Raw genomic sequence first — 70,880 nt, forward strand, 5'->3', positions numbered from 1 at the left:
TCTCAGAAGCAGGTGCAGCTGACAACAAAATTGATCATATGAAGCAAATTGTCGAAGATGCTGCGAAAAGAATGCATGAAGGAGAATCGCTCAATGATGAATCTCCAACCAACACTACTTCAGTCGAGGGGGAGCCAAGTTCTCATGTCGAGGGGGAGCCAAGCTCACAAGTCCAGGGGGAGCCAAGCTCTACTACTTCAACTGAAGGTCCTTCACCAACCGAAGGTGACTCTCCAACCGAAGATGTCCCTCCAAACGAAGGTGCTTCAACGCCTGAAAATCCAGCACCACAACAAAACCCTGAGCCTCATGTTTCTCAAGACTCATTATTTGAGGGGGAGCATGATGATATGACGCTTGATGACGATAGCCAATCTGAGCCCGAAGAGATGATCAACGCTGAACTAGATCCAACCTTCGATCCGAATTACCCTCCTCTTACCAAATGGACCAGAGATCATCCTATCTCTCAAGTAGTTGGTGATGTATCTGAGAAGGTTTTGACCCGATCTCAACTGAAGGCAAAACAGACATCCTTATTCTCAAAGGTAGAGTTTTGTATGTTTAACTCATTCGTATCAAAAGTTGAACCGAAGACAGTGAACACTGCCCTCGATCACTCTGATTGGGTTCAAGCAATGCAAGACGAACTGAACGAGTTTGAAAGGAACAAAGTCTGGCGCCTCATTCCAACTCCTCCAGATGCTTCGGTTGTTGGTCTTAAATGGGTTTTTAGAAACAAAATGGACAAGGAAGGTAATGTCATAAGGAACAAGGCTCGTCTGGTAGTCAAGGGATACTGTCAGGAGGAAGGAATAGATTACGAAGAAACGTTCGCTCCAGTAGCTAGACTAGAATCTGTTAGAATATTTCTGGCCTATGCTGCTCACAAAAACTTTGAGGTTTTCCAAATGGACGTCAAGTGTGCATTTCTCAATGGAGAACTCGAAGAAACTGTGTATGTGGAGCAACCTCCTGGGTTCGTGAACGAAAAGCATCCAAATCATTGCTATATTCTGGATAAAGCTGTGTACGGTCTCAAACAAGCTCCGAGAGCCTGGTATGAAACGCTTACTAAATATTTAAAGATGTCTAAATTTAAACAAGGTTCGGTTGACCCAACCTTCTTTCGCAAAAAGGAAGGTAACCACCTTATGATAGTTCAAATTTACGTTGATGACATCATCTTTGGCTCCACGAATCCCAGCTTAACGGCTGAATTCCGAAAGTTGATGGAAACTAAGTTTGAAATGAGCTCAATGGGTCCTATTAACTTTTTCCTTGGTTTAAACATAAGACAGGGACCCGAAGGCATCTTTATTAATCAGGAAGCTTACACAAAGACTCTCCTAGCGAAGTTTGGCATGATGGGAGACTCAAAAGTCAAAGTCCCAATGGCTTTCGGCACCAAGCTTACCCCTTCTCTAGACAAACCGGCTGTCGACATCACGCTCTATCGACAAATGATAGGCTCACTGATGTATCTAACTGCTAGCAGGCCTGATATCATGTTTTCTGTGTGTTATTGTGCCCGATTTCAGGCTAACCCACACGAACCTCACATGCTGGCAGTAAAGAACATCCTACGCTATCTCAAGCGAACCACCTCCTTAGGTCTGTGGTATCCATCCAATTCAGGCTTCTTCGTTCAAGCCTATTCTGATGCTGACCTTGGAGGATGTGGACTCGACCGTAAAAGCACAACCGGTGGCTGTCAATTTCTTGATGGAAAATTGGTCAGCTGGCAATCCAAGAAACAAACATGTGTGTCGCTGTCTACTGCCGAAGCGGAATACATTGCCGCTGCATCCTGCACATCACAAGTGATTTGGATCCAGAGTCAACTCCGAGACTATGGACTCAATATGAAAAAGATCCCACTATATTATGACTCTGAAAGTGCAATTAGGATCTGTCATAACCCAGTGCAGCACTCTAAAACCAAACACATAGCACTGAGGTATCACTTCATCAAAGATCATGTGGAAGATGGAAATGTCGAAGTTCACTTTGTAAGAACTACTGATCAACTGGCTGATGTCTTTACCAAAGCTCTTCCTGAAGCATCATTCAATAAAATATTGCAAGGGCTAGGTATGATGGAATCAGAGTCAGTACCTCCCACTACCTCTCAACCTCAAACGTAAGAAGTGAAACCAACCGAACGTTCGGGTTCGGTTCCATCATCTGGCTCGCTCATTTCTTCAAAGGTAGTTTTTCTAAGTTGTATATTTCTTGTAAAATTTTGTTTTTCCTTATGTTAAAAGAATTTATATCTTGTATATCTAAAATCCTTCGTTTCTCAAAATTTTCCAAAACCGAAACCTACCGAAGGTTCGGGTTCGGTTTTTCAAAATTTTGTGGAACCGAAACCAACCGAAGGTTCGGGTTCGGTTTTTCAAAATTTTTCGGAACTGAAACCAACCGAAGGTTCGGGTTCGGTTTTCCAAAATTTGTAGAACCGAAACTAACCGAACGTTCGGGTTCGGTTTTTCTATTTTTTTCTCAGAGTTTTTTTTAAGTCTTTATTTTATTTTAACTCTTAAATTTTTTTTTATTATTCACAATTTTCTCTATTTTATCTTTATAAAATTCAAATACTCCAAAAATATTTTATTTTTCTTTGTTCGTTCGCTCATTGGGGATATATTTGATAAATTACTTAAGTGTCCCTAGAAGCATGCTGCTGTATGTGTCCCAAGCCTCATAAGATTTTAAATAATAGCCTTCATGACCTGGTATACACAAACCTTGTCTTCCCAATAAGGCTAACTCATTTATTCTAATCGTGAGCTACCTCACACTCTTCTCACATGAGTTAAGAGTCTCCTGCTTGGTCCTTATTTTCGTAGCAGAGGTACTATGTTTTCTTACACCATTCCTATTACACTTCTCCATTACATTCGTTTCATCACTGTAACCCTTGAGACTCTCAGAAACTACCACTGAGGTTTATGGTTACACAACATCTGTGTTTATGATCTTAGTTTCGTGCTACTACAAGCTAAGTGAAACCCAAAATTCAACACCAACGAATTGACGGTGACAAATTAATTTGATCAAGTTTTCACCAATGAATTGACGAATGTACCTTCATGGAATCTCAATTTTTTTTTCTTTGCATGATTCCAATGAAATTGTTACACACCATAACATTTCTTCCCAAGGGATCTATTTTTAAATTTTTTTATCTGAGATTTCATATTAATCCAAGCCACTACAAAATCAACTCCAACCTACTTGTTCAACAGACTACACCGGTCTCACAAGTACTTTGTTCACATTCGTTCTTATATCAAGAATTGAATTGTTGAATCAAAGCGAAACCACCCTTAATTAGCCTAATTAAAAGAAGCCTTTCAACATTTCTTAATAAATGTTTGATCGTCATTCAACGGGATTCCACACTAACACTTTGAGGGCATTCCTGACCTTGAAGGAAGAGATTCGTGCCCGGGATCATCAGTTTCGTGTCCTTATGGACATCACAGATTATCCTAAAAAGAGTTGCTTTATTTCTTTTTCTTTTACACTCTTTGCACGAAAATCCTAGATTTTCAAAAATTTCGTTACTAATTATTTTACAGGCTGGATTATTACTGAAGGGTTACTAATGAAGTTGTGGCCAAAAATTAGCCACGTGGGTCATTAATTGAAAACAGCCGTTTAAAAGAGGAAAAGACAAAAAGTTGCTGACTCGGCGGGAGTTAAATGGATAGAAATTCAAACGACGGTAAAAAAGAGGGCGCGTGAATTTGAAACGGCCGCGCTTTTCCTGACACTTGAGGACGCGTGTGCAATATCAAAGCGTCATACCTCTGGAGTTACAGGCGCGTGTGGAAATGGAAACGGTTTCTTTCTCTGAACCGACGCTTATTGGGCGGCGTAATCCTAGGAATCTGACACTCTCTCTCCTACGTGATCATCGCACGTCCCAACTGTCATCAATCAGTCACTCAAAAACCCGTTCCATATTTCCATAAGAGATTTGAAACGATTTTTCTCTCTCCTCACCAACTATAAAAAGCCATCAACACCACCTTTTACCTCTTTACTGCCCCCATAATTCCCAAAGCAAAAATATTCTCAAATACTCTCCCGTTCTTCTTCTTCTCCAAACCTGCAACAATGGCTGAATCTTCATCTGTTCATGCAACTTCTCAGATTCTTCCCATCCGACCCCAGCAATGCCTAGTCATTGATCTGAACCCACTGGCGTATGATCCCTACATGTCGCCGGTCATCGAATGCCTCAAGTATTCCCAGCTGGCTCCTGCACTGTCGAGAATTGAAACGGTGCCGATGGTTGCCCTATCTCAGGTTTATGCAACGGCTTACTACGACAAGGCCGTCGACCGGGTATTCTTTGAAGTGGGAGAACACAAGACTTCAATTTCTCGCCCCCGTTTCTGCACGCTGTTAGGGTTTGCTGCTGACTCTTCACGAGTTCACCCGGATACGATTCCGGTGGGAATGTTCTACAGCATGTTTTACAACATGGGCTACACAGAGGTTCTCACCTCCGTCGCCAGGTTCAAGAAGTCCTGCCTACCGCCCCAGTGGAATGGGTTATTTACAGTTCTCTTCAAGGGACTGTCAGAGAGGAGCTCAGGATCTGACGGTGCAAGTCGTCTTTTCCTTTCTATAATGTACGGAGTGTACAATGGGATAAACCTGGATTATGGGTTTGTCCTCTGGCAACAGCTGCTTCAGAGCCTCTCTTCTTCTTCTCGACACTCTGAGGTGTCATTAGCCCGGTTCTGGATCTTGATCACAAGATGGGCCATGGACAAGTTCGACGTTCCAACAGACGATGGTGCATCGATGTCTTCTATTGGTACGTTTCATACCAAGCAGATCATCGTATCCGATGCATCAAAGTTCTCTTTCATTGGCTCTATCCCGGAGTCGATGTATGGGAATGTGCCATCTGACAGCCAACTGATCAGGACGATCAAGGAGTCTGGGCCATCTGGTCCGAGGGAACTGACACCGGACATGCTGCGATCGATTCATGATGCCGATAAACCAGTGGCCAGGGGTAAAAAGGCAGAAAAAGGGAAGAAACCATCCAAAGCCCCAAAAGGACCTTCTCCCAAGAAGCGCAAACAACCGAAGGCTGCTTCATCCCCTCAACCGAAAAGGAGGAAGACCCAACAGAAGCGAAAGCTCGTCATTCCTTCCTCATCAAGCGAATCCGAAGGTGGGAGTTCGGACTCTGAGGGATCCCAAGGAGACGAATCTCCTCAACGAGGCAACACACCTCCTCGGTCCCCAACCCCGGAAATGGAACTTCATCAATCCCCAGTTCCTTCCCCTCCACCCACAATACCTATTTCCATTCCCACCATAAACCCCACTATTCCCCCAACCTCTATCCCTATCCCTCCACCCATATTCACCACCTCAACCGAAACACCACCTGTTACCGAAACCCCTACAGTAACCGAACCTCCTCAAACCGAAACACAACCACCACCCGAAACCAACCCCCCACTAACTCAACCAGAACCAACCAAACTCATAACACCCCCAGCTTCTCCACCACCTTAATCTCCAGAAGACGCCTCCGATGGCGGTGATCAATACCTTGATGGTGATCACATGAACTTTGATTCGGTCTACTATAGTCCGTTTCAAGTTCAGAGTGATGAGGAGGATGATGCTCCTGTGACACGGAAGCATCTTCGTGAGCTTAACGAGAAGGTTGATCAACTTCTCGCCTCCTCTTCAAACCAGCAGTCATCTTTGTCTGAAGCTTCCCTTCAAAAGATCGTTGAGGCCTTCTCCCGGGCTCAACATGATTCGGTAGCCTCAACTAATGCTGCTATAGACGCCTCCACCCGAGCCTATGAGGCCGCGACCGAAAAAGTCGATAAACTATTCAATGACGCTTCTGTCCTGCTGCAGTCTTTGCAGGAAAGCGTCGAAGCCACTAAAACAACTCTGGAACCAGTTGTTCATCAATTGGCCCAGTTTGTAAAGACGGAGCTGTCTTCGTTCGCTACCCTCAGACAAAATCTTAGCGACGACAACTCGGCACTTCGTGCCTCCATCGATGCCCGCTTGGCAAAGCTACAAGAGGATCTTGCAGCAGAAAACTCACTGATGGACGTCTTGGCGAGTAAGACTACCGCCCTTAAGGTCAAGAGCACGCAGCTTTCCAACTCCCAGCAACAATTGGAAGCTCTTCGATCCGAGAGGGAGGTCATAAAGACGTGTGTTTCGGATGTCCACGCCGCTCTCTCAAACATCCTGGAAGCACACGACCCAATCCTTAACCACTCAGTGAGGCGTACCTTCGCTGAAAAACTCTCTCCGGCCATGGAACTGTTAAGTAAGATTGAAGGCCTACCGAGTTTCGTGTCCATTCTGAAACAAGGGGGAGATGAGAAGAAAGGATCGAAACCACCTCCGTCCTCCAAAGCGACTCACACAACCGAACCACCCCCAACTGGTCATGCCTCGGGTTCGGGTGTGAAGCACAAGGGCAAAAACATAGCAAAGGATGAAGATGAAGATGAAGACAAGGAGACAATTGCGGACATGTTAAAAAGAAAGAACAGTCGCAATGCTGATGATGATGCCAGTCGTGTGGCGCGTGAGGCTGAAGAAGCTGAACGAAAGCAAAAAGAAGCCCACGATCTCCTTGAGAGCCAAAAGTTGCTCTTCCCTGCCTGGACCAGGGATCGCATGATAAAAGAGGCCATAGAGACTCCAAGCATACTATGGCTCGAGCCGGTGATATCATTCGACTGCAACAACTCTGTAGATTCGCAGTTTGATATGCCGCTGACTCGAAAGGCGTTCATCTTCCACGCCTTCTCTAACATTTTCGAAGTCCCGCATCCGAACGATGAGCTTGACAGGGAGCTCATTGACTTCTACCTGGAGGCCGCTCGCCCTCAGTACCTTACATGGAGTGCCCAGAAGATCGTCAGTGTTCGGGTGCTGAAGCCTTATGCCGTGGGGAGATTCACAAACGTCAAGTTCAAGCTCATCCGAGGATCTGCAAGAACCTCCCACATGATCTCCCTGGCGGATCTGCCCAATCTGAACCCTCATGATTGGATAGTCTTGTACAATATCCTGCCGACAAATGAATCTGAATATGGTCCCATCATAGACCATGTCAAAAGGATGCTGGCATGCTATATCATGGAGGTGGCCCTAATGGATCAGGAGGTCGCCACAGCTTTTAAGAAGAAACCGAAAGTCAAGCCTGTGGGATCGGCCAGTGATCTAAATCAAATGCAAATGGGCAAGATAGATTCGAGGCGAAACTCTGTGATGTTCACTAGAGCCGAAGGACAGAAATGTCTCTTCGCTTTAGCTGACAAACATCTTTACACTACAACTTGCTTGGAGCACATTTTATTCATCATCAAGCAGTGTAAAGACAATCCGGCCGATGATATCAAGTACTTCAATGACATGATCAATTGGTACATCCGGTTTAGACAGACCATCCTCTCCATAACCAAGTGTCTGTTTAGCACCGTGAAGAAGAAGGTACCAGCTTCAGCCGCCGGCCCAAGTAGGAAGTGAAGGTCTCGCTCCAAATTGACGCAAAGGGGGAGATTGTTGGGCTAAAGATAGTTTTGATGTTGCGTCTTTTGGGCTCGTTGATTAGCCTTGTATTCTCCGGTTTGGGCCTGTCCAACCGAGAGCCTTTTATGTATTGTATATAAGTTAAATGCTTGCATGCATATTAGGTTAAGATTCTAGAGATTATCGAAATAGCGATTGATCAAGAGTATTATATTTTTCTGTAATCGTTCTTGTAATCTTCTAATCCTTTACAGTTGATGTTCTTAATCGAGCTCTTCTAAGGATTTTATTTAATCATTCGACTCGTTTGATTCAAACTGTTTGTTCTTATTATTGCGTTTTTACTGTTTTATATTCATACACTTGTTCAAGATCTAATCGATCTTCATTGATTAAAAAGTGTTTTAATCCCATCAACTTTTTAACAATCTGCATGCTGCTGCAGATATTAAAAAAATTTAAACTGACTTTATATAACAAAAATAGTTTTTTAATACCGAAAATTTAATAATATATGACATTTTAGCAAAAGTTTATGATATTTCAGCAAAAAAAAAATAATGATATTTCAGCAAGAAAATACCATTATTCAATATAAAAAACGAAAACAAATCATTTTGCAAGAATAAACAAAAAAAAAAACGAAAAAAGGTAAAACAAGAATTCAACAAGATTTCAATAATGTATAATCAAGATTCATTAAGATTTCAACAATAAAAAAATATTAGAAAAAGTTAGAAGATGCAATACAAATGTTGTGCTAAACAGAATACGCGTAGATGTTTTTTTTATTCTGAAAACTTCTAAAAAAATAAACAGCTACGAAATGCAAAATGTTGCGCGTGTGCTACGCCGCACATCAATAAGAGGCCTGAAAATGTTTTTTTTATAAAAAACAAACAACATCTTAGTGTTTGTTTTTAAGATGTCTATTTTGGCTATTTTATAGATATTATCAAATATTCTCTTCCACGTCATGATCTCCATTTGTCAGCCTACATCACGAAAAGAATAAATGTATAAATTTTTAACAAACTTTTTGTATAACTTTTTTTATAAAATTCAAACCTTATCAGAAGGATGTTTTATTGCCGCTTTCCGACATGATCTCTAGACTTCTGATGCATCAGCAATGGAGTCAAGTCCCTTGATGTTTTTTCATGGATGGTCCAGATAAAAGGTAAAGATTTAAAGGGTTAATGCAAAAGGTTGTATAATTAAATTTATTATGTTTATAACAAAATCTAGGTATCATAAAAAAATATAATAATACTAATGTAAAGTTTTCCAAACTTTTTGCCTCAAATTACATTAGAAATAAAAAAGTTCTAAGGATTCTGATAGAATTGACACTCCAATGAATAGAATCTCAATTCAAAATTCCATAGGAATCAACAAAACTAAATGCAACAAAGTAGGAACATATTTTCACTATTTGCTTTTCATGACATTTTACTTTCGAAAATAACTAAAAGTATTTTGCTATTTGTTGAATTTAACTCCGCAAACCTCATTTGAAAACTGAAAAAAATCATTTATAGTTCATACCAATGTTCAAGTTGCAAGTTCCAAGTCTTTGACTAGCATGGCGTGTGAGTTTATTTACCAAATCAAGAAAAAACAAGAGAAATATAAAAAACTTACCTGGTTATGTCTTTGTAACGAACATCAAGGAACAATTTAGCTTGATGGCTGAACCGCTCCGGCCATTAGAAGTTTATAACATTAGACGAAATATCGATGTAGAGAATGACAAATTCTGGTGTTATCGGAAGATTTTTAATTAGAAGAACTACATTCATTAAATAAATTAAAAAAAATATCATTGTATAAATAAAGCTAAAACTTCATATTATTCCAAAAGGGAGATGCAATTGAGATAAAATCCAAACATGTTAGAAACAACAGCATTTTTCTTATTTTTAACCTTACAAAAATGAAACATCTTCTATAAACTTTTCCATCTCAGTTTTTTATCCCTTGATATTTGGTACATCACTTAAGAACTTTTATTATGATCTATGAACCATATATTATTAATTTTTTATTTTTATTATAAATATTTTATTCAGTGATTTTTAAAATAATATTTTATATTCGGATAAAATCACAAGACTAGTCTATTCATATTTAATAATTAATGGATCTCTTTGTTTTAGTGCGTGGAACGCTCTTTGTAAATGCGTAGAACCGAGTAACGTCATTCAAACGGAAACTTTTAATGCCTAACAAATCTCTCTCAAGACTCTAGAGTCTTCGTCTCCGACGAAAAACCCTAACAATGGCCGAAGAAGTGCAGGCCGTCGCCGATCCGTTAGCCTCTCTACCAATTCCCCCTCTCAGCTCCTCCATATTCTCCGATGACCTCACATTACCCGACGATTTTCTACCCTACGACGATGGAGACTTCGACATCACCTTTGACGATTTACACCTCCCTTCAGACACCGAAGACTTTTTCAACTCCGCCTTCAATCCTACCAATCCGATTGATCTATCATCTTCTGATCCTGAATTCAATGACTTCGTGTCTGACCCCGAAACCGTCGTTGCGGAGTCCGGTAATTTGTCGGAACATCAAGGATCGGATGTTTCTGGATTTCTTAACATTCCGTCACCGGATAATTCCGGTAAAGATTTTCTTGGGGAAACTGTCATGGTTTTGGATAGTCTGTCTCCGGAATCGAGAACTGAGAATCCGGTTTCGTCTCAGGGTTCCGGAAATTGCGGCTCCGCCGGATCGGATGCCGCTATGAATTGTCCGTCACCTGATTCTGGCAATTCCGTTGTTGATCAGAAGGTGAAACGGGAATCAGGTAGTAATTTCATGTTAAAGAGAAAGAAAGAGACGCCTGAGGGGAACTCGGAATCCAGGACAATCAAGTACCAAAGGTCAAATGGAACTTCGACAACGACTGAGAATTCGAATGAAATTGACGGAAAAGACGAGAAGAAGAAGGCGAGGCTGATAAGGAACCGGGAGAGCGCACAACTTTCACGACAGAGGAAGAAACATTATGTCGAGGAGTTAGAGGATAAGGTCAGGGCAATGCATTCAACTATCCAAGATTTGAATGCTAGAATAACTTACTTTGCAGCAGAGAACGCAACTTTAAGGCAACAAATGGTTGCAGGCGGTGGCGGTGTTGTATGCCCGCCTCCTGTAATGTACCCACCACACCCTGCAATGCCGCCTATGGGATATCCTTGGATGCCATGTCCACCTTATGTAGTCAAATCACAGGGTTCTCAGGTACCATTAGTTCCAATTCCCAGATTGAAACCCCAACAACCTACATCATCACAGAAATCCAAGAAGGTTGAAGTGAAGAAAACTGAAGCTACAACCAAAACAAAAACCAAAACCAAAAAGGTTGCTAGCATTAGCTTCCTCGGGTTATTGCTATTTATCGTCCTCTTCGGTGGGTTAGTTCCAATTATGAATGTGAAATTCAGTGGAGTAACAGATGGTGGCTTTTCTGGTGTATCTAAAGATTATATGTTCTACGAACAGCAGCAGCAACCAGGGAGGGTGTTGATGGGTGATGATCATGTTAATGGGACTAACCATAGAACAGGTATAACTAATGGAAGAGCACATGAACATAACGCCAGTGAGCCTCTCGTTGCATCTCTTTATGTCCCAAGAAACGATAAGCTTGTGAAAATCGATGGGAATTTGATAATCCATTCTGTTCTAGCAAGCGAGAAAGCCATGGCTTCAATGGAAGAACAAGGAACGACTAAAAAGGAGGATACTGGTTTGGCAGTTGCTCTAGATTTAGTCCCTGCTATCTCCATTCCAAAAGCGGGAAGAAACAGTGGAAGACAACCACATATTTACAGGTCTTCAAGCGATCATCAAAGGATTCTCTCATCAGACAAAGAGAAGTTGAAGTCAAAACATGCTGATGGAAAACTGCAACAATGGTTTCGTGAAGGTCTTGCTGGTAAATCTTTCTCAATTTTGTATCACTACAACACCTTCATCAAACACATATTCTTGCTTACTTCTGTTTCTTTGATCCATTGTTTTTAGTCATCCTCTGTTAGATCTTAATCATTGCTATAATTGGGTGGATGTTTCATAATTCGAATATATATTTTTTTGTTACACAGGGCCTATGTTAAGTTCTGGTATGTGCACTGAAGTATTTCAGTTCGATGTCTCGGTGGCTTCTGCTTCCGGAGCTTTAGTTTCGGCGACATCCACCGCCAATATCACCGCCGAAGACCGCCATAACTCCACCTACATTACCAACGTGAAAAACCGGCGGATTCTCCACAGCCTCCCGATTCCCCTTTCGGCAACCACCACCACCACCACCACCAACATCACAAAAGAACAAGTGGCGGGAAACAGCTCAAAGCATGAAGAACATCACAAGAACAATTCGGTTTCATCGATGGTGGTTTCGGTGTTGTTTGACCCTCGGGAGGGCGGCGATGGTGGTGGTGATGTGGAGGGGATGATGGGTGGGGCCAAGTCGTTTTCGAGGATATTTGTTGTTGTTTTATTAGACAGTGTTAAGTATGTGACCTACTCTTGCATGCTTCCACTTAAGGGAGCTAGTCATTTAGTAACAGCATAAGGGCTTTTTGTAGATAGAGTAAGAGTAGAAACAAGACTTGTGGTTTGTGAACTGAACTTATATCATGCCCAAGAAAGGCATCTAAATCTAATTAACAAAAATCTAATAATGTTTTATTTGCTTGTTTTTGTCGCAAACTGTTATTAGATTGAACAAGTAATTGATTTAAAATGGGATGTATGTATTTTCGTGAAGAATTGGATATTCTTGGTTTGGGTTGGTATCAGAATCAATTAGGTGAAGTTGTAACAAGAAGAAGGTAGCGATGGTGTTTAACACGTCTTTTTGTGGGGATATCTTGTTTTGTATTGATAAATATTTAGTGCAAGATTTTGTAAATTCGAATCTGTTTTATAAAGTAATGGGATTTTAAAGGAGTTAGTGAGTGGGGATGTATATAATAATTGCATATAGGGTAAGATAGAAGTTGGTGGGTATGGCACATGGATTGAATTGTTTGCTACTCAAATGGATCTTGATTCCATCCAACATAACATTTTGGAGAAAGTCAAAAGGATAAGTGTTTTGGAATAGGTTAGTTAAAGAATAAGTTAAAAGGCACACAAGAGGACGTGGCTATTGGTTTTCTGTTTTGGACTAAAAGGGTTAAAAATAAAAGGGAGTTTGGTCTAAAAGCTGAATTTACTGCTACTGTAAATCAAGCCTTAATTTGTTGATAATCAAGATCCAATTTCCATTTCTGATAATATCTTGTTTTCCACAGGAAAACAAAGCAATTCAATATCAAACTATTTTTCAGAGAAGTGCATGAGGAAGATTAGTCTTTCATTTTCTGGTTCTACAAACTCGTGAATGAAAGAAACATATTTATTTTACCAATATAAAGAAAGTGTCTTGCGTTGAACTCACTTTTTTTAGATGACGCAAGTTCACATTCCTTATTAACAGTAAGCCACGAACCCACAATCATTTACAAATAAATTAAAAGCGGGTTAATTAATTAATCTCAATTACGCATACAACTTCAATACAAAGCTGAAAGCTTATACATAAGAAGCACCATTGGTGTTAGTAAGTCCCATGAGATGAAGAAATGCAAGAGCTTCCTGTGGTGTTAGTTCCACCTGAACCTGACCCTCACTTGGGCCCTGCTGAGCCGTTGGTGCAGCCTGTTGAGGCTTCGGTGCACCCTGCCCCTGATCAGATTCAGTATCCGACCCATCATCCATCTGATACAGACCCATTTTTACCTCAGCTGTCGCACACAACGTATGAACACCATAGTTTGCACATACACCACATTCATACGACCAATGCTTACAATCCAACGACTTTCTACATATCTTGCACACTTGGTTTGTTGCATTTTGATCTTGGGTTCGATTGCTAACGTTAAGAAGTAGCTCATGTGGATGAGCCTTATGTGTTACCTGTATGTATACACACAACACAAACACACTTAATTAACAATTTGCTCTTTTTCCATTATAACGAAGGAACCTAATTGAATGAAAAGGCGATTGAAACTTGAAAGTACCTTTGGGGGGAGGAAAGCACAATTGACATGGAGATCGACTTCACATAACGCACAACAATATGAAAACCTTGTTCCCGTGGTTCCACAGGCGTTACATAAGAAGCAATTTGAAGGGTAAGTTGGGTATGGGCTAAGAATGAGAGGATGAGGTGTGTGAAAAGGGTGTCGTATGTATCGAGTAGCGTTTCCACAATGCTCGTGAAGAAAAAATTTGCAGTGCCAACAAGCGTAAATGGTTTTATCACAGAATTTGTCGCAGCCAGAGCAACGCAGCTGTTGCCCTGGCTGCACTTGGTACATCGAGAGGTTGTGCTCATGGTTGAAATGCTTGTATTCCATTGCTTTTAGATCTCTTTCTATTGTGAAAATTGAAAATTGAAATGTATATGGAGATGGTTTTCTAATTTGGTATAGACCAAGTCAAAGTCAACTATGGCAAGTGGAGATTATGTTAAAAAGTCAACTCTGTGGGTTCTTTTTTTGACTTTTGAGGTAATCATGTTATCTGTATCAAATGTTAGGATTGCAAACGGGTCGGATCGAATACAAGTATTTGATTCGTGGGCTTGGGGTGTAAATGAGGTGTTGACCTTTAGAGGTGATAGGTGGATTTTGACTTGGGACGTTGACTTTAAAAGGGATCAATGAGTTGTGTAGTTTTTTTGTCTTTCTAACTATCTACAGAATTTTAGTTAGGCATATCATCTTCAAAGCCATTGATTTTAACAATTCAGATAAAATTAAAAATTCACGTCTATACGACTTGCAAGCCATGTCATCTTTTTGAAACAAGTTATACATCATCTAAGTATTTTTGTACAAGATTGAGGTCACATACACAATAGTAATCCATTAAATCGGTTAAATCTGTTTCGAGTTCCTTTTTCTTTTGAAATGAATGAAATTACAAAACAATTCAAGTATTTTATGAGTCTAAGCTTTTTTTATGAAGGAATTTTCTTCCGGAATAAATCGGTATTAGCCCTTGTTTTCTTGCATACAAAATCGAAAATAATATTTTAATATATTAAATATTTGTAAAACTCATAAGAAATGGACAAAAAATTGGTCAATATATTAAATATTTTTTAGCCATCCTAAATTTTTTCCATTTGTTATCCAGTACTGGGTCCATTTGCTGCATGTGAAAGTTTAGGTGGTGTGAAAAATGCAATTTATTAAACTAGAGGACCTAATTGTGTAATATATTAGAAAGAACATGGGCCAATCCGTACTATTCTTTCCTTCAATGAGTCAATCAGTGTTCAACTTTTCCTTACCATTAAGATTAGAAATGCAAGTATACCCTTCTTCATTAGCAAGAATCATTATATAAATCCAATATTATTCATATATATCATACACACAATTCAATTCAATTCTTTCAACTTAGTTAAACCTTTGCAAGAAGCCTAAAAACATGGGACAAACTTTTGGTATCTTTCTCTTTCCAAATTTAATTTTTCTGTCTGTTTGTATATGATTTCCCTTCATTGATTTCCTTCTGTCTTCACACACATACATATAATTAATCATGATTTTGTTATAGGAAAAGAGGAAAATAAAGATATTGGTCCTTTGGTGGGGAAATGCTATGACAAATATTTTGCAGATCCAAACAAGAAATGGAACTCAGCTGAGTTTTATCATGCAGTTTGTGAGACAGTCGAGTAATTTTCGCATTCTATGTTTATCAAATATTAATGTTGTTTTTTTTAAGGTTTAAAGTGCTTTTATGCAATACTTACATTATGCTGATTTGACAGAGAAATGAACAAGATGCTTGGGAGCACACAGTTTCATGTCCCAAAGAGTTCTACCCTTGAACAAGCCTACAACGTAAGTTTTGTATCTTTTTATTCGAATAAAAACATCTGATAATTACACATTTATAATTTAATAATACAAATCATAATAAATTCATAACATAAATCATGAGTAACAATCGACACTATTAACATCTTCTCAGTCAAGTTGTTCATCTCCAATGTCTCTTTGTTCTAAAATTAATGAATTGAAGTTAAATCGTGAATGTGGCTCTTGTGAGTTAAATGTGATACAAGAATGCAATCCAGATGTGTTATTTTGGGGAAATAAATGTGATACAAATCTTGATGAGATCTTTGGAATGGAATCATGGGAATGAATTGCAGAAGCACCATAAAGGAAAAGAGAAGTCCTTGAGCAAGGACGAGTTTCAGAAGATCTTGCAGGATATAATCCTGGATTCCGGAGTTACCGGAATGGGAATCAAAGACATACTCCTCTTCATCTTCGGAATCCCAGTCATCACCACATTTATCAAACAGCGCGCAGCTCCAAATGCCGTTCCGAATGACGTATTCATTCCGGCCGTCACTTCCGCAAGTGTATTCCTCCTTGCAAAACTTAACAAGATATGATCACCGGAATCGGAATCACAACAACCGTGTCATTGTCATATTCATATCATGTTGTTATTTGGTTGATTCTTTTGAGGGGTTTTTAGTATTGTCACACATAATGAATGCAAAAAGACTTGTAATTTTTACATAAACTTTACATTAATGGAAACGATTTACGAGAGTTATCAAAAGCTAATGTTAGTTTCAATCATATGGAATCAGAAACGTCATTTTATTGACAAGAAACAAAACGAGAGAGAGAGAGAGACACGGTTCAAATGTAGGAAAAACAAGGTTCGGAATCACATATTGCAATGAATCCACCACCGGAATCAGTTATTCTGACTTTGCCACTGCGGATGCGTAGCTCACACTGCTGTCTCTCATGCTTTTGCAATGACTTGACTGCTCGTATCGAAGAAACTTTATCTTAATCTTTGTTGAGCAGTTCTTCGACATCTACTTGTCAACAAAGTGATTTATTTGTAAAAGGACTTTATATGCATAAAACTAAACAAGGGCAAATTAGTAAAATGTTAGGACTTACATGAAGAAATACACTGATGGGATGACGTCCACAAATTGTATTATCAGTCTCTAACAAGTAGTGTTTAAATTCATCAGGATCTCCGGTTTCTATAATTTCCATTCCCATCTTGTCCAATGCCTCAATAGATTTATGAATAGCCCCGTGTTTCTTGTCATAGTGCATGTAATTGAACCTATATAAATGATAAAAATAATTTATATGAATTTTTATAGACATTTTATATAATTAAAGAAAAGGAAAATGATCTTAACATACCGAGAACCCCAGTGACAAAAATCTGATGAAACTGAAAAGAAATTTTTCGGGTCATCAATATATTTGGAGAGCAATCGTCCATACATTGCTTCATTTTCTGTGCTTACAGCCCCAACCATAATAGGAACAACTTTAACCGAATGGCTGGAATCATGCAAACCGGAATCGGAATGTTATAAGTCGGAATAAGAACTTTGATTTTAAAAAAAAAAAAAACCAAGACTTACCCACGAAATACTTTGGCAAGATACGGTAAATGCATTTCCATGCTATGTTCAGCCTCATCAACTTCAATATCCATCATGTCAAATTTTCCAGTAGCTTTTAGCTCTTCAATGACTGTGATTTCAACAAGATTTAAGAGACATGTTGTCAGGTTAATGTGGCTGATACGTACATAATGTATGTATCAGCCACATTTGTATACATACTGTGTATGTATCATCAGGTACAATGTGTCTACACATTGTACCTGATACATTACTTATATTGTATCTGGCACATAAATGTGTCAGATACAATAGGATACCTTCAAGATCTATAGGGAGGTCGCCTATTGGTGTCTTGTAAATTGTTGCTCTTGAAAGAGCACATTTAGGGGTGTAATGGTGATGAGAAGGACCAAGAAGAAATATACGAGTACTGAAAAATGTAAACATCTACATAATTAGAAACAAATATAACAAAAAAAAAATGGATGTGTGTATGAATGTATAATTTGGGGGAATGAGGTTTACATGTTAGTTGGATCAATGTTTCCAAATGCAAAAGCAGCTGCACGTCCAGAATAAGAATAACCTGCATGTCTAGTGGATAAAATGACAAATGTATTAGAAAATTCAATGGAAAATATGAGAAAGATTGAAAATGGAGATTTTACTTACGGAGCAATTACACCTCTGACATCTGGAGATTTGGGCAAACCACATTCCCTAAGCCATCCATCAAGCTCTGCTTCTAATGTTTGAGCTGATGAACATAAAATCATCAGAATTTCTCAATTTATTGTATTTGGTGCAAACTCAGAATCATCTAATTGCTCCTTAATCACAGACAGTATAGTGTAAAACTTTAATTATTCATATATTTTTCAACAACCGTATCGTTAATACTTCAAAAAGCAGCAATCTTAATCACTCATGAGTCATGACACGAAAAGGGATAATCGGGAACAAAAATCGCACACTTCCTACCAACTGAAACCTTCAATCAGTCAAGATAAACTCTGTATCTCGATCAAACCCACAAAATTTAGCAATATATGAAACTGATGATCAAATTGGTTTTCAATTAATGGGAATGCATATGAAACTTGAGGATTATACGGGACTTACAATTACTGGAGTACCATGAACCTGCGTGCGATGCTCTCCTGATGTTCTCCATAAATTAGAAACCCTAGTACAAAGATTCTCTCAGTGCCGAGTTCCGTATATCAAAATTCTAGAACAGGTTTGATTGATAAAGTAAATAGCACAAGATTCCAACTTATATAGCACAACCGATCGAACACGGAACACTTCGCTTGATTATATTCTTACATATCAGTTTCCCTGAACAAATTAAATTGCAGAATACCCCTTGGCTAATTGGCTTTTGGTAAGTCGAGCACAATAGTTTGGTTTTTCTTTTTCTTTGTTTTTTTCCTTGTAGTTTTTTTAGGTTAATGAGTAACGAAGTTTGACTTTTGTCTATTTTTAAGTAATCATATTTTTTCGTACACATTTGATCAACAAATTTATTTGATGTGTTCATAATAGGGTAATATTATCCGTAATTACCTGTGATATTACCCTATTATAAACAAGTTTACTAATCAAACGTGTATAAAAAACATGATTATTAAATGTAAACAAAAACCAATGTGTTACCTAAAAAACTATTTTAGATTGTGTGTGTTTTAGAGGTTTGTGTACTTTATTTTGTGTATTTACGTTTGTTAGGCTACACCTAAGAATCTGATGATTATAAAACTCTTTTTAACTTGTATCATGTTGCAGCGTGACATCACACTGCCAAATCTTTTAGTATCAACGTGAAGTGTTTTTTATGCTTCTAGGATCTTATATGTAATCTTAGTGATTAGGATTGTATCTTTGTATATTTATATATATCCTTGATTTATGGGATTTCCATTATTATCGTTTTTACCTAGTATATATGTTATGCTAGGGTTAACCTTATTGTAAGCCACTTTGTGTATTATCTCTTTGTGAGAGTTATTGAAAACCCTTAATCAGAATAAGTTTATAATTAAGCTTTATGAATTCTTGTCGCTATTGTTTGTTTTTTTGTCTTACGGTCCAACCACGTTGTTAGTATGTTTCTGTGAGTGATAATGTTAGGTTTATTGATATAACCTAAACAACATGAAAACAATGTTTGTCAACATAGCATGGCAACATCACATGATAACTTTATATGGTAGCACAACCTACCCCTGACTAACTGGTCCTGAATCGGGCTAGTCTAAGGTTGTACTACTATGCAATATTATATAAATCTAATTGTTGTATTTTGAATATGCAAATAACTTTTCACAGGAATGTAGAAATGTTGTATTTATAGGCAACGGGGAGGATTCTATACCAAATCCTACATTGATCATGATGTTGTGAGATGCTTGTAAAATAGGAGATGGATACTAAAAAATGGCACAAACTGTGAATGCACATAATAAGTGTAAAAAGCTCCATATTTGCCCTCTACGTCTGCACCTTGTTTAGCAAACATGATATGGGCAGCGAGAGGTCCGGAAATTGTTATGAAATTATGATGTAATTATTCATTGCTTCTTAATTGTTGTAAGCAGAAACATAATAGAGAATGAAACACAAGTAGAAATTTATGATTTTTTTAATACCTGATTATTGTTAAATGCAAAGAACAATTCACCGCGTGTAACTTTTCTTTTATTATATACAATAACAATTCATTGTGTATGCATGATCTAGTTTTTTAATATAATTTTTTTTGGGTGAAGAAATGTATCACTAAAAGCATGAAAATAGTATTTGTACTAGCAACTATATTAGTGGCACAAAAAATGTCACTAAAACACAATAGTGTTTTAGTGGAATATTAAAAAAAGTGACACTAAAACTCCATAAGTCTGCAACGACACAACCAAAAAGTGCTACTAAAGGCCTTTAGTGGCAGTGCTTCTAGTGGCACCTTTTTTGTGTTGCCGATTCCTAAAGCTGCTTTTAGTGACACTTTTTTGGTTTTTAGTGGCACTTTTTCTATGACATTAAATGTCATTTTATTCGTAAATGATTCTACCATAAGACCACAACCAAACAAGGAACATGAAATAAGACTAAATCAATCATTCTAAGTCTATATAGTCTTAACTGTGTACAATTCTAAAACATACACTTATAAATTAACGTTGTTAATCTAGACTCCAAGTAGCACATAACAAACAATTCCCTGGGCTATAAGGTATCACGGCTATCAGACAATTCCATCATGTAATTCCTGAAGGGATCCTTAGCCCTATTCTGATGGTTTTATAGATAGCAACTATATACAATGCGAAAAACAATTAACAATTAATAGGGTACATTTATCCTATAAAAGATCTATGACATACGGCTAGATAACAACATACAATGAACAACTAAACCATCCTAACCATAGTGTAAATCAAAAATTACAAAGTTTAGGTTACATACCTTTTGATTTTTTATAGCAAACAAATCAAACCAGTTAATCCTTGTAGTTATGAAGCTTGGAAAGACTAGCACCAAAGAGGTGATGCCTGTAATGGTTTGTACCCAAACCTTAGCAACAAGAACACAAGAGGAGAGAGGATGGTATAGCAAAATTTCAGCACTGGAAGGCTTGAGAGCATGGACGAAACTAATGACCCTTAAGGTCCTATTTATAGGCGACGAAGAATCATTGGATAACACTCAATTGAATATAATAGTAATATTTCAAAATAGGCAATTATCCAAATCATTTACTGTTGGATTAGTGTCTAAGTCCATAACTATTTTGGTATGTACTTGACCCGATGGTGCATGGTCCTTTTGGGTTGCCTTCACCAAAGCAACTTGATAGGATGAATTATGGAGAGAAAGGATTAAATAGGATTTATTAATATATTATGAGAATAATATATTAAAGGAGAAATCATATTGTTTAATTAATATTAGTCAATAATTAATTGGTAATTAGTTTTGTGACTAAAAGAGATTAATTAAACTTAAGGGACTGGAATTGTAATTATAAGATAATTGCAATTTGGGTCATGGATTGCCTTTTATTATAAGGTGGACCAATTCTATGGGGGAAGCCCATATGAAATCGTCCAAGGCTTTAAGAAAGGGCTCCATGGGTTGCTTAGGGCTTAAGCATCCAAATTAGGGTTTCCTTGTTAGATAACCCTAATTGCCTCACTATATATAGATCCCTTAAGGACCAAAAACGTGGACAAGCATCTTGCTAGGGTTTTCACACGGTTTTGGCAGCCTCTATCCTCTCTCTCCTCTTCATCCTCTTGCTTATGGTGTTTGTGAGCCATTAGAGGAGTGACACTTGTGACTCTAAGCCTTCCAAAGTCAATTCAAGGAGGAATTGGGATTGTTATTACTACATAGCAATCAAGGTAATATCTTAAACCTAATTATATGTTAATATCAATTTCCATATGCTAGAATTAGGGTTTATAGCCTTGGATAACTTGCATGTACAATAGAGAAACCTAGATCCAAGCATTAGGGTTTGTATGAGCACATAGGATGTTCTTAGGACCATAACCCATCAGTGGTATCAGAGCCTAGACTGGTTTCAATTGTATTGATGCATTACATGTTAAAAAAATTCGATTTTTGATGTTCTGGAGGCTGGACTCGCCAAGTCCATAGCTGAACTCGCCGAGTCCATGCAGACTCGACGAGTCCAAGCTTGACTCGTCAACTCGACGAGTCAACTCGTCAGATGGGGATATCTTCGCGATTTCTTGCTGTTTTTGCTTATGGATAATTACCTTATCATATTAGATCAATATAAATCCGATTTTATGATATATTTGACTATATTCTTGATCTAATTGAAGATATTTATCAATTAATATGATAATTATTTCCTTATGTAATAATTGATTAATTATTTTGACTAAATTGATAAATTGTTTTGCAAGAAATCATTAAATAAATCAAATATGGATAATTATGTGATTAATGTTAATTTAGATTATTTGTTATTTGATCCTTGTTGTTATGAAAAGTTTCATATTTTCCCCTTAGGTTTTATAGTTTAAATTTGAACCCAAAAGTTTTGTTGCTTTGAAATTTAAATAGTTAAAACCCTAATGTTTTGAAAAAGGTTTCAAAACTTGCCCTCAAGTTTTGAATTTAAATTTTGATTAAATGGTTTAATTTTGATGTATATTTAAATTCTAAACCCTAATGTGTTGAAATGTTTCAAAACTTGCCCTCAAGTTTTGGAATTTAAAAGTTGATTAAAAGTTTAATTAGGAATGTTAAATTCTAAAACTCTAGTATAGTTTTGAAAAAGTTCAAATCACACCCTTATGGTTTTATTAATTAATTAAGGTGTATAATTAAAAGAAGTTTAATAAATCCATAAAAGTTTTGGTTTACAATTTAATTGAATTAAAAGTATAATTGTTAAATTTAACCACCTAATATTTTAAAAGTGTAAAATACACCCTATACTATATATAACATTAAAAGTCTAACATTATATATATGTATGAGTAAAATTCAGTCTTACCGTTAGTAGGCCTCATTCACGAAGCTGGTCTATAAGGGGTGTTTAAGGAAATTGCCTATAAAATGGCAATTGAATGGGTATCCACTCTCACTCACCGCACTCTTGACTAGTGGAGGGTCGTTAGCCGAACGAGTAGGATAGGAAGAAACCATCCATTATAAGTATAATGAATTATTAAAGTAACTAAATGTTTTCATAAAATTCCCAATCTTAGTTACTTAGGCAAAAGTGAATTGATGCAATTCCATGAAATTACACTTTGTGCCCTTGCGAAGACGTTAGTGGAGCGTGTGTGGTTTACCGGTACACTAAATGGTTCTAAGCAAAGGTAGCAAAGGGTGACTCAATGTTTGTCATGGTTCGGTGGAGCGTGTGTGGTTTACCGGCACATCGAATAGGTGACTGTAACATGTGAGGGCACCATGTAAGTTTGCATGGTTATTCACACCCGCTTTGTGATCCTCGGCATCCTAGTCACAAACTAGAGGGGCATATCGAGATTTAAACATGCCATTGAAATGTTCAATGAATCTCAAAGGATATAGGAGTTTTCATAGATTTAAAACTTAAATTTCCTTTTCGTTTTTTGTGGTGGTAATTAGTGAATCGTCATTCACTTACCTTCAAATATTCTGCAATTAGGGTTACGGCATCCCTCTCCCGAGTTGTAGAATATCGTGTTGGGTCCTAGCCTTAGTATCTCATTTGGGTGATTTGCTAAGGACTCAATCAATCAACTAACTTGAATTCGTTTTCTCCCGTATTGTAGATGTCAAAGTTCGACAACTATGGTTTTCCCAAATCCCGTGGAACAAGCATTCCACATGAAGATGATATTTCACGATTCGATCGAGGAACAAGAGATCATACTTCACTTCCTCCTCCTCCTCAAAATATTCTCCCTAACCCACAAGTTCAAAGGCTTGAAAAGTTCAAGATCACTCAAGCCCTTTTGGCAAGTAAACATAAAGAAGGAAAGTCGGTGTGTGCACACGTCCTAGGGATGAAGTCACACATTAATAGGTTAAGAATGTTAGGATCCGTTGTCTGTGAGGAAATGGCTGTTGATTGGGTTCTTCACTCACTTCCTAACTCATATAGTGAGTTCTTAAGAGAGTACTATATGATGAACCGCGACGTGACCCTTATAGATCTCACATATATGCTTATTGATGTTGAATCAGCAATGGTTTGGCGCAATGGAAAAGCAAAGTTGATTGGTGAATCTGCCTTCAAGACCTCTATGGATATAGACAATGGCAACGAAAGACATGCTATGGTCGAAAATTTTGATCATAAGAGAAAGGCAATGTCTAAAGTAGTTCCATGTCATGTTCCAAAAGAGTCAATTTGCTTTTATTGCCAAGAGAAAGGGCATTGGAGACGAAGCTGCCCCATTTACCTAAGAGATCTAAGAGATGGGAGAGTCGAAACGTATGGCTCTAATATAGGTAAAATCCATTAACTAACTCTTTTAAGCTTCTATTCTAGATTCTTAATACATAATGTGATAAGATTACAATTGATGTTTTGTAAGATCGAAGAAAAGAAAGGAAGCTTAAGGGAAGAAGTGAGCAAAATATAACCGTCAAGGAATGGATTTCGATCGCATTTCTCGAAGATTAGATTATTGAGCTACTACTTAGAGTTAGAATTAGATTGCTAAGAAAAATGTATTAGCATAGTTTTTCAATGAATTGCATTGTAAGGACAAGTTTTTCCGCAATAAAATAAATTTTGATTTTTATTTATATTATCCTTACAATGGCGTATATGAAAAATTGATGTTAAAATGTTTCTATTATTAACAATAATGGATTTGGTTCTTATTATGTTATTTATGGAAAGTCGAGAATTTACCAAATAGGGAGAGTTTCTCATCGCCCAAGTTTCAATTGGACATAAACTTGGAATCATGCAACTTAGTCACACGATGAATGAGAAATTTCATATTTGGAAATTAGACTAATTCATTGACAAAGTGTCAAGTGAAGGACTAGGAGATCGAATACACAAAGTTGCGTGTTGATCAAGTCCATCATAAGAGTAACAAAGATATTCGTCATGTTTTACTAAAAGTTTAGTAAATGTGATTATACTTACAAGATTAAGTGTAATTATGAATTGATTGAAAAGGTTTAAATCAATAGCAAAACGAATAAGAAGAATCAAGTAGGCAGAAAGATAAAAGTTTCTCCATTCTAAGAAGAAGGGAGAGTAGCTTTTATGCTTTATGATAGGTCTTAATGATTAAGAACCATATCTCAATTGATCCTGTAAGTAAATCTTAGCACAATTGTATGTTTAAGAAGAGGAATCAAGGATTGAAGAAATGGTTAAATCAAGAAGTCTATCATACTTCGTTCCAATGACAAGTCTTAAAGTTAAGATTGTGACAATGAGTGAAAAGTATTAAAGGTTTATAACATTCATCAAATATGGAAAGTTGTGATGTCTTGGATAAGACAAAGACCAACTAGAACCAAGAGTCTTGATAAAAGCTACACTAACTCTTGAATATTTGTTTGTCAAGAAATATTCATTGACAAGAGAATCTTATATGTCAAGGAGTCAGTGGGAGTCTTATTGGTCTTGAAAGGTTTCAAGAACAAATCAAATAAACCTTATCAATCATCACTAGCACACGAGTTGAGGTTTACAACCTATCGTGTTGACATTATTTTGTTTCTGTGCCGTTCCAATTGATTTAATTATGCATGAGAGTCATATGAGTTCTCATTTGAATGCATAAAAGGCAAGGACCTTGATCAATGGAAAGTACATTGATAAGAAAAGGTGAGTTGCTTAACTACTTGGAAGACATGGTGGGCAGCTGTGCTACCATAAGGCAAGAAATCAAGATTAAGAAAGTTCGGTCCATATGAGTTTGAATTTGTCGTAAACTTTGGTTTTAACAAATTCACATGGATAGGAACACATACACCGCTCAAATCTAAGTGTCATAAGATTTCCTCCTTCATGAAAATGATTGTGAGGAAATGCTTTCACTAAGAAAGATTTTAGGAAAATAGTGATTGTAAAATTGCATTCTCGAATTCGATTATGGTTACGGTATCCCTTTCCATAATTTGAATTGTGAGGTTTGGCAATTAGTCTTAATTGTTTAGACACGCATATGAACTATCTAAGGCAAAGGTGTATAAGTTCAAGAAGCCTTGATAAAAGATTATCAAAGCATTAAGTATTAGAAACATGGACTTAATAAATTCAATAGGTATTGTTTTTCTGAAAGTTAAGCTGTTTCTGAATACATGTCAAAGCTAGTGGGAGCATAAGTGTTATGTTTTATAGTAATCATCATAATAGTGGGAGCATAAAAGTTATGATTGTATGATTATTAAGGCACGTATTGCAAGTTGACAATATTAATTATAGAAAACAAGAGTTATACCTTGCAAAGTCGTAAGGTTTGTAAAGTTGTTTTGCTATAATTAAGGGAGAGAATATTATGCTTCATTTCAAATCTAAAGGATTAGGTTGAGAAATGTTAATAAATTTAGTCAAGGGTACATAGTGTGTTCTTAAAATTTCGATTACGATTACGGCATTCCTCTTCACAATTCGAATTTTGAGAACATAGCAAATAAAACATTATGTGTCGTGTCCCATACGCTTCGGGTATAGGATCGATTGCAAATGCTTTAATGTTTGACCATTCTAAAATTTTCCAAATGTCTAGCGCATTTAGAGGGAAAAAGGACTAGAATCGGTTTTGACGAAAATAATTAAACAACTATCAAAGGACAATCCAAAGTTCGACGAGGATTGGTTGCTTGTGAGTAGTTGGAAGTATAGTATTAGAAAATATGGAAATGTTTCCATATTGGATGGACCATATCGACTCTATTATGAATACAAAAGATTCTATTAAGAATGAGTTGTCATATGGAACATATGGAAGTGTGTCCATATGGGGAATTGAATATTGAAAATCTATGTCTAGATTAGAAACTTTTATGTAAAAGGATGTTCAAAGGAATGTACTTTGAGTGAGAGACATCATATCTAAGGAATTGTCTTGTAACAATCTCCGATAGAGGACTTTGTAATATCATTGGCAATAGTCTTTGTGACTTTGGTGCAGTGAAATCACAAAAGGATCATTGCATAAAATGTTAGAATCTAGCATATTTTATAAGTAGCAAGAATTTGATATTCTCAAACTTATGAAAAAGGATTTAGAGTTGTGAAATGAGAATGATTGGAAATGTGTTCAATTTGATCTATTTCACAAAAGTAAGAACCATAGGTAAACATTGTGTGCATGCTAAGAGCATGGGACAAGTGTAATAATTCAAGTAAGAAGTTGATTACCCGAAACGACAAATAATGAGTAATCGATATGGTGATAAATAAAAGGAGTTTTTTTTTTATACTCAAAGGTTTGAGGCCATATGGGATTAGTATTATTCTTGTGTTTCACATTTGCATGTTTTGACTTCCTGAATAATTTAATTGGTTAAGAACAGTCAAATTATTCGAACGGACCACAGTCGTTTATATGTTGGAATTAGGTATGAATGAAGACTGTCGTGAATTGGTGTGTGGATTGTCTAAAAGAGTATTAGACATAAGTAAATGTTTGTTGCAACGTTCATGAGTGCTTATGAATATGATTTGAGCATTGGATTAAACCCACGCTCACTTGGATCACTCCATGAATTGTATCACGAGTGATTGGTGAGACGATAACATCTTATATTCTTGAAACCGAGATGTGTAAGTTGTATCTTGCAAATCGGTTGCACATTGATAATATGTAAACGCACTAGTAACTTGGTGTTATAAAACATATTGTTGTGTGTGATTTAGTGAGTAAGTGCAAGCGAGCATTGAGTCAAAGTTTATCCGTTCCTTTTATCCAAAGTAGGATAAAAGCGATATCTTTGGGCCCCTCGATGATTTAGTGATGACAAACGTAAATGCTCAGCCGGGCTAGGGCTAATCTGATTTGTTCAATTAGTCAGTCGATAAATCGGGAATCGAGATATAATACAAAGAGAATGATTTGAAATCATACCTCATATGATATCTAGAATGGAGGAATATATGATCCCTTATCTAAGGACACGCGTATCTGATAGGATCAGAGTTGACAGCGGCTTTGGAAAGCTACGATTGCAGATCAGGATCTGAAGTCATACGCATAATAGTTATTAGACTTATCCAAGTGGGAGACTGTTGGATTAGTGTCTAAGTCCATAACTATTTTGGTACGTACTTGACCCGATGGTGCATGGTCCTTTTGGGTTGCCTTCACCCAAGCAACTTGATAGGATGAATTATGGAGAGAAAGGATTAAATAGGATTTATTAATATATTATGAGAATAATATATTAAAGGAGAAATCATATTGTTTAATTAATATTAGTCAATAATTAATTGGTAATTAGTTTTGTGACTAAAAGAGATTAACTAAACTTAAGGGACTGGAATTGTAATTATAAGATAATTGCAATTTGGGCCATGGATTGCCTTTTATTATAAGGTGGACGAATTCTATGGGGGAAGCCCATATGAAATCGTCCAAGGCTTTAAGAAAGGGCTCCATGGGTTGCTTAGGGCTTAAGCATCCAAATTAGGGTTTCCTTGTTAGATAACCCTAATTGCCTCACTATATATAGATCCCTTAAGGACCAAAAACGTGGACAAGCATCTTGCTAGGGTTTTCACACGGTTTTGGCAGCCTCTATCCTCTCTCTCTCCTCTTCATCCTCTTGCTTATGGTGTTTGTGAGCCATTAGAAGAGTGACACTTGTGACTCTAAGCCTTCCAAAGTCAATTCAAGGAGGAATTGGGATTGTTATTACTACATAACAATCAAGGTAATATCTTAAACCTAATTATATGTTAATATCGATTTCCATATGCTAAAATTAGGGTTTATAGCCTTGGATAACTTGCATGTACAATAGAGAAACCTAGATCCAAGCATTAGGGTTTGTATGAGCACATAGGATGTTCTTAGGACCATAACCCATCATTTACGTATCCTCCAAGGCTTCGTAGAAGCCTTAGGAAGCTCTACTAAAACCATCCCTATGAGACAGGTTCTAGAACTCTTCATTGCTCAACTTTTGAACAATATCACATTTAGTCCCAACATTTCCAATTAATTTAATTAATCACATAATTAATTCCAATTAATTTATGATTAATTCTAAATTAATAATTACTATTTATAATTAATATATTAATCATATAATATATAAATAAATTATCCTCTTTCTCCAAATGTAATTCTTTTCAGTTGCTAGTTTTGAGGGAAACCCAAAAATGACTTTGCTTTTATTTCAAGAATATAGCAATTTAGCTATTGACTTAGACACCTAAATCAACAGTCTCCTACTTGGATAAGCATGTAACTACAATTGTAAGTATAGACATTGAAGTAAAAAGTAAAGTGTGTTTTCCAAAGCCACTGTCTAACTCTGATTCAAACCAATTATCGACCCTAAGAAAACTGATCAGTTATTCATTCGTTCTTCAACATATCGTATGGACACGAGACATGGATAAAAATCAATCTCATTGTCCACGATTATGTTTCTCGATCTCCCGATTTGTAAAGACTATATTAGACTTCAATTGAACATATCAATTAGTCCTGGCTAGGCCCAACACTATATATGCTCAGCATCAAATCATCGAGGGGCCCAAAGATATCGAGGGGCCCAATTTGTAAAGACTATATTATTTGGTCTACCCTAAAACAAAATTTTGGCTATGCCACTGGCGAGATGTTTGTTTCAATCCATAAATGGATTTCTCAAGATTACACAATCTATCAGAATACTAGGTATGTACAAAACCCTCTAGTTAACCCATGTAGACGTCCTCAGATAGCTTCTCATTAAGGAAGACGGTTTTAACATCCATCTGCCAAATTTCATAATCATATAATGCAGATATAGCAAGCATAATCCTGATAGATTTTATCTTAGCTACTAGTGAAAATGTCTCATCATAGTCAACCCATTGGGTTTGAGTAAAGCCCTTTGCAACCATCCTAGCTTTGAAAGTGGGTAATTTCCCATCCATGTCAGTCTTCTTATTGAAGATCCATTTGCACCTGACTGTCTTAGGACCAGGTACATGATCAACCAAGTTCCACACTTGGTTATCATACATGGACTGAATCTCACTCTCCATTACCTCATTCCATCTAGCAGTGTGACATCCCCAAAATCTCGGCCAGAAAAGACCGATTTGTTTATGCTTTGTTTTTAAAATCAGAGTAATCGTTTAAAGAAAATTGTTGCGGAATTTGTCCCCAGAAAAACATGATAAATACGTTATTAAAACATTTTCGAAGAAACGTATTTTATTCATTTTAAAACGTTTGGGATGTCATCGTCAATACAGGAACATAAGCATAAACAGAACTTACATTTATTTACACTAATGATTTACATCTCCTTTATTCTCTTAGTGAATTATGTCTTCGTATTCATACCTGTGATACAAAGAAAACTGAGTGGGTCAGGCTTGGGAGCCTGGTGAGCATATAGGGTTTTCAACCCACAATAATGCATTTATTATATTCAATTATCAACAGTCAACCCAAATACTCATCCCCATTATCTCCTTTATTTATTAAGGTTTTACCCTAAGAATCGATTATACTTTCTTCATTCATTCCTAAGGGTTTACCTAAGGAACTGGCACACAGTCCATTTGCTACCACGGTTTATACAATAGGCACTACGTCTCATAGTCACCTGGGTTCATACAATTGGCACTACGTCTCATAGTCACCAGGGTTTACACAATAGGCACTACGTCTCATAGTCACCTGGGTTCATACAATTGGCTCTACGTCTCATAGTCACCAGGGTTTACACAATTGGCACTACGTCTCATAGTCACCAGAGTTTACACAATAGGCACTACGTCTCATAGTCACCTGGGTTCATACAATTGGCACTACGTCTCATAGTCACCAGGGTTTACACAATAGGCACTACGTCTCATAGTCACCTGGGTTCATACAATTGGCACTACGTCTCATAGTCACCAGGGTTTACACAATAGGCACTACGTCTCATAGTCACCTGGGTTCATACAATTGGCACTACGTCTCATAGTCACCAGGGTTTACACAATAGGCACTACGTCTCATAGTCACCTGGGCTTACTCAATAGGCACGAAGTCGCATCGTCACCAACTATTCCATCTACCCATGTTCTACCCAACATTTTTGTAGATATAAATACAAACACAATTTAAATCATTTAACACCCGCATAAAAATATCAATTCCAAATCCATCTCAAATAGATAATTAATATATAACACATAGCACGTATTTCATAGCTAATACTTTATATTTATGTATTAGAAGAAAGTAACTATGCACTCACGCATATAAACAACAATATATATAAATATACACATAACACGTATTTTATAAAATACTTCATATTTATGTGTAAGATGAAAGTGACTATACACTCACTTGATCAGAAGATGATCCGACAGCACTACGGCTTATAGAAGTAGTATACTTCGATAGATCTGGAAGATCTCCACCAAAATCGAACTCCTCGCGGGCAGAGCTTCGGCTTGGGAATAACGCTCTTCGGGATCCTCGGGGCTTCGGATCTTGCTTCGGGGCTCGGGAATGATACTGGGGCTTCGGGATATGATTGGCACGCAAATCGAGGCAAAACTTAGAGAGAGGGAAGAGTTTTAACAAGAGAAAATGGTTGATTTCGAGTTCTATTTATAGGCTGAGGGTCTGGGATTACGCGGTGCGTAATCTCAAATTACGCAGGGCGTACTCAATACGCGGGGCGTACTTTGACGTCACTGCATGCGTCGATCTGTGGCACTCGAGTATTGGTCAGGCAACTTGCATCCGCCTGAGTACGCGGGGCGTAATTGACTCGTCGAACTTCTAAATTGCGTAACTTTCGCATACGAGCTCCGTTTTCGACGTTCTTTATATCCACGCGAAGGTCAGACCATACTCTATAACTTTCATTTAGACTCCGTCGGCTAATTTTGACTTTTATTTTTATTATTTATTTTTAGAAGGCCGGGACAAAAAAACTTCGTTATAAATTCATAACTTCTTCGTCTGACGTCCGTTCTCGCCTAACTTTTCATCGTTTCGCTACTAACAACGAGATCTTTGATTCTCATTTAGATTGTTTCGGCTAAAAACCGCTCGATCTCAAATCGAGTATTCGGGTTGCGTACCGCTAAGTCGAAACTTAGAAAAATCATAACTTCCTCATACAAAGTCAGATTTGGGCGTTTCTTTTATGCACGCTCTCGGTTTAACGAAATCTACGACTTTCGTTTAGATCGCTAAGGCTAAATATCGCTCTAACATAAATTCACTTTTTACGTCATTCAGCGTCGTGCCGGTTCTGTCGCGAAACTTCGACATGTCATAACTTCTTTGTATAATTCGGATTTCGACGTTCTTTATATGTACGGAATCCTTGTAACATATAATATAACCTAGTTAAGATTATTCATTCTAAATAATCTTCTATCAGAAACTCATTTTTGACGTTTATCGTCTTTAAATTGACTAGCCCTGATCTACGGGCGTTACAATTATCTCCCCCTTAGGATGATTACGTCCCGGAATCATCAACGAAATAGGGCTTGTATAATGATTCCATATGTCATTCTTCCATCCTAAGTAATCACCGTGATGCTCAATCTTGCACCTGCTCTTCGTACTATGTTGGGCTTTCAATCGTAACCTTCGAGTTACAAAATAGGTCCTTATTGAGGACTCCTTCTTCTTCTCAGGATAAATACTTTCCTTTATCTATTGTAACAGACTGATGGGTCGTGCTCTACTGACCTCTCATCGCATGATGTAATGCTTAGACTTTGGTCTCTTAGAGTTAAATTCCAAAATGGAATATACCTTCCTTCATATTCTAATGTGATATAATCACATTTCAGCATGTAGCATTTCTGCCTACAAACTTCTTTTAACAACGAGCGCGACACTATCAATCGCATTAACTTCAACCTTTTGACTTAAGTCAGATGTTACATCTAACTTGGTCCTCTAGACCACGTAACATACTCCTCGTAGTCGAACTCAAATTTAAACATGACCACTAGGGTCGGAACAAGAACCATCTTACTAGTCATTACCGAAACAATGGTAATGACATACCATAATAAAATGGAATCAATCACTAGCTTCTTGGTAACCTTGTGACTTTCCCTGATCCAAGTGCGAGTCCTGTGCTTCCGGTAGTATATGCATCTACTACCTTTCACACCTACTCATACTCGTCCCAAGTATTGTCTCGTAGTCGACCAAGTCACCATACAAGAAAATCACAAAACAATTTAACACATACGAATGTGTCCAAGTAATCATAAACAATTTCCCTAGACTCTACTAGGACTTCTTCATTGCTCAATCTTCAATCATTAACGCTACTTCAACTCGATTGGTGATGGAAATACCAGACGACGAGACAACTTCAAGAATTTCAGCAATCGTTCCATCATCCTGCCAATCGAAGGTGTACTTCAGACATATCGTACTCCTCTAAACGTACTTTTATTTCATCAGATATATTCTAAAGGCAAGATACCGCTCTTACAATATCCTCTGATAGGTGTCATCCACTATCATAAGCCTTCTTCATTTCCTCCATTTACTCAATTCTCTATGAGTCTTCACCATGACCTTTCGTGCACCCAAGCAGACGTTCGGTGTACTAAGCGAGAATTTAAGATAAGAAATCTTTAATTACGATAAACGTATAAATCTCCTTATCACCCCGAAACGTTTACATGCTAGTTCTAATATCGTAGTCATACGCTTAGAATCCTAAACACATAAGGTTTCCAGATCCGGTCGGCAACAGACCATAGATCCGAACAAATAATAGCATCAAAATAGCTATCACACAAAACATTTAGCACATTAAAGCATTTTAGGCATCATTCCTAAAATAAACTAGTGCTTGTGTCAATTTAGGTGTACTACCTAACATATTTTAGACACACTCCTCACAATCATTACTTAGCATTCTAAGTTTAAGTCTAGAAATTTCCTACAAATTCCTAGTTCGCTTAAACTAATGCTCTGATACCAACTGTGACATCCCCAAAATCTCGGCCAGAAAAGACCGATTTGTTTATGCTTTGTTTTTAAAATCAGAGTAATCGTTTAAAGAAAATTGTTGCGGAATTTGTCCCCAGAAAAACATGATAAATACGTTATTAAAACATTTTCGAAGAAACGTATTTTATTCATTTTAAAACGTTTGGGATGTCATCGTCAATACAGGAACATAAGCATAAACAGAACTTACATTTATTTACACTAATGATTTACATCTCCTTTATTCTCTTAGTGAATTATGTCTTCGTATTCATACCTGTGATACAAAGAAAACTGAGTGGGTCAGGCTTGGGAGCCTGGTGAGCATATAGGGTTTTCAACCCACAATAATGCATTTATTATATTCAATTATCAACAGTCAACCCAAATACTCATCCCCATTATCTCCTTTATTTATTAAGGTTTTACCCTAAGAATCGATTATACTTTCTTCATTCATTCCTAAGGGTTTACCTAAGGAACTGGCACACAGTCCATTTGCTACCACGGTTTATACAATAGGCACTACGTCTCATAGTCACCTGGGTTCATACAATTGGCACTACGTCTCATAGTCACCAGGGTTTACACAATAGGCACTACGTCTCATAGTCACCTGGGCTTACTCAATAGGCACGAAGTCGCATCGTCACCAACTATTCCATCTACCCATGTTCTACCCAACATTTTTGTAGATATAAATACAAACACAATTTAAATCATTTAACACCCGCATAAAAATATCAATTCCAAATCCATCTCAAATAGATAATTAATATATAACACATAGCACGTATTTCATAGCTAATACTTTATATTTATGTATTAGAAGAAAGTAACTATGCACTCACGCATATAAACAACAATATATATAAATATACACATAACACGTATTTTATAAAATACTTCATATTTATGTGTAAGATGAAAGTGACTATACACTCACTTGATCAGAAGATGATCCGACAGCACTACGGCTTATAGAAGTAGTATACTTCGATAGATCTGGAAGATCTCCACCAAAATCGAACTCCTCGCGGGCAGAGCTTCGGCTTGGGAATAACGCTCTTCGGGATCCTCGGGGCTTCGGATCTTGCTTCGGGGCTCGGGAATGATACTGGGGCTTCGGGATATGATTGGCACGCAAATCGAGGCAAAACTTAGAGAGAGGGAAGAGTTTTAACAAGAGAAAATGGTTGATTTCGAGTTCTATTTATAGGCTGAGGGTCTGGGATTACGCGGTGCGTAATCTCAAATTACGCAGGGCGTACTCAATACGCGGGGCGTACTTTGACGTCACTGCATGCGTCGATCTGTGGCACTCGAGTATTGGTCAGGCAACTTGCATCCGCCTGAGTACGCGGGGCGTAATTGACTCGTCGAACTTCTAAATTGCGTAACTTTCGCATACGAGCTCCGTTTTCGACGTTCTTTATATCCACGCGAAGGTCAGACCATACTCTATAACTTTCATTTAGACTCCGTCGGCTAATTTTGACTTTTATTTTTATTATTTATTTTTAGAAGGCCGGGACAGAAAAACTTCGTTATAAATTCATAACTTCTTCGTCTGACGTCCGTTCTCGCCTAACTTTTCATCGTTTCGCTACTAACAACGAGATCTTTGATTCTCATTTAGATTGTTTCGGCTAAAAACCGCTCGATCTCAAATCGAGTATTCGGGCTGCATACCGCTAAGTCGAAACTTAGAAAAATCATAACTTCCTCATACGAAGTCAGATTTGGGCGTTTCTTTTATGCACGCTCTCGGTTTAACAAAATCTACGACTTTCGTTTAGATCGCTAAGGCTAAATATCGCTCTAACATAAATTCACTTTTTACGTCATTCAGCGTCGTGCCGGTTCTGTCGCGAAACTTCGACATGTCATAACTTCTTCGTTATAATTCGGATTTCGACGTTCTTTATATGTACGGAATCCTTGTAACATATACTATAACCTAGTTAAGATTATTCATTCTAAATAATCTTCTATCATAAACTCATTTTTGACGCTTATCGTCTTTAAATTGACTAGCCTTGATCTACGGGCGTTACAAGCAGCCTCAGGGCCTGCCATTTCATCCTTGTAATTAGCACAAGTTTTCTCTCAAAAATAACTCACAAGCTCACACAAGGTATTAGGGTTTCGAGATTTAGGGTTTGGGACTTAAAGGCTGTAAATAAGGCCAGCCTTTGGATGTTAAGGTGTTTAAATAGGGAGCTAAACCTTGAAAATTAGGGTTTCATTATGTCAGTCCTACTCGTCGAATTGAGGCTCTCAACTCGTCGAGTAGACTTTACATCCCGCGTCCAAATTCCATTCCTACTTGGCGAGTTTGGGGCCTCCAACTCGCCGAGTTTCCATACAAAAGTGAATAAAGATTGATTTAAAATACATATCAGGAACCGGACGTTAGATATTTATTATAACTTTCTTGCACCTCTACATGAGAACGTTTGTACATTCATTAAGTATCTATCATGGGTCCCTTTGGTTGGTAGTGGTTCAATCAACCATTAGGAAATGGGTTGATATCGAAACAAATATAACAATCTTTATTTTCATAATGTCAAAAACCATATTCAGATGAACTCATTTTATAGTGAATAAGATAATGTTTGTATTTAAATAAGTTGGTAGGTGGAAAATAAATATTGTTAGATGAATTTATAAATAAAGTGGTATGTGGAAAGTAACTATTTTGTAATTATACTAAAAATGTCACCTTAACTGATCATTTGCATATGAAAGTTGTCGGTTTATAGATGTCATATGTGTAATGGTGAGAAAATGAGATTTTCGTATATTGTAGGTATTATTTCCGAAATTTCATCTTTGAATCGGTCACAAATTTTTTTAACAAATTAAAATGTTAACTTCTCGGATGACTTCACCAATTTCATAAATGTCATCTACGAAATTGATGACTATTTTGAAAATTAGAATTTGTTTGAATTTTGAAAAGTGATAAATAAGATTAGTCTCATTGATTGATGACTATTTTTGAAAATTAGAATTTGTTTGAATTTTGAATTTCGTAAATGTATCTATGAAATTGATGATTATTTTGGGAAATTAGAATTTGTTTGAATTTTGAAAAGCAAAGAATAAGATTGGTCTCATTTATCCTTTTTCACTTTATTTTTATGGTAGATAAGTGATATTTTCATTAGTTTTACAACATGATGCACATTGGGGATCATTGCAAATTAAAACGACATTTGGTATTTCTGTAGCTGTCTTTAAATATGAATAACTGGCAAAATTTCAATCTTTGTCTTCTGCCCATATCTCCACATGTCATGCCAATAGATCTATCATTTCTTGCATGAATAAGTCAATTTCCCTTCATGCAGGTTTTCCATCTTATAATATGTTATATTAGTAATTAAAATTAAAATATTGTTCAATTAATTTGCTTTTCACATCTTAATGTACACGGATGCAATCCAGCTGTGACAGAAAAACAGGAGCTTAATACCCTTAGCATTGGCTGTCCTTTGATTTGATTACCAGAAACATAGGGAAAATAAACCAGAGAGAGAGAGAGAAAGAGAAAGATAGAGAGAAAGAAAGAAAAATAGAGAGAGAAAGAGAGGCCATTACCAATCTTGCATGCTGTTTCGAGGGTTTGATTCTTGTTTTCATCGTAACATCTATGTTTATGATTATTTTCAGGGAAATAGATCATGTTCTATTTCATGGAATTCATGATATTTTGTTTCAATAAACGAGATCCATCCTGATAATTAAGCATCATAATTAGGATTGGATGCTTAAATATTCAGAACAAAAAATTCATGATCAAATTGATATCGACACGTCATGAAGGCATGGGAGGCAACAATCCGGAAAACACAACAAGCGAAGAAACAAGCCACCAACATCTTTGGGTCAGCCCATGTGGCCCACGTAGACGATGAAGACACCGATCAACTTGAGAATCATGCTGCTGGGGAGATCTACCACGCTGAAAGATTCCTATCAAACGGAGACTACTACACCGGAAACTGGTCGGAAAACTTCCCTCATGGTTTCGGTAAGTATTGGTGGACCGATGGCTGCATGTATGTAGGCGACTGGTGTCGTGGAAAAACCATGGGAAGAGGCACATTCAGTTGGCCTTCAGGAGCCTCTTATGATGGCGAATTCAAGAGTGGGTATATGGATGGAGAAGGCACCTACACAGGCCCCAACGGAGACACATACAGAGGGCATTGGGTCATGAACTTGAAACATGGACATGGGGTGAAGGAATACACCAATGGAGATACGTATGAAGGCGAGTGGTGTAGAGGATTACAAGAAGCTAATGGAAAGTACAATTGGAAAGGTGGAAGTCATTACGATGGCGAATGGAAAAACGGAACCATGTCTGGGAAGGGTAAATTGATCTGGCCTGATGGAAGCATGTACGAAGGGGAATGGGAAGAATGTTTACCAAAAGGAAATGGAACGTTTCAATGGGCAGATGGGAGTTCTTATGTCGGAAATTGGAGTACAGATTCAGGAGAGCAAGACTTGACATTTAATCCTTCATCTGACGATGTTAAACATGATCCACAAGAAGTTTTTGATGTTTATCTCAAGGATTGTTTTATTTCCCCTCAAGATAAAGTTCCGATCTTGCCATCACAAAAGAAACTAGCAATTTGGAGATCTTCTAAAGGAACTGAACCTTCAGTTAGACCAAGAAGAATGTCTGTTGATGGGAGATTGGATGCAAGTATGGACAAAGACCTTGCTAGAATGCGGATGTTGGATGACACAGAAAGGACCATGAAAGCTAGGGATGATGCATCGTTAATATCTGGTAATGCGTTATCTGAAGGAAGTCCAATTCGGCTTCCAAAAGTTGTAAAGAAACAAGGCGAGACCATATCTAAAGGGCATAAGAATTATGAACTTATGCTTAATTTGCAACTAGGGATCAGGTTATATAGTTCCAATCTTTTTGTTTCGTTATCTTGTTTAAAACTTTTTCTGCTTTGAATTATTCTAATGAAATCCAGTTGTGTGTAGGCATTCTGTAGGAAGACCAGGTCCAGTTCCCTCCTTAGACTTGAAATCTTCTGCTTTTAATCCAAAAGAGAAAGTTTGGACAAGATTCCCACCAGAGGGATCTAAATACACCCCTCCTCACCAATCTTGTGAATTCAGATGGAAGGATTATTGCCCCTTAGTTTTCAGGTAATTAAACACTTTATAACATTTTCCCACCTTTTTTATTAAAAAATAGATGTAGTTAATTAATTAGACGATGAATATATGATGCATGATTTCATGAACATGTGTATAGGACATTAAGGATGTTGTTCAAGGTGGATGCAGCTGATTACATGTTATCAATATGTGGGAACGATGCCCTTCGAGAGCTGTCTTCCCCTGGAAAGAGTGGAAGCTTCTTTTACCTCACGCATGATGATCGCTACATGATCAAAACCATCAAAAAAGCTGAAGTCAAAGTAAGATTTTGAATCTTAATTAATCAAATGAACGTTCCGATTCTTTACGTAGTTGAGTTTCATGGGGTTAATTTGTTTTATTTGAATCATTATTTAGGCTATACTGAGGATGCTATCGGCATACTACAACCATTTTCGCTCATTTGAGCATACCCTACTCACCAAGTTCTACGGATTACACTGTGTGAAGTTAACTGGTCCAGCACAAAAGAAGGTTTGATTAAATACATCATATATAGCATCCATCCATTCTTTAGATGTATCACAAAAGAACATTTTGATCAATTTGTTAGTGCATGATTTAGGTACGTTTTATCATCATGGGAAACCTTTTCTGCACCGATCACGTCATTCACAGACGATTCGACTTAAAAGGGTCTTCCCTTGGTCGGATCACGGATAAACCCGAGTCAGAAATCCAGACCACCACTATACTTAAAGACCTTGATCTCAACTTCATGTTTCGATTGGAGAAAACTTGGATCGAAGAATTTAGAAGGTAAAGATTCAGTTTGCTCTTTCTTTCAAAAGGGTGGTTAAGAATTTGTGTAAATCATGTTCAGGCAAATCGATAGGGATTGTGATTTTCTCGAGCAGGAGAGAATCATGGATTACAGCCTCTTGGTTGGTCTTCACTTCAAAGACACAAATAGCGACTTAGGTACCTCAGTTGCTAATCTATCCTTGTAATTTCCTTAATTTATATATATGTACACATGAACGCTAGTGTCAAATATCGATTGAAAGCTCTAATATATTTTAATCTTAATGGTGGCACAGATGATTCGGCATACCATGTTTCAGACCCTGGAGGGTAATATATATACCACCATTCTTATAACGAAATATTATGGTGACAACTTCGATAATAATTAAATGTATGTTTCGGGGTGAGATTTAAGAAATTGTTTTCTTTTTTTGTTGCTACGCTATGATTGCAGGTCGAAGTTAGGAATCAGCATGCACACACGAGTTGAAAAGATGGAGAGAAAGAACGAAATGGAGCTAATAGGTGAACCAACGGGGGTGTGTTATGATGTTGTAATGTTTTTTGGTATCATAGACATACTTCAAGACTATGACATCACCAAGAAACTCGAGCATGCTTACAAGTCCTTCCAATACGACCCAACATCCATATCAGCCGTTGATCCTCGAAATTATTCTAGACGTTTTCGTGATTTCATACTCAAAATTTTTATAGAGGACGAGTAGAGATACATCGATTACATTTGATAAGAATGTGCTATTTCACTAGTCTTCTTCTGTATATAGGAACTCTAATCCCAGTTGTTGGGAGGCTCAAGGGATCGTCGAGAGTCTTGGCGTTTCTGAAAAGCCGTTATTGTTTCATTATTGTATAAAAATTTTCTTGATTTGCGTTCTTGTATTAGCTACTTCTTATCATCCGAAAATGATGATAGAAAAACCAACCAAAACATTTCCGATAAAAAATGAGATAAGGATTGACATAGACCTGGAAAACATGTTGTGTAGCATCAGGTTCGTGTGAAGTCGAAACATTAAAAGGGTTGGGATACTTTGACCCTAATTCATCCTATCTAACTACCGTGTCATTTCAACTTGTTTATTTCTATTTCCGTGTCAGGTTGCGGGTTAGGGTTTAGATCTTGTAAATGTGTCGGTTCGAAACACTAAACAAGTTAAAAGAGTTAGAGTTGGGAGGTGAAATGAGTAAATACATAGTAAGTTTAGAGGGCAAAATGGAAAGAGTACGAGTATGGGATATGGATGGGTAAGGTTATGAGGAGGGAGTGATCAAGGGGACTGTGAAGTACAGGAGAGAACGGAAAAACTAAAAATGAAGTCTTGACCTAGGCGGCTAAGGGGTAGTTTGATGTCTCTTAACATGACTCAATCAAATCTAATTCAATCAGCAACTATCAAACAACTCATAAGTTGTTTAATTTTTGTGTCGTGTTGTGTCAATTTGTTTAATTAAACGATTTTAAATCTTTTACCTATATATGTTTATTTTGTGTCAAGATCGTATAAGGTTACCATGTCATGTTAGTTTATGTCACCTCTAGGTTAACATTTACTTGTAGCTAGTGCAACTCTCCAAAAAAGGATTTTATGTCCATGTTTCCTTAAGACCAAAATGTCTTTTGGCAACTAGAATATGGTTTATGGTGGAGTTTTGGTATATTTCAGTTCAACATTATACAATGTTTCTTAATGATTAGAGAACCTTGGCATTGTGGGCTATTGTTCTTCTAGAGTCGTATTGTTGGAAATATGGAAGGAAAAGGATGCATTAATAATCAATATTGTTGGATATTTTGAGGATCGTGTAGGTCAATTTCCTCAATAAAAATTGTGGCCTTATGCATAGGTTCCTAAAATATGGTGGAGTTTTGGTATATTTCAGTTCAACATTATACACTGTTTCTTAATGACTAAAGAACCTTGCCTTTGTGGGCTATTGTTCTTCTAGAGTCGTATTGTTGGAAATATGGGAGGAAAATGATGCATTAATAATCAATATTGTTGGATATTGTGAGGATCGTATAGGTTAATTTCCTCAATCATATTGTGGCCTTATGCATAGGTTCCTAAAATATGGTGGAGCTTTGGTATATTTCAACTCAACATTATACAATGTTTCTTAATGACTAAAGAACCTTGGCCTTGTGGGCTATTGTTCTTCTAGAGTCGTATTGTTGGAAATATGGGAGGAAAGTGATGCATTAATAATCAAATATTGTTGGATATTCTGAGGATCGTGTAGGTCAATTTCCTCAATCGATATTGTGGCCTTATGTATAGGATTCCTAAAAATTGGTGCAAATAATGCATAAGATGGAACTTCACGTTTTTAGGCACCATATAGAAGTACTAAACTCATGTATAAGCGTTCAAATTCATGGAAGTGCAACAAAAATGTGGTACATTATATATATATATATATATATATATATATATACACACACACACACACACCTACCTTCGGGCTTCGGTAACTATAAAATTGATAATTATGACGAAATGTTAATTTTTCAGAAGTTACGAATAGTTAGAGACTAAGAATTCCATGAGAAGGGGCATCACCTTCTCATATGCTCACACATTCATAATTTAACATCTCATTTAATGAATTGGCGGCGGTAAACCATGGTGTAGTTATCCTGTAAGAGTTAGTTGTAAGATAATAACTTTTGGATATGTTGGTAAAATAATCCAATGAAAAGTCGTGGTGTTTCGAAAAGATTTGTTGATTTTGTATTAATAAGCTGTTAGTTGATATCCGATGTTTGAGACCATGAAATCATGACTTAATGAAATCAAATGATTAATTCTTGATCATAAAATGGATCCACGACAAAATAGAACATCTAAGCGAAAGAATCGGCTAAAACAAAGTCTGCGAGAAAGATATGCACATTTGAAGTTGGAGGCTTAAGTTAATAGAAATACCACTCTAAATGTGCATTTGCACGATCGTGTAATGAGTTACACGACCATCTAACTAATTCGAAGTCCAAAAATGAGTATAATACTTATGCTTCTCATTTCACTCGTACACTTCTGGAGAGATAAGGAAGGATGATCTTAAGACTTAAGAGTCTTGCACCTACGATTGAAGCAAAATCCAAGGGAGTTTCAAGGAAATCAAACATCAAACACTACTACTTAGATAAAGAGGTATCATCTTCTTCTTGTAAGCTTAACTAAGCTTTAATGGCGAAATTGAAAAGGGTGACGAAACCCTAGTTTAATGATTATGTTTTCAAGCATTATATGTCTAACTATGGTTGTTTACCTGAAATTGAAAATGATAATCATGAACCTTAGATTGCATGATTTGTATAAATGAAATTGAACTTATGTCTTGATCGATTAAGACATAGACAAGTTATTCATGAAGTTCAACAAGTTATATCTACTAAATAGATTTATGGAATGTGATTAAGCTCTATGAATATGGTGAGCGTTGGCTTAAGTTTATGGAAGATCAGGTTGTACTTGTGTTTATTAAACCAACACTAAATTTGATGTTTGTAAAATGTTCCATTAGGTTGCTTCTTGATGTTACATTCCATGCAGACCAGACACTAGGTAGTGTGCCACAAGATCTTGAAGTATATAGCAAACAGGATGAAAAAAGAAAAGTTGCAAACATAATAATAATAATAATAATAATAATAATAATAATACCAACACATCAACTTCAATCATCACGACCCACAATACAAGCGTTCCATAGTCGCTTATAGCAAATCTTTATAACAAAAACAAAAACACAAGAAAACGAAGTTTAAAAAAAAAAAAAAAAAAAGACTTGGATCCACAGTGTTACTGTTGTTGATTTCTTCTAAGATATCCCCTTCCATTAGACAGACACATAATAATAATAATAATACCTTATATGATTGATAAGCAGGAGGATAAAAGCTTCAATCAATCCTCCCATTGTTTGTGATACTCATACATACATCTCCAAAAACACTGATTTCATCATATCATATCATACCCACAAAAGTTTTCAGATTCTTCCCACAGACTCTTATCATTCATTCATTCATCCAATCTGGAAAACTCGGCACCTGCATAAATAAATTAATATGACATGGCATGACATGAATCAGAAACAAAAGAAAGATAGAAAGAAGTAAATGCAAAAATATGAACAAGAGAAACCTATTAACCAGCAGATGCCTGCAGCAATCCAAACCAAACCAATACCATCCAATCCATGCTTCCTCCAATAAAAGCTTTTTTAAAAATCACATTCACATTGATTGCATATCTGATGGCTGAACTGGTCGTACCAGGACACTCCACTTCACTCCACATCCACCTTAGTAGATTGTTCAACACCTACATAATCTTTTATTAGAAACACCTTTAACCAAAAAATAAAAAAACATCACATCCATACATACATACCATCTATGCTCCATAACATCATCACACAAAGAAACGACCTTCCCACAACGATTGTCCCTGGTATTGCTGAGGCAGTGCAATAAACTCTTCATTCCCTTTTTTAACTTGATGCTGCTGCTGCATTGCTTCTTGTAGATTCCCATTCCCACGTTCTGTTGGAATCTGATAACCACCAACCCATCCACCATTACCATTCTGTTGTTTCTGTATTCCATTCTCAGCCTCAGCCACAGAGGAAACTTGTTTACCAGGGAATGGAAAGCTTTCCATTCCCAACGGCATCTTCCTTGTGTTCAAAAGCTTGTTTGGTTGCGGCAAACACCTCCAGGAATTACCGATTCCAATCCCATTGTTGTATCCGGAATAAGGTAACTGGTACCCATCTAGCCAGCTATAATCATCCACAGGTTGATTTTCATTTCCAATTCCATTCCTTAGGTTAACACCATACAGTGGCTGAGGCTGAGTACCAACAGTGTTGTTGAATCCAGGTGGTGGCCCATAATGTCGTATGGGCCGGCTCACTGGACTCTTAATGGACTTTGCCTTTGAAGGAACGCTGCCAAAACTAGGTGCTGCTGATGTCATCACCGAATCAAACTTGGATGGTATGATAATACTTTCAGAATCCTGGAAACCAACAGACGACATTCCTCCTGAATGTTTTTCAAATTCTTTTCCTCCCAACAAGTTGAGATTTGAAAACAAACCATTTTCAATAAATTCTTCTGGTTGTTCAAGTTGCGAATCCTGCACCATGTTTTCATTGACAGAAGATGCACATGCTTCATGTGGTGGCATTGAGACAGCCACAGGGGCAGGATTGTCAATAAGTTTTGAAGGAAACACCAAACCATCTGTATCTGTATGTGTATGTGTATGTGTATGTTTCTCAGGTACAGAGGGTTTGAAGACAATAACCTCATCATCTTCCTCCTCTTCACATTCTAATTTTTCTCCAATGTTTTCAGTGGAAACTTGGTTGTTATTTTGTGGCTCAACACCAAAGAGAAACTGTTTGGATTTAGAATCAAAATAGAATCCTTGCTGTTGCTTCCCAACACCAACATTCTTACTATTATTGGTAAGAGCCTTTCCAGCAGCTACAATCCGTTGTACGCGTGCCTTCTTTTCCTTATTTTCATCCAAATAATTTGTTCTTGTAAAGTCAAGAACGAGTTGACCAGAAACAAGTGGAAGGAAGCCCCTCAATTCCATGTCTTCAGGCAATGCAAGACGAGTTTCATCTCCACTTTCATTAACCACTTGAGACACAATCAAAAGCTTGTTGAGAAAAGAAACAAATTGGTTCCAAAATAAGGATCTAGCAGCAACCTGTTTCTCCTCCATTTCATTTGTGGATGCTAAATCCTCTTTACAAGAAACAAGCCATTCAACAAAAATCATGATTCCAGGGAGTAAAAAGCTTGCACATGGGTCGTTTAACTGGATGCATCTTTCAAGTATGAGTGCCATGAAATCGAATATTGCAGCAAATGCGTTTTGAAGGACAACAGAACGTTGAAGAATCTCTGCGTATGATTGGTGTTCTGTTTCCTTTTTGTTTACATTGTAGACAGTGAATATCATGATTGCTATGAATCTGGTTATGAAGAGTTTACACTGCTCATAATCTGAACCAAAATTGAACACCTCATCTTGTCCGGATGATAGTAGCTGAAGAAAATCACTCCTCGCCACTGAGAAAACTTCCAAAAAAGTCTCCAAACTGTAGGAAGATGGTAATATGGAAATAAGCTTTATTGAAAATAAAAACTAAAACTGAAATTAATGTATATACCTTGTGCGAGTAAAAAGGATGCCATTTAGTCTGACAAATCGAATACTGAAGGCTTTAAGAGTTTCAGGCATTGTAGTAGATTCTCTTTCAACAACAAGATTTGGTTCTGTTTTCCTATCTTTTGATGAAACCCATGTTTCACCTTTGTTTCTTCCTTTCCCGGGCACCCGGGCAGGTGCTTTCTTGTTAGGGGCAGCTTTTGAATCTCCAAGAAGCTGGCAGTAGCTTTGACGATTCTGCCAAAAATTCCATACAACTTTCTTTGATTACTAAGATTGTAAACATAACATATTTGTCAATGTTCCAAGTTGTAAGAAAGTAACATACCTTCTCAAATGCAATAATTAAATTGTCTCTTGCAGTAGTAAAAGGGGTATCAACTGCTAAACTTCGAAAATAACGGTAAACAGCCAAAAGTTCATCTCCAGAATAGGATGCAAGAATAGCAAGCTGAGAATACATTACAACAAACAGATTATTATTATTATTCTATAAAAAAAATGATTGAAAGTAAACAGACCTGATGATGAGGATTGCCACTTGAAGGCCAAAGAGTAGCAGCTTGCTTATAGTAACTTGAAGCTGCAGCAAAATCACGTGTTTTTGAATCACCTTCACCATATAACCCTTTATAGCGAGCAAGGTCTCCAAGGTAAATAAAGCATCTATGGCATGATATCAAGCCTTTCTTCATGTCAACATCATTTTGTGGATCATCTGAAATATGACCTAAAGACAACCCGTATTTTGCCCTAATTTTCACCATCAAATCATGGTAAAATCCAGTAGCTTCAGAAAGAAAGGTCTTGAATTGGGAACGGATTTTAGTGATTCGGGCAGGCCCTGGTCGGGCAGGGGCAGGGGCGGGACCTTTTGTGTTTTGTGCTTGGGCAGCACTGTAGTGTGCCCGCAACTCCTCAATGCGTTTGTAATGCAACTGCCATAGAGCATATTCAATGTCATGTTGTTCAGAGAAGACATGGTCTTCAAGAAGGATAGATTCGTAATTTTCTCGCATTTGTTGCCATGCATTTGGATCTGATGGGATTTTTGCTTGTGCTGCTTTTCTACGCTTACTTTCCAACTCAACATTCTACAAGGAAACAACAAATGAGATCACCAATCAAGAAAATATCATAAGTGTGTTTGTTAACTTCATATTAGTAACATAATGCTAATGATCATGGATAGAATACCTTGTTGTAAAGAAGTTGAGCTCGATCCCTTGACAAATTACTCACAGTGTTATTCATTGGAATAGTCATTGTCCATCAAACAAGTGTGACAAGACTTGGCTCCAAAAGATCTGATCTGAACAGCTACATTCAACATTTACTCACCAATTAACTGCATCACACATAATATCTTGATCAAGTCAATAATGCCAACTTCCCACAAATCTTGATATGTAAAATATGTATACAGTTACTCCCTAAATACTTTGTGGCCTTATAGAAATATTTGGCTTGCTTTACAGAAAATGTTTCAAAACAACGTGTGCAAAAGTACACATATTTTACTTTGAAAAAAATGATGATGAAAGCACTACTGCACCATTTGATTATGACTTCATATCCAAACTTTCAATGGGATGTAACATGCAACAAAAGAGGAAAAATCAATGAATAGTATATAATCTTTAGAATGACTTACAATAGCCTGAATCCTACACCTACTGTTTTGAAACAAAAATATTTGGTTGCCTAACAATCTGTAATGTTTTTTTAACAAATGCATATCTAAATGTTGCATACTATAAATTCTCAAGCCATTCAAAAGCCCCATTCAGTCAATCTGTCAAAAAATTCATCCACATACTTCTAGGATATGCTAATTGCAATCAAGAACTAAATGCAACTACTCTGGATATTAAAAGATTCAACAGAAGATATTCAATCTTTGTGGTTTCACCACCACCATCAAGATTCTTGAAACCTAAAAACTTTGCAGAATACTACACAACCTAGCCGCTTCTGATCGCCAGAAGTATGAAGGTTATCACCGAAGAGAATCTCACATTCGCGCTTGAAAATCAGATGACGTCATTCCTCAACATGCATAAACAACGATAGCCATTCCAAAAACTTATGAAACCCAATCAACCCTCAACACACACGTAACCAACAAGCGAAAACAGCAACGTAATCATCCGTCAAAACTCAAAATAAACAAGCGGAAAAAAGAAACCCTAATCGTAAACCACAAATGGAAAGATAACAAGATACCAATACAATCACACGACCACACATAAACCATCAAAACCTATATACGTGATTCAATGATTTACTACATATATCAATCCGATCATTAGAGGGTTAAAGGTTATACCTATTCAGAATCAGATCTGGATGAATCACGTAAATCTCGACAAAAGAAAATCACGATGCAATCTTCAACAATCGCCTTAATTCGGATGTGGGGGTTGATTTTTGAGAGCCTTATTAGAAAATCTGCAGCGCTTGTAATTTATTCAATGATGTTTGAATGTTAACGGCGGAGGCGGCGGAAGAGGAAAAGGCAAATAGGAGGAGGAAAATCATATCGGTGGTGGTTGATATGGTCGTTTCTTGGTTGGGTTTGGGTCTAGTCGGCCATGACTCGATTTTGTCTAAACTTTTATTTTATTATATATACACAAACACACATTGTTTTTATCTATTTTTTTTTTCAGTTTTTTAAAAATCAGAATTATTGAGTTTGTGTATTTTCTCACGATAAAAGAATTTTAAACACGTCAAATATTATAATATTTATAGTCCACAACAATATTAACGACTTGGTTGATGGCATTTTTGTTTTTTTATACTCGTGTTTAAACTTTTAAAAATGTATAGCCCCTCAAAAAGTCAATTCGTGTTCATGTGTTATAAAGTCACTCGACCATATAACGTTTTGTAGCATTCAAGAAAAATAAATAAAACATGAAAGAAATTGGCACCTTAACGTTAAATAATAACTCAAAAAACATTAAATAATAACTCAAAAAAATTGCAACTTGGACATTTGGTTCGTTACTAACCTATAAACTATTGATAGAAACACCACATTTTAGGTGAGGTTTATGGCCAAAGAAAAGGGGTACAAGTATCCAATCACACTATCTCTCTTGTTCCAAAGCCATTTTAGCTCTTCCCCTAAAAAAAATATTGGAAACAAAATAAAATGGTTAATTAGAATGTTTTTTTTATGTATAACAAGTTTTTATGTATAACAAATAAAAATTGTAATATGTTTTATGTGAACAACGAGGTTACTTTCTATTGTTTAAGTCGTTTTGAGATAAAATCATTCAGTATGTTCAATATGAAACATTTATTGTAATTAAATGGTAAATCAAGTAGGTGTCTTTCATACACCCTCTGGCGTACTCGAAGTTCTATGACTTCGGCTCGTGATTCAGTTAGTGCTTGCAGCAGGGTTTCATGGTTTCTCTCAGATCCCTCGCGAGCATCTTCTAGACGAATGGTGTGGAGGGTATGCATTCTCGCATCGGCGACAACTTCGGTGATCTGATCAAAGGTCGATCTCTCTGAACTCTTAAGAGCCCCATTCCACAATCCCTCTAATGATCAAAGTGAACTTTCAATCATTTCCTGATCAAACAGGTTAGGGATAACTTCCCATCAATGAAGATAGCAAAATCCATGGTTGTGAAGGATAAAGATATTCTTGATCCACCATTACATTAAACACCACCTATATTTAGTGTGGTGGTGTATAGTGTGGTGAAATGTGGTTATTACCATAATTGACCACATCTAATCAGATTTTCTCTATCTTTTTTTATCTTTTAATAAATTAAAAAATATTTTTTTTATTTAAATAATCAAAAAGTAAAAAAAAATATAGTGATGTGGAGTGATGATTATTTTATAATGGTATGATTTAAGTGTGGTGATAAGGTGACAGTAACCAAAAGGCTTCTAGTTCAGCGGTATTCGGTATTATCCTCCCTTCTTGAGATTGAGAATTCAACTCCCATTATGAACATAGGTGGATTTAAAGAATAGGTTAAATTTGTCGTTTAAAAAAATGACAATGGCGACATCCCACCATATTTGAATTAATGATAGATATACCGAATGACATAAACATTATTCGCCATTCAAGGATTTTGAACTAGTTAACTTTTTAAAATTTGTATGTGTCTTACTATAGTAGCTTTTCTACAAAGATTGGTAGTTTATATCATGTTGTATGTTTTCGTTCATTCACCTCTTAAAAAAGACCTCTAGCATAAAGGTGAAAAAAATTTCCCCCAAAAAAACACAAAGCTAAAACAAACTCGATAAAATTAATGTTAACAAAAACTCTAACATACAAATGAATTCATACATGGCAAAGAGTATTTTTCATATAATATTATAATTATTAATTTCTCATAAGTCATCACTAATTAACTCTTTTTTGGCAAAATACATATTTATTTATTTTTATAAAGTGTTACAATACATTTTAATTCACCAACTCATTGTCAGAATAAAGCCATAAAATTTTATTAAAATATTTTATGTTACAAAATTTGAATCAACTGTACTTTTATGAACAATTCTTTTTTTAGGTATACTACAAAATTTGAAACAAACCCATTCTTTTTTTAGAAATTTTACATCAATTCTTCTTACGATACGTTTATAAAAGTATGATTTTTTTAGGAGTACTTTGATGTGATGCAACAATTTTTCCCACAAAAAAATTCTATTAAAATAACTACTTTATATACAAGAAAGTGAGAAAGGAAATAAAAGAAAACTTATAAAAGTAAATAAAAGATATTATATATTATACAAGAAAAGTCATCCATAAAATTCCTTTTCATAGACTAAATTTTGTTTGGGTTAGAGGCATGGTTTATCTAATATCCAAATTAGGGTATTAGAAGGTACGAAATCTAACTACAATGTATCTAATTCTTTTGTGAAAAAAAATAATAATAAAAATAATAAAAAAAATCTAAACAACAACTTTGTAACATCCCGGAATATCAAGAGTAAAGTTGAAGGGCTAAAAGAGATAAATTGGGAAGGAGAACTCGGCGAGTCCATGGGTTGACTCGCCGAGTAGGGTCGCGACTTTGGTCGCGTGTTAAGTGGCCGACTCGGCGAGTCAGCGGATGGACTCGGCGAGTAGGCGCTGAGTGGAGAAAACCCTAAATCCGGAGGATGAGCCCTACATAAAGAACATCATATCTTCTCCCCAGCCTCCTTATCATTCCTTGAGTTCCAGAAGCCCTAAATTCGTGAGGAGACCCCATAGTTGAGTGAATTAGAGCTTGGAGAATGATATTTGGTGCTTTAAGCTTGAAGATTGGAGGCTTGTATCAGGAAGCTTAAGGGGGATCAGGAATCTACAGTTGGTTGGGCTCATTCTAAGGGTAAGGAACCATTTCCTTAAGCTATTTCTTCATGGGTTCATGTGTGGTGGTTGATATGACATCTTAATTGAGATAGAAGCTTGGATCTGAGGATGCTACTTCAGATCTAAGCTTGGGATGGTCTTGTATGTCATAAAGTCCCTGTTGATGAGTGATTGGTGAAGCTACCTTGTCCCAAACCCTAGCCCTAGAGTGAAAATGCCTAGATCTCCTTGGATTCACGTAAAGTTTGCCACTTTACGTGATGGATGGCCTTAGGAAGGGTAGATCTATGGTTTGGATCATATGCATGGCTTGGAAAGCCTCGGTATGGATTCAGACTCGGTGGTACTCGGCGAGTCACATGGGTGGACTCGGCGAGTTGCTTGAAGATAGACTGGAACTCGGCGAGTTGGATGAAGATGGCCTGGAACTCGACGAGTTGGAAGAACAACTCGGCGAGTAAGTTGAAGATAGCCTTAGACTCGACGAGTCTGTTCTTGGACTCGGCGAGTCTTGTCGAAGAGTCCCAATCTTTTCTGGTTGAGCCGTGAATCGGTGAGTCAAGGGGTGACTTGGTGAGTTGTGTGCGAGTGGACTCAGAGTTGTTGAACTCGGCGAGTCTCGGGGTGACTCGGCGAGTTGGGTCGCGGATTGAAGGAAATGCTGAGCATGGGGACTCGGCGAGTCATCGGGTTGACTCGGCGAGTAAAGTCAGTCAAGGGTTGACTTTGACTTTGACCAAGGACCAGTCGTCTTCCAGGGGTATTTTGGTAATTATTGAGTTCAGTGCTTTGGTGTTGTTCGGTGGAGGAGTTCGTGTCGGAGTTTGGAGCAGCGGGATCTTATCTTTTCAGTCGGCAGTTTCGAGGTGAGTTATCCTCACTATATCAACAGGGTCTAAGGCACCAAGGTCGGTCCTTTATCGGATTGAGATCTGGGTATTTGTTGTATGTTATTGCTTGATATGTTGCATCCTGGTAGCTAGGATGGTATATATTAGAGACCTGGTTGAGATCGGTATGCGGAGATGTAGGGTGATGCTATGCTAGTGACCGGTTAGGTCGATATCCTGGTTAGGAAGATGGTATGTTATGTGATCTGTTTGATCGGCTTGTTGACTATGAATGCTTATATGATTGTATGTTTATGTGCACATGGTTGTTTGGACTGGAGTTGGGTTGAGGCGGGTCCTGCTTTGTGCTGTAGGCCAAGATACCCAGGGCGGACCGGTTGTCCCGAAGGCCCAGCGAGCGGTCCGGATAGGCTGTAGGCCCCAAGAGGGCGGACCAGACGTGCCAAGGCTCGAAGAGTGGACTAGGACGACTGAAGGCCCGGTGCGGGCGGACCAGTCATATTGTAGACTCAGAGAGTGGACCAGGTGGATTGAAGGCCCGGTGCGGGCGGACCAATCACACTGCAGACTCGATGTATGTGGCTAGATTCGGAGAGTGGACCAGGTGGATTGAAGGCCCGGTGCGGGCGGACCAATCACACTGCAGACTCGAGGTATATGGCTAGACTCGGAGGGTGGACCAGGTGGACTGTTGGCCGGTGCGGCGGACCAGTCACACAGTAGAACCGAAGTGCATGGTTGTTCTGTGATCGGATATAATATGGCATGTTATGCGTGTATGGTATATGTGGTTGGTATTTTGGGGATATCTCACTAAACTTTCGGGCTTACAGTTGTGGTTTAATGTTTTTCAGGTTCTTCAGTTGTGGTTTAATGTTTTACAGTTGTGGTATTTTGGGGATATCTCAAAGGCGTGATCGTACCGCTCCTCGTGTTTTTGTCGTGATGTGATTCTGGGAATACTTTAAATAAAGTGTGTTGAAAACCTTTTTGTAATAACTTTAATGGAATCGGGTTGTTTTTGAAAAATTTAAATTGGTAGGAATTTTTCGATCGTTACAAACTTTATTATCACATGACATACAAGTAGCTTAATTATAACATATGAAATGGTATTTTCAAAACTCACTTGACTCAGCTGATTATTTATATTAAAAAACTATAATAACAATATTTATCGGTTTGACTATTTTTTTGGTTTGATATTTTTGAGGTCGGCTCGATTCTAGAAAAGGAGGGAAATACCACAAAGCCGTTAATTTTACACCTCATTAACAATCTAAGCCTAAAATAGATTTTTTTTATACTCGAAATTTGTCCATTGCCATTTAGTCGGGTTGGGCTTCTATTCCCGGTTACCATGCCACATAAAATGATGTAAAGATGCATTTGTTTATAGAAATGTGCTTCTAGATTCTTGGAAAATCGGAAAAATGTGCAAAGTTTTCATTTTCAGTTTTTTATAGAAAGTTTAGAAAATACATTTGGTTTAAACTAATAAAGTTTTCATTTTTCATCTTAATAAATTAAAAACGTGTTTGTATATTTTCTATCTGTTTTCATTTTCCAATTTTAATATGTGTATATATGTATGTATGTGTATGTGTGTAGCTATGTGTATGTATAATTGTATATGTGTATGTTTATGTGCATACGTACATGTGTTTATGTGTATGTTCTTATACATAGATAAATCTCATAAAAATAGTTTAATTATACTATAACGAATCAAGCAACACTTTCGAGCATTACTCGACTTAGCTATATTATCTCTATTATAAAATTATAATAATATTATTAATCAATTATAGTATTGTCTAACTCGATACATTTGAAGTCTGCTACACTATATATAATACAACAAATCATATGATTATACTGTACATACAAAAAATAGTAAACATGTACAATATTACAAGTGATTCAACTCAACTTAATTATTACTCGGTCATTGGCGGATCCAAGGGGTATCCCGGGATACCCCTCAAAAAAAATTTGGTAATGTAATTTTTTTAGAAACTTTTCGTTTTTTTTAGTGTATATATATGCTTCCCTTCACTTTTAAACATAAACATATAGTTAGTCTACTGGTTAAGGTGTTGGGTTATTGAAACAAAGGTTTGAAGATCAATTCTTACTCCCTACAAATCCTTTGTTTATATTTCTTTTATTTTTCCAGCTATTCTATCCCGCATCGTAAAACACATGTAAACTCAGTTATTTTCATCTATTATAAAAACTTGTTAGGAAACCCATGTACAAGCTGAAAACCGCAACACCGAACTGATGGGTTTGAGTTTGGTTTGGTTTTAAAAGTTTCAAAACCGTGGCTGTCGGTTTTGGGTTCGATTTTAGGTTAAAACTGACCCGACCCGCCCCATGCTCAGTCGTTGCGGTGATATCCGGAAAAAAAAAATTGGGATACCCCTTTGCTTTGAGTCTGGCTCCGCCACTGTACTCGGTGTTCTAAGATTGAGTTAGCTTAGTTTGTCTTTGGTTGGAAAAATTTGTGAATGTGTGCTTTAATAACATTTCATTTAGCCTACAAAATATGAATAATTCCCACACTAAAAGCTATATGAACTTTATATTGCAATGGTATTTTTAGCAAAACTAATGAAACTTCTATTGTTTCAATATAAAAATTTTGTATTGCAACAATACTTATCATATGATTTTATTTCCACAATATGTGGGCATATCCGCAGTTTACTATAAAGTTGAAGTAATTTATAGTGGAAAAGCTAATTTTAATTTTTTTTCTATAGTCATTTATAACTAATATTTGATAATATAGTTACTTATACTAAAAATCGTTTTTAATGAAAAAACACTACTTATCATCATTTAAATAAAAAGATGTTTTTAGTCGTTGATAATAATAAAAAAAAAATTACTTATATTTATACCTTCAAATATCTTTTGTAATTGTTAATAAGTGGTTAAGAACAACAATTACAAGCAACACATTAGCATTATGGTCCATTTAGTCCATATGAAAACACGAATGACCATGAGACATATGTAAACTTCCTATCAACTACATGAATTCCTACATATGTTCACAATAATATAATCATCACGAATCCTAACTATAGGACCTAAATCCTTCTTGTTCTAATAAAGTTAGTTAAGCTCCAACATGTTCAAAATTGATTTGAACCGAGTCATGGTTTTTTACCTCTTCAATCCATATTCTATGATTGTACAAGTATACATCATTGTGTGCATTACAATCAACACTAAACACACTTGTAGTATATGATATGAAGAAGAAGAATTTTAGCATATCGAAATTGAAAGCTTCATGTGAAAGTATAAAATTATGCAAATAGAAGTAAATGCTTATGGACATGGTGTTCTGTTCCCATATCCTTTCACAAAAAAAAAAGTAGATTTATTCAATATTGTACCTAGGAATTTACACTTTTTGCACCATCTGTATGGTCTATACATTTTCACCTTCAATTCAAATGGCATGTTTTTTTAACAAACCAGACCTCCATTTCCTTCCATTTTAATCTTCCACTAGTGAAGGTGAAGCCTGTATCACTCAGTTTCATCTACTCCAAGTCAAATCGATTTGAAAGAATCCTTTTTTTTGTCTAGTTTTGGGGCTCTTATCTTCTTATGCAGACTGGACACTTGTCACCTGGCCAGTGGCTGTTTGCTCATACTCAGCACAAGCCTCAGGTGTGTCTTCCTCACTTGGTGGCACCAACTGCCAAAACAGGGGCAAATATTTGTCCCATTCTTTCAAGATAGTAGCACCTTTAGTGCTCCCGGTTTTTTCCTACATGAAATAAATAAAACAACTCATCATAGTTTCTTTTTGACTTAATCAACTACTTAATAATGCAGAAAAAAAGGACTTAATAATACATAAAGTTGTATTTGATATTGTTTGTGTACTTACAACATGTGCTTCGATAAGGCTTTTGAGCTGCATCTGGCCCACAGGTGCAACCACTCTCTGAATCTTCACAATCTCTTTATTTATCTGTTATTGTAGTTATATAATAACAATTGATTTAATTATATTCCAAAATCTAAATGGAGAAAATGTGATGTCTGATAGAAAAGAAACCTTGGGAATGAGGGTGTCATCGTCATCAAGAATATATGCCAAACCTCCAGTCATTCCAGCTGCCACGTTTCTTCCAACTCTACAAAACAAGAACCAAACAGGTAAGTCCTAACTATTTACGTATTTGCCCTTTTCTCAAAAAAAAAAAAGATGGTCTTACTTTCCAAGGACAACAACACAACCGCCTGTCATGTACTCACAACAATGATCACCGGTCCCTTCCACCACCGCCTGAGCAAGTGAGTTTCTGACTGCAAACCGCTCCCCGGTTTTGCCTCTGACAAAAAGTTGACCACCTGTGGCTCCATATAAGCATGTGTTCCCTACAATTGCAGCTTCCTCAGGGACAAAACCGGTATTTTCAACAGGCTTCACAACCAGTTCACCTCCAGCCATACCCTAACACAACACAACCTCCCAATGTAAGAATTTTAATTTTTTTTTTTTTAAAGTTAATGCATATATTATATATATGTGAGAATCAGACCTTTCCCACGTAGTCATTTGCTTCTCCTACTAGTAGTATGTTCATTCCTGGTGTAAGGAAACATCCAAATGATTGTCCTGCACTCCCTTCAAATCTAGAAAAATGGAAAAATATGATTAATTAAATAAGTTGTGAGATTAATGTTAGTTATAAATATAAATATTAAATAGTTTATATTAAAATTAATGTCTTACGTTATGTTGAGCTGCCCAGCAAAACCGGTATCTCCATATTTTTTTGCAACAGCACCTGCTAGACGCCCACAAACAGCACGATCCACATTGTATATCTTGAAGGTTTTATTTACCACTTTTTCATTTTCAATTGCATCTGATATCTGCACACACAAAACCAAAAAAAAATGTAAAATCTTGAAAAAAGGAATTGTACTAAAGAAAGAATTAGTGAATTACCTCAATGTCAGAAAGAATAATGTCATCAAGAACAGGGCCGTTACTATGCACCTCCTGCTTTCTGATGGTGGTGCTGCTCCATTTTGGGAACCCAACATTCTGAAAAATGAAAAATTAAATATTACCGTTTTTATTTTATTTTATTTTCAAACAAAAAGGAAAAGCAGTTTTGAGAGTGGAAAGAGACATACAGAAAGCATGTAGCTAAGATCAAGATGCTGAGTTTTGACTAAAGAGATATCTCGAGGTCTTAATAGCTCTGTGTGTCCGATAATGTCATCAAGCTTTTCGTATCCCAGTTGAGCCAATGTGCTTCTAACCTGCAAGTAAATACAAGATATAAATTTTAATATATATATTTTTTATAATAATAATAATATAAAAACAAACAGATTAGATTTGAAAGAAATAAATTACCTCCTCAGCAACATACAAAAAGTAGTTCACAAGATCACCGGGTACACCAGGAAAACGAGCACGTAGTTCTTCTCGCTGAGAGATATAAAGAAAGTATATAACAAGTGGAATTTTTAAGGGGAAATTGAAAAAAGTTAAAGTAGTTTGGCAACAATATATTGGTTAAAAGAGTAAAATATGTTTTTTTTGAAGGGAGGTGGGTCCCACCCAGTACCTGACTGGCAACGCCAACTGGACAGTTATTGGTGTGGCAAATGCGGGCCATGACACATCCGGTTGCAATCATTGCAACTGAACCAAATCCATACTCATCTGCACCCATTGCAGCAGCCATAAGAACATCTACTCCACTTTTAAACCCACCATCAACTCTAAGAATCACTCTTTCTCTTAGACCATTTGATATCAGAGTCTGCATTGCCAAAACATCACATCATTTTACTTAACAATTAACAAACAATAATCATTCAAATCATTCAAATTTTAAAATAAAACCTAAACCTGGTGTGTTTCTGTGAGTCCAAGTTCCCAAGGCCCACCAGCATGCTTGATTGAACTTATTGGACTGGCTCCAGTTCCACCATCATGTCCTGATATCTGCAAAGGGAAATCATGTATTTCAATATGTTAACATCTGATTAGATGTTAGTTAAAATTAGTTGAATTTCTGTTAAAATCAGTTAGAAGGGCATTTTAGTAATTTCTGTTAATAAATAAAAAGTACATTGCTATTTCTTGCTTCCATACCTGTATAACGTCGGCATTACCCTTTGCAACTCCAGAAGCCACCGTGCCAATTCCCGCTTCCGCCACCAGCTTGACAGAAACCTTAGCCTTTGGATTAATCTGGTCATGGTCACAACATAAAATCTCAAAACTCAGTTATTCTCAATTCATTCATATCAACAAAAGTTGTGTGAATAATATTTCACCTGATGAAGGTCAAAAATCAATTGAGCAAGATCTTCAATAGAGTAAATATCATGATGTGGAGGGGGAGAAATAAGCGGGACCCCCGGTTTCGAATTTCTCAATCTTGCAATATATGCACTGACTTTCTTCCCTGGTAATTGACCACCTTCACCTGGTTTTGCACCTTGAGCAATTTTAATTTCAATCTGATCAGCATTCACCAAAAAAGTTGGAGTCACACCAAATCGCCCTGATGCCACCTGTTTTATGGCACTTGTAGCCGTATCCCCGTTTTGAAGACCTTTAAGATGTGGCAGTGTGGGTGAGTATCCATCAACCACATCCGAAAGTGGGGTCCACCGAATCGGATCCTGAATCATTTACCAAATATATATCAAATGTTCTTCTTTTAGGAGATGAATTTTTATTGAATCACCTACCTCACCACCTTCTCCGGAATTGGACTTTCCGCCTATTCGGTTCATTGCAATGGCGATTGCTTCATGGGTTTCACGGGATATAGCCCCGAGAGACATGCCACCTGTACAGAAACGCTCAACGATTGAAGCAGCGGATTCCACCTTTCCGACTGGAATCGGGGATCGCTCACTTTTAAATTCAAAAAGATCACGAATCACCTGTGGTAGGTCACAAATTGGAATCACAGCTGTCAGTTATATTATATGTTGTCCTTCATATTTACATTCTTACAAACAGATATATTATGTTATCATTTATTATTTAATATATTTATACTTACATTGACAGGTCTGTTTGCAAGATGCTGTTGGTAGACTGAATATGCACTCTCACGCTTCTCACGAACTGCTTTATGAAGTAGTTTTGACATCTCCGGATTGTTACCATGATATTCACCTTTTAAATTATTAGACAACAAAACAAAATTACAAAATTATTCTGCAAGTTTTATCTTTTATGTATGTGTTTATTGAAATAAACCAAACCATATGGATATATCAGTGTCTTTAAGTAAGTAAGTACCTCCTGGTCTCATTTGTATAAATCCAAAATTTTCAAGTCTTTTAGCTGTGTCCTCTGAAAAAGCCTTTACCCAAAATGATAGACTCTCTCTTGCAAGCTGTGAGGAGAAAAAGATCAAACTTCAGTTTAAAACTTATTTAAAGTTGAAAAAGTGATGATCTTTTAATGTATGTATGTATGTATGTATGTATATATGTATGTATGTATGTATGTATGTATGTATGTACCTCATCAAAAGTTAATCCACCGATCTTTGAGACACTCCCAGAAAACGCAAAATCAACGACATCTTGTCCCAATCCATAAATCTCAAATATCTGTGCACCACAATAACTTGACAACAAAGAAATTCCCATTTTGGATAAAATTTTCATTAAACCAGAATTAACAGCCTTGCGGAAGTTATTTTGAGCTTTTTCGATTGTAACCATTTGCATCTTTCCATTCCTCATAAGGTTCAAAGTTTTCTTGCTCAATCGCCACTGTCTACATGTCTCTAATGCCAAGTAAGGACACACAGCACTACAACAAAATTGATTCAATAATAAACAAATTAATCATCTGGGCTTGCAACTTGCAATGAAAATGTCAGAAAAAAATATAAATACCTTGCACCATATCCAATCAAACAAGCAAAGTGATGTGTACTGAAGCATTGAGCAGTGTCAGCAACAATAGATGCAGACATTCTCAGTCCATTCTGTATCAAATGTTGGTGGACTGCACCTACTGCAAGCAGTATTGGAATAGCAGGACGTGTAGCTTCCTGCCAAACACACACACACACACATGTGTATTAGTATGAGACACATTCTGCATGATATATATATATATATATATATATATATATATATATATATACACACACACACAGTGCTTACTAGTTCATCAGATCTGTCAGAGAGGACAAGTAGCTGGCAACCATTTCTAACAGCTTCATCAGCTGCTTCACAGAGCTTATTCAGTGTCTTTTCCAAGGACCCATCAAGACCCTTTCGTATGTCAAAAAATGTTGGTATAATTTGAGCTTTCAAATATGGATCTTTAAATAATAATTCAAGCTCCCCTTCATTGAGTACAGGATTGGACAAAGTCACCTGGGAAAAGATATCAAGTGTTTGCTTTAGTTAAAAGGACAACATGCATAGTATCTTTAGGAAAAAGAATAATAGAGGGAAATAAGTTGTAGAGAAGAAAATAATATAAGGAATGAGAAAGTAGTCCATTTACCTGAGAGGCATTTTCGGGTCCAACCTCTAATATGTTGCCACGCTTACCAAGATTGACTTCAAGAGACATAACTAATCCTTCTCTAAGTGGATCAATTGCAGGATTTGTAACCTGGATATGATAATGCATAATGAAGTTAATTTCATTTTAAAAGATGCTACAAAATAATAGGAAGAATCAAATGAGATAGATGAAAATGAAACCTGAGCAAACCGTTGCTTGAAATAATCATAAAGCATATGTGACTTCTGAGATAATACAGCTAAAGGAATATCATCCCCCATGCAAAAAGTAGGCTCCTTCCCTTCTGAAGCCATGGTTTCAATAACCATTTGCACATCCTCACTTGAGTAACCATACGCCCTGTTCATGTCAAAATGATCATCATTAGATTTCACAATAGGACAAAATATTGTCTGTGCAAAAAGACGTGAACGCCCTTCTTACTGTTGGCGGCGTAATGTTGTTTCATTCTCCATAGTTGGGGCAGAGAGGTAACTTGCAGACTCCAACTTTCGCATGTTTTCAGATATCCACTTTCCATAAGGATTCGATAAAGCAACTCTTTTTTTAACCTCTGTGTTCTCATAAACCTGTTTCAAACTTTCAATATCAGCAAATATTCAGTTCCTATATGCATTTTACAAAGATTACAATTTTGTACATACCTGGCCATTGACTAGGTCAACGGTTATCATCATCCCTGGACCTAGACGCCCTTTCATTGTAACTTTTGAATCATCAATTGGTAGAACACCAACCTATATTAAGATAACAAGCTCTAACAATTGTAACACAAACATGGTGAAAAGAGAAGCTAACATGAAAAGAACACACACACACACACACCTCAGATGCAACATAGACAACATTGTCTACAGTTCTCCAATATCTAGCAGGGCGAAGTCCATTACGATCAAGACAAGCTCCAACTGTTTTCCCATCACTGTTTTTCAATACAAGTTTTTAAAGTCATTCTTATATGTTGTATAAAGACAATGTGACCTAAAAGAGTTGATAGTAAACAGTAATTAGAGATTCTACCTAAATAGAAGTAATGCAGGTCCATCCCAAGCTTCCATTTGGCCCTTGTAGTAGTTGTAGAAATCAAGAACCTAAAAGAGACATACATAATAGTTAGTTATAACTTATAGTATCATCTCTAACTACAAGTTTAAGAAACATAAATAGTAATACCTCGGGATATTTGATTGACAAAGTTGGATGATTCTTGTATGCCTCAGGAACAAGAATCATCATAGCTTCTTCAGGGTTACGCCCACTTCGTATAAACAACTAATTATAAATGTTTTATCAGTTAATTAGCTAAAAAAACAACATAATCACAAGCATGTTGATGTATTATACAAAAAGAAATATGCTTTACTTCTGCTGCACTATCAAGATTTGCAGAGTCAGATGCCTTGGGATTTCCAAAAGGCCTAATTTCATTTTCACGACCTCTCCAAACAGGTGACTTCAATGAGTTCTCTCTAGATTGCATCCAGTTTAAGTTTCCCTGCATCATAATTTTTTTGAGTATATTTTTCAAAGTAAAATGTTGTAAACTTGTAATATGAAGGAGATTTAAAGGCATTGTAATTTGTACCTGTATGGTATTGATCTCTCCATTATGACCCAAAAGCCTCATGGGTTGAGCAAGAGGCCACCTAGGACTTGTATTTGTGCTGTATCTTCGATGATAAATGGCAAAAGGGGATTTATAAATATCACTTTGGAGATCATAGTAAAATTTTCCAAGAACCTCTGAGCGAAGCATTCCTTTATAAACTATGGTTCGATTTGATAATGAACAGAAATAAAGTTCACTTCCCCATGTTTCTGAACTAACTGCCCTTTCAATCAACTTGCGACATATATAAAGTTCTCTTTCGATATCATCAATGTCATCTTCTTTGTTGATTTTAACAAAAACTTGTTGTATATTTGGCATGGTTTCTCTTGCATAGAAACCAACAATAGGGGCATTTATGGGAACAGACCTCCATGCAAGCACCTCAAGACCCTCTTGATTGAAGATATTTACAATAACTACACAAGCATTTCAAAACAGGAGATTTAGATAGTGTTTCTTTTTCACTTAATTGAGAAAGTCGGGCAAATGGTACTGAAAACTTACTGGATTTGGCTTGTTCCATAAGGGTTTCATCAGTTGGAAGGAAAACCATTCCAACTCCTGTATGCAATTGATCGAAGGGGGAAATCCCTTGTTTTTCAGCCCAATCATTAAAAAACTCCCATGGAATTGAAGTCATCAACCCCGAACCATCACCAGAATCATTATCTGCCCCACAACCTCCCCGATGTTCCATGCAGCCAAGAGCTGTGAGTGCATCTTCAACTATCTGATGCGAACCCTTGTTGTCCAAATTAGCTATAAACCCAACTCCACACTCCCCTTTTTCTGCTAATATTTCTTCCAAATTTGCAACCTACAAAAACAAATCACTCAACATTGTTCAGATGCTCAATTTAGTCAACTCTCGATTTTGAGGAGAAGTATAAGGTTCGGTTTCTGTCAGTATAATGGTGTATTGGTCGTCGACTCTACTCACCCTTTGTTTATTAGAAAAAATATCGATCTGCTATAGAACTTATTGAAACTAAAGGGAATAATGAACTGGATTACCGATTTAAACAATCAACGAAATTGAAAAAACGAAATCGCACCTTCCGTTTGGTATCAGAAGGTTGCTGGGCGTCCACATGATCAACACGATCAAAATCGAGAACCGATTTGATCGAACACGACCAGTTCCTTTTCTTCGGGAACCCTCCAACACTCTTGAGAGCACTCGCACCAGTTCCAAGTAATCTCCGATTACTTCGTTTAGCGCCCAAACCCACAAAATCTAGAAACAAAAAGTCTCTTTTGGTGGCGAAAACAGAAGTGGGTTTTAGATAGTAGCCATTAACGTGAGCTACAGACTGAAGAGACATGCTAATAACAGACGCAAAAGCTAGAAGAACAAGAGCATGTAGTTGTAAGTATGAAGTGTGACAAAAGAGAGAGAAAGATGGGGAGGGAAGATCGTGTGGAGAATGGGAGAGAATGAGGGATGTGAAGATAAAATGGAAGGAAAGTTGGAGCCACCCGCGGCTCTATCTCTCTTTTACAAAGCTTGTTCCTGGTTGATGTTTACTTCATGGATGTGAAATGGACGCAGGGTGGACACATGTAATCTGACCGTATGTTTACACCAAAGGACATCATCACTCCTTGATAGTTTTTGGATGTTACTATTCAGATTATACTCTTCTACCCACACAAAGTTAATCAAAAGGTCAACAATTTTGATTCTAGTTTATGACCTAAAGATTCTAACGATTAATGGAGCCACGACTACATAATCTAGAAGAGTGAACCCTAGGACTTGATACCTCACTTTAGACTTAGATTTTCATATACCAAACACAAAATTGCAAAAATGTCCAACTGCCGTCAAAATTATTATAGTCTTTGCTTCAAAAAAGTTTGATGGTGTATTAGTGTTTTAATTTTGAATACCTTGTGGTTTTGATCCTTAGGCAGGTGGGTGTGGGCTCGGCAACCTCGGCACGAGCTCGGCTCGGTATCTCGATTAATATATGTTGAGTTTTGTTGACCAATGGGAAAGTGAGGTAGCTGGTAACGACTATTTCAATTTAATTTTCCTTTTTTTTTAAAAAAAAAAAAAAAAAAAAAACCTCCTATAAATACTACAACTTCAAACCATTTTAACTCATCAACATCAACTTACAACTCAAATATACTCTTTCAAAATGTCGTCTTCGTCATCTTCATCGGGCATGTTTGATGTCTAGCTTGAAACGTTATTCAGGAGACGGAGCAGATGATCAACCAACTACAAGAAAAAAATGTGGATAATGCACGTCGGAGGAAGAGAAGATACATACAAAGATTTCGTGACACGGCTAATGATCGACTCATGCAAGATTATTTTGTGGATGACGCTATATTTATAGGATATTATTTTCGTCGTCGGTTCTGTATGCATAAATTTCTGTTTTTGCGTATAGTTAACGACGTCACGACATCGTGTCCATTTTTTCAACAACGTCGAGATGCTAGAGGTACAATTCGTTTTACTCTTATACAAAAATGCACCGCTGCACTTCATCAATTAACGTATACCACTTGCCCCGATGCACTAGAGGAGAACCTTAGGATGTCTAAATGTGTACGAACTAGTCTTCACAAATTTTGCAAGTATGTCATGAGATTATATGGTCCACGATATCAGCTCAAACCTACTTGTAGTGACATCCAACAATTGTATGTTCATCACTCAAATGTGCACGGCTTTCCTGGAATGTTAGGAAGCCTAGATTGCTTCCACTAGGCATAGGATTGTTGTCTAAATGCCCATAAAGGGCAATACACGTGACGCGATCATGGTTATCTAACCGTTATACTTGAAATGGTGGTGTCACAGGATATATGGATATGCCATGCATTATTTGGCTCAGTCGGCTACCTTAATGACATCAATGTTCTTAACATGTCTTCGTTACTTGACGACATGTACAACGGGACTGCACCAGACTCCTCTTTTCAAGTAGCTAGAACATCGTATAGAAACGGGTATTATCTGGTGGATAGGATGTATACGGAGCGTGCTTTTTTTGTGAAGTCATTGTCTTGTCCAGATGATCGGAAAAGGTTGAAGTTTAAGAGAGCTCAAGAGCGGGCGAGAAAGTATGTTGAACGAGCATTGGGAGCTTTGAAAAAACGTTGACATATTCTTAAATATATCGCGCCGTATATGGAGGAAAGAAAATGAGCGAAGTGATGTATACTTTTATCATATTGCATAATATGATTCTCAAAGACGAAGGAAATGCAATATGAGACGCATCATGTTCTTCGTAGGGACTTGAAGGAACATATTTGGAACGTCAACCACATTGATCTTAACACAGAACTGGTCGACAATTTGGAAGGTCTCCGATGAAGATGTTCTTTAGGTCTATCTAGTTTTAGTATTTTGAGTTTGTATGTTTTTAATTTTAAATTCTGTTTTTTTTTTGTGAATTATTTTGCATTTCTGTGTTTTTATTTTAAGTTTAATGAATTTTTAGTTTTTTAAAAATGTTATGTTTGAAATATTTATTTTGTATATCTAAAAAAAAGTAGCATGGCAAGTGTGGCAACCACACCTACCAAATGACAACCTTTGGTAAGAATGTGTAAAGTGTGATGTGACACCTACGTGGACCGTGACAAGTGTGGCACCACACCTACTAGCCTTATATTTGATATTTTAATGTGGTTTTGATCCATACACCACCTAAAATGATGCATATACCCTTAAATAGTCTTTTTTTTACTTTCTTTTAATTGTTTTCTTTATATTTTCATTAAAGATAAATACAAAAAAAAAAAAAAATCAAACCCACCCCACCCACCCCTCATAAGTCACACACACTCCTTACATTGACTCTATTTTTCTCTCTCACTTCATTTTTTACTGACACCACCACTGCCGATAGACCACATTCTAATGCACCACCACCATCTTTATGTCATTGGACCACCACAACAATCATATATGTTTGTTTTTAGCTAGAAACCACCACTTTCATCATTAACTTTAACCTTTATCGTCGTTTTCTCTATATAAAACTACCACCATCGTCGGATCTACCCGTTTTTTGAAAGAAACCACCACCATCCCCGGTATTGCTTCCTTTCGTCTTCGTCTTCATACCAGTAGAAGAGGGAGAAAGAGAGGTAGAGAAACCCATATCGTTGTGGTCCAGATCTATAGATCGACTCTTCTTCTCCGGTGAAGGTGGTCTGACAATGGTTTTCAGATTCGACGACAGAGAGGAAGAGGATTTAGATGACGATGGAGATGGAGAACCTTCTAAAAATTCAACCTCTGATGAGAAGGGAGGTAGTCGTGACGGTCCAGATATGTAAAAATCCGATGTTCAGACGGCTTTGGTGAAGGTGGTTTCTCTAGGGATGGATCATATGATTTTCCATCGGTGGTTCCTGACGATAATGACATCGTTTTTCAACCTGAGCATGTTTTTCTGACGAGGAAGATGCGTGGGGGATGGGGGTTTTCTGGTAGGTGGAGAGAGAGAGAGAGAGAGAGAGAGAGAGAGAGAGAGAGAAGGAGATAGAAAAAGATAGATAGAGTGAGAGAGAAATGAGGTAGGTGGGTGGGTGAGAGGTGAATACGGAGGTTAGCGATGGATGATGGTGGTTGGCAGTGGATGGTGGTGTACAGTGGTAGCAGTCAGTGGTGATGGTGACAGAAAGTGGTGGATGTCGATGGTGATAGTGGTAGCTAGGGGTGGAATGTTCTTGAGTGTGTGTGTGTGTGTGTGCGTGTGTTTGTGAATATGTACGCTCATAAGTGTGTATGTGTGTTCTGAATAATAAGCCAGATGGAGATAGAGAGGGGGTGGGTCATTTTTTAATTCTTAATTAATTAAACATATTATCATAAATTAAAAAATTAAAAAACAAATTTAAGGGGTATAATGGTATTTTTTAAGTTGATAAGGACCAAAACTAATAAAAATATCTAGTTTTTGGACCATTGGTGCACCACCAAAACTTTTTGGACCAAAACCACAGAGACCAAATTTTGCAATTTTGTATATACGAAACCCATTTACTTTGGTCATTTCTGGTTCTACAACTTTGAAACCGATTGGAATTCGTCGCTAATATTCATAAAAAAGAATTTAAATATCCTTTTATTTTTTGTTTCTACTCATCTTCCACTCATACGAAATAATTACATTTTGAATCCACTAAGTATTTCTCTTAATACCCTCTTTTGATTGTTTTATGGCAAATGTTCCACAACAGTTCGTCCCCTACCAAAGATAGTGGTTGGTACAACGAGCTAACAAACCCTTCAACTAACATTCGACTTGAGTTGCTTAAGCACCCTTTTAGCCTAATCTTCGGTGTTCCAACAACGAACAACTAACCACAACGAGATCTTTACCTAAAAGCTTATGATGCGAGGACAACACATACATCAATGAAGGCATTAACCTGACAAAAATTAACTCTACCCCAGTGGTCTGATTATTCCTTCATTACTTTGCAATCATGAAATATTTCGACAAATCCCGGATCCAAAAATCCAACATACTTGCATCGCAACCTCTTCGGACCCATTGCACTGCAACCATAAAAAAAACATTGTTGATCCTCCAATCAAAATGCCCAACTCTCCCATACTTAGGGTTCAAACTATCAGTGGATGATGTCTTCCACGTCGAAGCCTAAGACTAGGTCAACAAGATACACTTCCATCACGAACTTCAGTATGCATAATGACATATGACAATTTCCCAAATGATGACCAAACAATCATAACGAAACTTTGAACCTTAGGTGAAGACTTAAACACTTCGAATGTTACGTCTCACACACATAATCACATAATCATAAAAATAAATAATAAAATCATGAAAGAAAAAAATACGATACGTACCAGCAACAACATCTAACGGAACTCGGGTCTCCTCGGCAGTCAGATGAAATACTCGGCTCCTCACCATTGGAGCCTCCACACTGCCCTCGCAACCATCAGTAATCCTCAGTTACTTGAGCAAGTCCCCTCGCTGCTCCACTCGTCAATCTCGGGCATTCGATCTTCTTGTGGCCCATCTAGATGCAGTGAAAACAAACTGAACTTGCTCCCCATGGGCAGTCCCTGCTGCTATGACCAATCTCACCGCACTTGAAGCAGCCTATACCTCCTGACCGACATACACCATCATACGGTTTCCCGCACTTGCCGCAATGGCCCGGACCTTGATGGCCTCTATCTCGTGAATCAATAGTCTCGGGCTTCTTTGTCAAACCCTCTGTTGACTGAACTAAAACTGACTTCCGCTTCGATCGAAGCTCTATCTCAACCTCCTGCTCCCAGGATTTGGCTATCATATCCTTCAAGGTATTGCAACTCGACAGGATCACAAATGCCCCAAATATCATCCCTGATGTCAAAATATTGCTACACCTAATTTTGCCTACTATCTAACTAGCTATTCGACTAAAGGTCGTGCACCTTTTCGCAAATAGTATAGACAAACAGTCGGGTATCGATCACAGGGAACGATTTTAATTAACTAATCTAACTACTAAAGATTAATCTATAATAAGTAAAAGTTAACTGGGTTTTTATCTGATTTTGCAAGTTCAGACAAACTTAAGCACTTAACTATCAAATTCGATCAATTACTAAAAACACTTTTGTTTAGTTCGAATCCACTTCTCCTCTATGGTTAGCTACTAACTATGAAATATTAACGTTGGTTACCAATTATTATATTATTAGTAATCTGAGTCCAAATTTACTAATGTTTCACTAATTCATGTAAAACTAACTATACATGGTCACACATAAAATCAAACACATAATCATTTATGAAATATGAATGGAGCTATGTAAGATTTATTAAACAAACACAATTATGGTCATAATTTATGTTCTCCAGCACAACTAAATTTAATTACTTCAATTACGTATCTAAGATTTTGTTGATACTAGCTCTAGCAATCTAATAGTTACTAAATCACTAGGTGTTAAGTTCATGTAATTTAATTGTGACTAAGCTACACAGAGCATGAATTCAAGCAATTAAAGTATCAAATATTAACATCGTAGGTATTAACAATCAAACACAAGCACATAACCAACTAGTAAAATCCATAATTAATAAACTAATCCATGAAGTTGAAGCTTCATCTAGATAAACATAAGCAACTAGATTCAACTACTCATGGTTGAAATATCACACATAAATTCAATAAATAAGATCATAGTTGAATGTACCAAACTAAGTAAAGGTTATGATCTTCAATCACTTGTTCTTCAATCAATTCTTCTTCCTTGGATGCTTAACACTTGAATTCTATGGATTATTTTTCTCCAAAATTCTCTCTCTAAAACCTCAAAATCTCCAGAAGAACTCCTAAAATTGTAATATATATATATATATATATATATATATATATATATATATATATATATATATAGCAGCTCATGTCACGTCGTGAAATATAGCAGCTCATGTCGTGAGCTTAGTTGTAACCCGTATCGAACACGAACTCTGGCTTCCGAATGTTTATCTTCTAGAATATTGATGATCACGTTGTGAGGTCGACTTTTAACTAAAAGCTTCATCTTTTAAGCTCCAATCCTCCAAAGTTCCGATCCTTTTCGCTTTTGGTCCTTTTTCTTCAAGAATGTTCATTTTGACTGCAAAATACAATTTAATCTTATAAGTGCCATATATCTTTGAAAATAACCAAAATATTAATCAAAATGTATTAAAATATTACCTAAAAATGTGTATAAATATGACAATATCAAATATCCCACACTTATTCTTTGCTTGTCCCCAAGCAAAACTAATTATTTTATATCAAACTTCCATCACCAACATCACATAGGACAATCCATTTTGAACTCAGCCATTATACCAAGACCTCAATGTGCATATTTGTGTCTAAGGTTCCTAAAAACTTCCCCAATTCCTAAATACTCACAATTCTTATGAACCTTCACATCTTAGTTTATACGACACTCATTTATGCAACCCTCTGAATCAATCCTTAGAAATCTTTCTTAACCTCAAAGTATTTTTAGTTAAGCTACCCTAGCATACATAATATAAAAAAATTACAACTTTAGATACCATAATTAGGCTCTATGGAATTCTTCACTTCTTTGATATTTGCTCTTTGATTTTTTTGAATTCACCACATTTTTGTTTGATTTTTGGTATCTTCACTTTTTTTGATTCTTCATAATTTTTGATCTTTTGATCTTCATACTTTGAGAGCTCCAAAATTCTTACAACTTTTTTTGTAATATTCTCTCTTTTTTTATATATCTCACTTTTTTCTTCACTCAAATCCTACATGCTTAAGCAAGGGAGCTTAACTTAAAACTTTATTGGTTAGATGTATTAGTTTAAGTGCAATGACTACATAAGCTCTCTTTGATAGATTTCAGGTTTAGACTGCAAAACATATTATGGCATACAAACTACAACATTACCTTTCATATCTCATGACTTTTCACTAGGAATGGGAAGCCACAAATATACTATAACATATATTGGCTCAGTTAAACATTTGAGCTTGCATTGGATCATCCCACGCAACACTAGCAACTTAGGTTTTTAAATTATCACTGGATTTAATTTTTAGATTATTATCTCAAATCTATTTTAAAAACTTTTA

General features: G+C 36.8%; 7 protein-coding genes across 9 annotated transcripts; 3 read left to right on the forward strand and 4 right to left on the reverse strand.

Moving 5' to 3' along the window:
- The first annotated feature begins 9,711 nt into the window (after positions 1-9,711).
- On the forward strand, positions 9,712-12,259 carry BZIP49 (basic region/leucine zipper motif protein 49). Its single transcript, XM_079003297.1, has 2 exons — positions 9,712-11,501; positions 11,671-12,259. The coding sequence occupies exons 1-2, from the start codon at positions 9,833-9,835 to the stop codon at positions 12,141-12,143; spliced, it is 2,142 nt and encodes a 713-aa protein (XP_078859423.1). The 5' UTR covers positions 9,712-9,832; the 3' UTR covers positions 12,144-12,259.
- A 694-nt stretch (positions 12,260-12,953) lies between these two features.
- On the reverse strand, positions 12,954-14,005 carry LOC145055018 (protein VACUOLELESS GAMETOPHYTES-like). Its single transcript, XM_079003298.1, has 2 exons — positions 13,642-14,005; positions 12,954-13,534 (listed from the first exon to the last, which is right to left on the reverse strand). Exons 1-2 carry the CDS (start codon positions 13,978-13,980, stop codon positions 13,148-13,150), a joined length of 726 nt encoding a protein of 241 aa, XP_078859424.1. The 5' UTR covers positions 13,981-14,005; the 3' UTR covers positions 12,954-13,147.
- A 945-nt stretch (positions 14,006-14,950) lies between these two features.
- LOC145055020 (uncharacterized) lies at positions 14,951-16,216 on the forward strand. 2 transcript variants are annotated; one of them, XM_079003300.1, is made up of 4 exons: positions 14,951-15,077; positions 15,191-15,311; positions 15,408-15,480; positions 15,717-16,216. In XM_079003300.1, exons 1-4 carry the CDS (start codon positions 15,062-15,064, stop codon positions 16,041-16,043), a joined length of 537 nt encoding a protein of 178 aa, XP_078859426.1. In that variant the 5' UTR covers positions 14,951-15,061; the 3' UTR covers positions 16,044-16,216. The 2 variants fall into 2 exon arrangements, with proteins under 2 accessions (XP_078859426.1, XP_078859427.1); XM_079003301.1 differs by having other exon boundaries at positions 15,795-16,216.
- Positions 16,217-16,238: 22 nt separating this feature from the next.
- LOC145055019 (AmmeMemoRadiSam system protein B) lies at positions 16,239-18,345 on the reverse strand. Its single transcript, XM_079003299.1, has 8 exons — positions 18,165-18,345; positions 17,715-17,799; positions 17,568-17,636; positions 17,360-17,472; positions 17,058-17,169; positions 16,831-16,974; positions 16,573-16,747; positions 16,239-16,484 (listed from the first exon to the last, which is right to left on the reverse strand). Exons 1-8 carry the CDS (start codon positions 18,214-18,216, stop codon positions 16,362-16,364), a joined length of 873 nt encoding a protein of 290 aa, XP_078859425.1. The 5' UTR covers positions 18,217-18,345; the 3' UTR covers positions 16,239-16,361.
- A 19,162-nt stretch (positions 18,346-37,507) lies between these two features.
- Positions 37,508-40,595, forward strand: LOC145055021 (phosphatidylinositol 4-phosphate 5-kinase 4-like). The gene is made up of 8 exons (XM_079003302.1): positions 37,508-38,628; positions 38,717-38,884; positions 38,994-39,159; positions 39,257-39,373; positions 39,465-39,658; positions 39,723-39,820; positions 39,940-39,973; positions 40,101-40,595. The coding sequence occupies exons 1-8, from the start codon at positions 37,520-37,522 to the stop codon at positions 40,372-40,374; spliced, it is 2,160 nt and encodes a 719-aa protein (XP_078859428.1). The 5' UTR covers positions 37,508-37,519; the 3' UTR covers positions 40,375-40,595.
- A 2,698-nt stretch (positions 40,596-43,293) lies between these two features.
- LOC145055022 (nonsense-mediated mRNA decay factor SMG7-like) lies at positions 43,294-48,480 on the reverse strand. Of its 2 annotated transcripts, none has more exons than XM_079003303.1 (8): positions 48,200-48,480; positions 47,068-47,218; positions 46,392-46,964; positions 46,199-46,321; positions 45,872-46,107; positions 44,071-45,799; positions 43,822-44,001; positions 43,294-43,727 (listed from the first exon to the last, which is right to left on the reverse strand). In XM_079003303.1, the coding sequence occupies exons 2-6, from the start codon at positions 47,134-47,136 to the stop codon at positions 44,092-44,094; spliced, it is 2,709 nt and encodes a 902-aa protein (XP_078859429.1). In that variant the 5' UTR covers positions 47,137-47,218; positions 48,200-48,480; the 3' UTR covers positions 43,294-43,727; positions 43,822-44,001; positions 44,071-44,091. The 2 variants fall into 2 exon arrangements, with proteins under 2 accessions (XP_078859429.1, XP_078859430.1); XM_079003304.1 differs by having other exon boundaries at positions 44,067-45,799.
- Positions 48,481-55,347: 6,867 nt separating this feature from the next.
- Positions 55,348-63,769, reverse strand: LOC145055023 (ferredoxin-dependent glutamate synthase 1, chloroplastic/mitochondrial-like). The gene is made up of 30 exons (XM_079003305.1): positions 63,320-63,769; positions 62,769-63,081; positions 62,238-62,680; positions 62,016-62,147; positions 61,826-61,924; positions 61,673-61,743; positions 61,478-61,574; positions 61,297-61,389; positions 61,076-61,221; positions 60,832-60,991; positions 60,629-60,739; positions 60,280-60,495; positions 60,007-60,164; positions 59,626-59,920; positions 59,399-59,495; positions 59,157-59,272; positions 58,837-59,034; positions 58,417-58,767; positions 58,232-58,330; positions 57,986-58,081; positions 57,699-57,896; positions 57,485-57,559; positions 57,259-57,387; positions 57,068-57,166; positions 56,849-56,991; positions 56,655-56,748; positions 56,328-56,566; positions 56,168-56,246; positions 55,997-56,080; positions 55,348-55,873 (listed from the first exon to the last, which is right to left on the reverse strand). The coding sequence occupies exons 1-30, from the start codon at positions 63,587-63,589 to the stop codon at positions 55,709-55,711; spliced, it is 4,866 nt and encodes a 1,621-aa protein (XP_078859431.1). The 5' UTR covers positions 63,590-63,769; the 3' UTR covers positions 55,348-55,708.
- Between the last annotated feature and the right edge of the window lie 7,111 nt (positions 63,770-70,880).

Source organism: Lactuca serriola, chromosome 5 (genome assembly GCF_051521515.1).
Source record: "Lactuca serriola cultivar US96UC23 chromosome 5, Lser_US96UC23_V15, whole genome shotgun sequence".
Classification (NCBI taxonomy): Eukaryota; Viridiplantae; Streptophyta; class Magnoliopsida; order Asterales; family Asteraceae; genus Lactuca; species Lactuca serriola.

Excerpts from the sequence above, each read along its gene's own strand:
- BZIP49 (XM_079003297.1), top strand. The coding sequence starts at position 9,833 with ATGGCCGAAGAAGTGCAGGCCGTCGCCGATCCGTTAGCCTCTCTACCA. Across the intron at positions 11,502-11,670 it reads GTTTCGTGAAGGTCTTGCTG|GGCCTATGTTAAGTTCTGGT; the intron begins GTAAATCTTTCT and ends TTTGTTACACAG.
- LOC145055018 (XM_079003298.1), bottom strand. The coding sequence starts at position 13,980 with ATGGAATACAAGCATTTCAACCATGAGCACAACCTCTCGATGTACCAA. Across the intron at positions 13,535-13,641 it reads GTGCTTTCCTCCCCCCAAAG|GTAACACATAAGGCTCATCC; the intron begins GTACTTTCAAGT and ends GTATACATACAG.
- LOC145055020 (XM_079003300.1), top strand. Across the intron at positions 15,312-15,407 it reads GCAGTTTGTGAGACAGTCGA|AGAAATGAACAAGATGCTTG; the intron begins GTAATTTTCGCA and ends CTGATTTGACAG. Across the intron at positions 15,481-15,716 it reads CCCTTGAACAAGCCTACAAC|ATGTGTTATTTTGGGGAAAT; the intron begins GTAAGTTTTGTA and ends AATGCAATCCAG.
- LOC145055019 (XM_079003299.1), bottom strand. The coding sequence starts at position 18,216 with ATGGAGAACATCAGGAGAGCATCGCACGCAGGTTCATGGTACTCCAGT. Across the intron at positions 16,975-17,057 it reads CTTGCCAAAGTATTTCGTGG|CCATTCGGTTAAAGTTGTTC; the intron begins GTAAGTCTTGGT and ends GCATGATTCCAG. Across the intron at positions 16,748-16,830 it reads TTTTGTCACTGGGGTTCTCG|GTTCAATTACATGCACTATG; the intron begins GTATGTTAAGAT and ends TCATTTATATAG.
- LOC145055021 (XM_079003302.1), top strand. The coding sequence starts at position 37,520 with ATGAAGGCATGGGAGGCAACAATCCGGAAAACACAACAAGCGAAGAAA. Across the intron at positions 39,160-39,256 it reads TCAAAAAAGCTGAAGTCAAA|GCTATACTGAGGATGCTATC; the intron begins GTAAGATTTTGA and ends ATCATTATTTAG. Across the intron at positions 39,821-39,939 it reads AGACACAAATAGCGACTTAG|ATGATTCGGCATACCATGTT; the intron begins GTACCTCAGTTG and ends ATGGTGGCACAG.
- LOC145055022 (XM_079003303.1), bottom strand. The coding sequence starts at position 47,136 with ATGACTATTCCAATGAATAACACTGTGAGTAATTTGTCAAGGGATCGA. Across the intron at positions 46,322-46,391 it reads GTGGCAATCCTCATCATCAG|CTTGCTATTCTTGCATCCTA; the intron begins GTCTGTTTACTT and ends ATGTATTCTCAG. Across the intron at positions 45,800-45,871 it reads ATCCTTTTTACTCGCACAAG|TTTGGAGACTTTTTTGGAAG; the intron begins GTATATACATTA and ends ATCTTCCTACAG.
- LOC145055023 (XM_079003305.1), bottom strand. The coding sequence starts at position 63,589 with ATGTCTCTTCAGTCTGTAGCTCACGTTAATGGCTACTATCTAAAACCC. Across the intron at positions 61,222-61,296 it reads TTGACCTAGTCAATGGCCAG|GTTTATGAGAACACAGAGGT; the intron begins GTATGTACAAAA and ends AGTTTGAAACAG. Across the intron at positions 60,740-60,831 it reads TCAAGCAACGGTTTGCTCAG|GTTACAAATCCTGCAATTGA; the intron begins GTTTCATTTTCA and ends TATCATATCCAG.